The 56,817-nt window shown below is 45.6% G+C and overlaps 2 protein-coding genes across 5 annotated transcripts; one reads left to right on the forward strand and one right to left on the reverse strand.

Moving 5' to 3' along the window:
• Positions 1-13,693: 13,693 nt before the first annotated feature.
• LOC144605318 (transcription factor ETV7-like) lies at positions 13,694-49,009 on the reverse strand. Of its 4 annotated transcripts, none has more exons than XM_078420444.1 (9): positions 48,903-49,009; positions 36,531-36,654; positions 31,642-31,806; positions 30,406-30,543; positions 23,835-23,999; positions 20,510-20,737; positions 17,028-17,170; positions 15,706-15,806; positions 13,694-13,984 (listed from the first exon to the last, which is right to left on the reverse strand). In XM_078420444.1, the coding sequence occupies exons 3-9, from the start codon at positions 31,703-31,705 to the stop codon at positions 13,870-13,872; spliced, it is 954 nt and encodes a 317-aa protein (XP_078276570.1). In that variant the 5' UTR covers positions 31,706-31,806; positions 36,531-36,654; positions 48,903-49,009; the 3' UTR covers positions 13,694-13,869. The 4 variants fall into 4 exon arrangements, with proteins under 4 accessions (XP_078276570.1, XP_078276567.1, XP_078276566.1 ...); XM_078420441.1 differs by lacking the exon at positions 48,903-49,009 and adding an exon at positions 44,208-44,507; XM_078420440.1 differs by lacking the exon at positions 48,903-49,009 and adding an exon at positions 44,208-44,507 and having other exon boundaries at positions 36,531-36,657.
• Positions 49,010-50,553: 1,544 nt separating this feature from the next.
• On the forward strand, positions 50,554-54,381 carry LOC144605319 (putative methyltransferase YdaC). The gene is made up of 2 exons (XM_078420445.1): positions 50,554-51,175; positions 53,580-54,381. The coding sequence occupies exons 1-2, from the start codon at positions 50,743-50,745 to the stop codon at positions 53,777-53,779; spliced, it is 633 nt and encodes a 210-aa protein (XP_078276571.1). The 5' UTR covers positions 50,554-50,742; the 3' UTR covers positions 53,780-54,381.
• The last annotated feature ends 2,436 nt before the right edge of the window (positions 54,382-56,817 follow it).

Below are 56,817 nucleotides of genomic sequence, written 5' to 3' on the forward strand. Positions count from 1 at the left end.
CAATGTCAGTATCCTCTTGCTGGTTGACATGCCCAGTATTGAGATACTGGCTCCAATGGCCAGGGCACGTTGCTGCCATGCCTGACATCAGGCATTTGACTTCAGCCCGCTGAGTCTGCTCCGACCAGCGAACCTCGTACACCAACACTATCCTACACACTAGGGACAATTTTACAATGTTACCTAAGCTAACAAACTTATCAACCTGTGCATGTTTGGAAGAGGGGAGGAAACTGGAGCACCCGGAGAAAACTCACACGGTCATAGGGAGAATGTACAAACTCTGTGCGGACAGCACCCATAATCAGGATCAAACCCGGGGTCTCTGGCGCTGTTAGACAGTCACTCTACCTCTGCGCCACTGTGCCGACCAGCTTAAGAGGAACAACATCAAAGTCACTGGGGCCCCAGTTTCATTAACTTTACCTGGTTCACTGGAAAATGTATTTTATTGCTGCATAACATCTTTTGAAAAAACAAACTAAAAGTTTCTTCAGGACTAATTTGAGCAACATGTAAAAGTCTGAAAAATCTGCCCGTCCAGAACCACTAATGAATTTAAAACTATGCGAATCGTGGGAAAAGTAGGTCAGACTGAATCAGACTCTAGCAATGTGATGAAAGGGGTTATGAAAAATACTTTCAAGTAGACCCAGGGGATTGCAAATGCTGGCTTACAAAAAGAGACACAATGTGCTGGAGTAGCTCAATGGGTCAGGTACTATCTCTGGAGGACATGAACAGGCAACGTTTCATGACAGGAACCTTCTTCAGACTTTCAGTACTTTAAAGTTGAATTTACAGTACACTCATCTGCTTGCCGATGTCCAGTCAGAGGGTGGTGAATCTGTGGAATTCTTTGGCTTAGAAGGCTGTGGAAGCCAAGTCAGTGGATATTTTTATGGCAGATAAATGCTTGATTAGTACGGGTGTCAGAGGTTATGGGGAGAAGGCAGGAGAATGGGGTTAGGAGGAAGAGATAGATCAGCCATGATTGAAGGGCGGAATAGACGATGGGCCGAATGGCCTGATTCTACTAATATTCCTTATGACCTTATGAGTTTTGGCAGGACCCATCGCCTCAGATCACAACACAGCCTTGGTCCATCTACACCATGCTGCCTTGGCAAGGCCACCAGCATAATCACAGACCAATCTCACCCCGGACACTCCCTCTTCTCCCCTCTCCCATCAGGCAAGAGGTACAGAAGTGTGAAAACACACACCTCCAGATTCAGGGGCAGTTTCTTCCCAGCTGTTATCAGTCAACTGAACCATCCTCTCGCCAATTAGAGAATGGTAGATAGACTCAAAAAGCTGGAGTAACTCAACGGGACAGGCAGCATCTCTAAGGAATGGGTGATGTTTCGGGTCGAGACCCTTCTTCAGACCTGGAAGAATTCGTCAGAATTAGAGAATGGTCTCGTCCTATAATCTACCTCGTTGGAGACCTTTGGACTATCTTTAATCAAAGTTTACTGGACTTTATCTTGCGCGAAACATTATTCCCTTTAGCCTGTATTTGTACACAGTAGACGGCTTGATTGTAATCATGTATAGTCTTGCTGCTGGCTGGATAGCATGCAACAAAAAAGCTTTTCACTGTATCTTGGTGCATGTGACAATAAAGTAAACTAAACTAAACCAAGAGTTGAAGTCCAAATTGGACAAGAGTGTCTGGCTGAGGATAGCCGGTTATCAGTATTTTACTGTATTGTTGCAGGAATTTGCAGTGGCTTGGTTTGACCTTCTTGCATTTTGAGCAGAAGTTTTTGTCTTCAATGCCCATTCAAAGGTTTGGGACAGCAATATAGACACAGACTCTCACTACAGCACTGAGTGTCCTTCGGTCCTGTCTTCATTTCAGGTAGATATTAACCATCCCTTGGTGTAGTCAAAGGGCAGCAGATGAGTTCTGCCTGGATTCCTAGCCAATATTTATCCCTCAGCCAACTGTAATACACCACATCTGGTTATTGTGCAATTCTCTGGTTATTATGTGATTTCTGTGGGAGCTTGCTGTGCATAAATTTGCTGTTGCATTTCCTTCATTGCAGCTATGACAATCCTTAGGAGGCACAACAGTAATCTAAAACGCACGAGGGACAACATGGAGTTTGATTTAGGTTAGTTGGATTTAGACGTACAGTGTGGAAACAGGCCCTTCGGCCCACCGAGTCCATGCTGACCAGCGACCCCCACACACTAATACTGTCCTACACACAAAGGATAATTTACAATTTTTACCAAAGCCAATTAACCTACAAACTGTACATCCTTGGAGTGTGGGAGCTCCCGGAGAAAGCCCACGTGGTCACAGAGAGAATGCACAAACTCTGTTCAGACAGGATAGTCAGGATTGAACCAGTCTCTCTGGCGCTGCGAGGCAGCAACTCTACCACTGCGCCACCGTGCCGCCCTAAACAGGCCCTTTTATAAAATGGCTTGGAGATACTTCTGAAACAATGATGGAAGTGGGTTTTAGGAACTAGGGGTACTCTAAGGTTCGTGAGGCTGAGTTTGGGACGGAAGGGGGGGGGGGGGGGGTTTAATGTGCAGTCATACCCATGTAAGAGTACAAGAATGCATAACTTGTTTATTGTGTATTTATAATATAGTTTATTGTGTATTATATGTCATAGCTGCTTTCTGGCATCTCTCTCTCTCTCTGTGTTTACATTACAAAATGTTCCATAATGGTATATAATCTCCATTATTTTCTGTCACCTCCTCTTTCTTTCTGCATGCCGTTTCTTCAGCACGCCTTCTGCCACTAAGAAGCCATGTCCGCACATATTCTTCGGGGTTGAATTTTGACAGAGGAGGTCCTACCAACTTAATAAATAGAAGAGTTGAGAGACGATCAGTTTGAAGTCTTGCACGTTGTGGTGACATGTAGAAACCACTGAAGCTTCTTTCACATTCTGCTGTTGATACCAGAATTGTATTTACAGCCGTTACCAGCTGCTGAAAATCTGTTTTGCTAAATAAAACCACCCACAATAAAATATTCACCACTCACGATTTAGGCTGGAAAAAAACTATTGGTACTACTTATTTAATTTTCTCCCCAACCATTCTAATTTAACTGAAACAACTGAGGCACAGCGGCAGAGAGGCACAGCGGCAGAGTGGCAAATAAAATAACGTGGAATAATAAAATAACGTGACTTTACCTGAGCCCGTGCTCGCGGTCCGGTAGCCCTGACAGTGAGTTTAAGAAATTCTCCCTTGAATTTTATTCAAAGGAACGTGGTGTCATTAATATATGGTCAAAACACAATTACATTTACTGAGGAATGTGGATCGATGTATTGATGACACATTGTATAACTACTACCTGTTAACTACTGGCTGTTAACAAGTGCTAACAGAGGCAGTTAACAAATCGTTTTCGTCTGAGTTGAATAAAGTGATAAATGACTCGAATCTTTCTGCAGTACTCATTAAACCCGAGCTGGAAATTGAAAACTAGGGGAAGGCCGTCCCCCTCCCTCCCCCCCCCCCCCCCCCCCCCCCATTTCCATCACTGTTCTGAAAGCTTTCTTAAAGAATCGTCTGTTGAACAAGCCTTTGCTACATGATGGATGCTCAATGCAAGAGTTCTTATCCACCATCTGAACTCTGTATTTCCATTACACGAAAGGACACAAAGTGCAGGAGTAACTCAGCAAGTCAGGCAGTATCTCTGGAGAACATGGATAGGCAACGTTTCAGGTTGAGACCCTTCTTCATACTGAGTGTAGGGGGGCGGGGAGAGAAGAAATCTGGTAAAGTGTGGCAGGTACTTGGTGGGCACTGGTGAGGGGTACTTTGTTAGGCCAAACGCCGGAGATAAGAACAGAAGATGTGAGACAAAATTGAAGAGTTGTGAATTGTGAAGTGAGGGGGAGGAAAATAGCAGGAGAGGAGGGACAGGGGGGAGGGACAGGGGGGAGGGAGCGGACAAGTAGGTGGGAGTACATGTGGGACGCATGGGAAGGGATGGGGACGGGTAGGGGAGAAAAATGGGGGGTTCCCAGAGTGGGGGGGGGGGGGGGGTAGTTAGAGGTTTCCTAAACTGGAGAATTCAATGTTCAGTCTGACGACTGAAGACTGCTCACCCATTCCTTCTATTCGGAGATGCTGCCTGTCCCTCTGAGTTACTCCAGCATTTTGTGTCTACTTTTAATGTTCATACCATTGGGTTGTAAGCTACCCAAGGCGGAATATGCTTCCTTTGTAAGCGTGAGGAGCTGCACTGTTGAAATGAGCAACACTGCCCTCAACTGGCCACTCTACTCCATGGCTTTTCATGGAAACTCCGAGTAAAGGAGTTCATTCAACCAATTCTGATTTGTTGGCGAGGGGTAAGAAGGGAAAGATTTAATAGGAGTCTGAGGGGTAACATTTTCACACAAAAGGTAGTGGGTGTATGGAACAAGTTGCCGGAGGAGGTTGTGGAGAAAGGTACTATCGCAATGTTTAAGAAACATTTAGACAGGTACATGGATAGGACCGGTTTAGACGGATATGGGCGAAATGCAGGCAGGTGGGACTGCTGTAGATGGGACATGTTGGTCGGTGTGGGCAAGTTGGGCTGAAGGACTCGTTTCCACGCTGTATGACTCTTTAAAAGAAATGTCCATTTCTATTGCTTTATCTCAATAAGCCTCCAATGTTTTCATACTCTTTGGAAAATTATTCTTGAATCTGATTACATCACCTTTTCATTTAGTGCATTCCATTTTTGGGCGGCATGGTGGCGCAGTGGTAGTGTTGATGTTTTACAGCAGCAGAAACCCAGTTCGATCCTGACCACGGGCGCTGTCTGTAGAGAGTTGGCCCATTCTCTCTGTGACCCCGTGGGTTTTCTCCGGCTGCTCTGGTTTCCGCCCACATTCCAAGATGTGCAGGTTTGCAGGTTAATTCACTTCCACAAAATTGTCCCTGGAGTGTAGGAAGGAACTAGTGTACAGGGTGATTGTTGGGCAGTGTGGACTCGGTGGGCCAAAGTGTCTGCTCCCATGCTGTATCTCTAAACTAAAAAAAACGAAATTTCATAGTTCAAGACCCAACACAAATTCTCCTCCTCTTCCCATGGTACTTTTTAAAAATCTTTGCAAGTTTAGTGTTAAATGGTGTTAAATTCTGAGCACCATGTTTCTGACTCTCCAGTCTATGGGAACAGTCTCCTCCTGTTTATTCCATCAAAGGTGTTCGTAATTTAACATTTAAGGGCGGTACAGTGGCACAACTGGTAGAGTTGCTGCCTTACAGCACCAGAGATCCGGGTACGATCCTGACTCTGGGTGCTGTCTGTACGGAGTTTGCACGTTCTCCCCGTGACCGTGTGGGTTTCATCCGAGTGCTTTGGTTTCCTCCCACACTCCAAAGGCACACGGATTTATAGATTAACTGGGCTCTGTAAATTGCCCCTCGTGTGTAGGGAATGGATGAGAAAGTGGGATAACGTAGAAGTAGTGTGAATGGATGATCAATAGTCAGCATGGACTCAGTGGGCGGCAGGCGCTGCTTCCACGATGCATTTCCCAAACAAACATTTATTGTTAATTTGTATTCTGAGCAAAAAAACCTCAGCATTTCTACTCTTACAACACAACTGAAGACTTCATCTCTTGTACTAGACTAGAATATCTGTTCCCGCCCTTCTCCAATGCATCAGCAAAGCCTGAAATGAAGATATATTCAGTGGGCCCCACCACTATAAAAGTTTAGCATAATTCCTAGCTTTGCATTCTATGTTTTTGTTTAAAAAGCCAAATGTCCTTTATCTTTAAATAGGTTTCTCAACTTGTCCTCTTGCCTCCAAAGATACACGCATACACAGATTCATTGAACAGCCATTATCCAATCTAATGACAATAGGAAAAAGAAATGCAGATGCAGGAGATCTGAAATTTTTTAAAAAAAATGCTGGCAACACTTTTCAAGCCAGGCAGCATCTGTGGAAAGAAAAACAACATTAGTCAGTCTGATGAATGGTTTCGACCCAAAACATCGCCTATTCCTTTACTCCAGAGACGCTGCCTGACCCGCTGAGTTACCCCAGCATTTTGTGCCTATCTTCAACAAAATTAAAATGTCAGGTCTACTGAATTTAATTTAGTTTAGTTTAGTTTATTGTCACGTGCACCAAGATATAGTACCAATCTTTTGTTGCGTGCTATCCAGTCAGCAGAAAGACAATACATGAAAGACAATCAAGCCATTCACAGTGTACAGATACATGTTAAAGAGTATAATGTGAATAACGTTTAGTGCAAGATAAAGTCCAGTAAAGTCCAATCAAAGATACTTCGAGGGTCTCAAATGAGGTAGATAGTAGCTCAGGACTGCTCTCTAATTTGTTGGTAGGGTGGTTCAGGTGCCTGATAAGCTATGCCGAAGATTAATCTGCTCAGTTTCATTTTCCCGTTCTTACCCGCATTTCTGCATATACTTCCACCAAAGTATTTTCCAATTCCCTTTTATAGGCAATTAGTAAATGTGTACTTGCCATCAGTTTAGGAATTGCATACCAAAGACTCGATTCTCATTTTCCTTGCTTTGTCCATAATTCTTTCACCAATTCCTTTAAGTCTCTGTCCTCTGGTACACAATCCCTCAATCACTGAAAACATTTTACCTCTATTGTACATAAACCCTAAACACATCTAATAAAATCTCTGCTTAGTCATTGTTACCACAGTCCCACACCTTCAGTCTCTTATTGTAACTGTCCAAACCCAATGAATCTCTTTCCATCCCTCTACCTGATGACCTGAAATGATAGTCTCTTTTCAAAGCCAACTTCCTGAATGTTCCTAAATTTCTGTTATTATTGAATTACTCTTTTAGCTGTGCCTTTACATTCTCCAATAGTTCACCATTTTGTGGTATTTAACTAATTCCAAACTGGCAAATGCTGACTGGAATCTGCATACGAATTGCCTTTGGGGGATTCCCTTTTATATTAACCATCAGTCTATTCTTTGCCAATTTGTTTCCTTTTTCACTTCTCTTCTGTATTTTTTATTTGCTGCCTGATTCCTGATTCCCACTTGTCGTCAATCAATTCTCCTTTTTACTGTTTCTATCTGCTATCTTAACCCTTCATTATCCTGAGAACTCCAGCTATGGTTGCCATCTCTTTCCTCCACCCTACTTTACCAGAACCATCTCGTCTTTCACCACCACCCATCTTTCGGTTCCTCGTTCCATATACGCACAGTCCGCTGCATGAAGAAACTGCTCCTCTGGTCTCTTTTAAATCTTTTCCCTCTCACCTGAAACCAATGGCCTCTACCCTGGGAAAAAGGCCATGATCTTATTTATACCTCTCATGATTTTGTATACCTCTATAAAGTCACCCCTCAGTTTAGTTTAGTTTAGTTTAGTTACAGTGAAAAGCTTTTTTGTTGCGTGCTACCCAGTCAGCGGAAGACTATACATGATTACAATCAAGCTGTCGACAGTGTACAGATACAAGATAATGGGAATAATGTTCAGTACAAGATAAAATCCAGTAAAGTCCGATTAAAGTCCAAGTGTCTCCAATGAGGTAGATGGAAGGTCAGGACCGTTCTCTAGTTGGTGATAGGGTGGTTCAGTTGCTTAGAGTCATAGAGTCACAGAGATCTCTCCAAACCTGTTCTATCCATGTACCTGTCTAACAGTTTCTTAAACGATGGGATAGTCCCAGCCTCAACTACCTCCTCTGACAGCTTGTTCCATACACCCACCACTCTTTGTGTGAAAAGGTTACCCCTCGGATTCCTATTAAATCTTTTCTACTTCACCTTAAACCTATGTCCTCTGGTCCTCGATTCCCCTACTCTGGGCAAGAGACTGTGCATCTACCCGATCTATTCCTCTCATGATTTTCTACACCTCTATAAGATCACCCCTCATCCTCCTGCGCTCCCAGGAATAGAGACCCAGCCTACTCAAACTCTCCCGAAATCTCACACCCTCTAGTCCTGGCAAGATCCTCATAAATCATTTCTGGACCCTTTCAAGTTTGACAATATCTTTTCTATAACATGCCCAGATCTGAACACAATATCCTAAATGCAGTCTCACCAATGTCTTATACAACTGCAACGTGACCTCCCAACTTCTATACTCTATATTCTGACTGATGAAGGCCAATGTGCCCACCTGGCCAACCGATCAAATCCTGCTGCAATCTTTCACAACCGTCTTCATTATCTGCAAAACCACTCACTTTTGTATCATCAGCAAACTTGCTAATCTTGCTAAACTTGCTAATCTTGCTAAACTTGTTCTCATCCAAACCATTGATGTAGATTGCAAACAGTAACGGGCCAAGCACCGAACCATGAGGCACACCACTCATCACAGGCCTCCAGTCCAAGAAGCAACCTTCCACCATCACCCTCTGCTTTCTTCCATGAAGCCAATTTGCTATCCATTCTAACTGTGATAATCCTTGATAACAGCTGGGAAGAAACTGTCCCTGAATCTAGAGGTGTACGTTTTCACACTTCTGTACCTCTTGCCTGATAGGAGAGGGGAGAAGAGGGAGTGTCCGGGGTGCAACTTGTCCTCCAGCCTCCTATGCTCCAGGGAGAACTGTCCCAGTCCAGTCAAAAAGATGGACACAAAATGCTGGAGTAACTCAGTGGGGCAGGCAGCATCTCTGGAGAGAAGGAATGGGTGACGTTTCAGGTGGAGACCCCTCTTCTTCAGAAGAAGGGTTTTGCCCCAAAACATCGGCCATTCCTTCTCTCCAGTGATGCTGCCTGCCCTGCTGAGTTACTCCAGCATTTTGTGTCTATCTTCAGTGTAAACAAGCATCTGCAGTTCCTTCCTACACACCCAATCCATTCAATCTCTCCTTATACACAAGCCCTCCAGTCTCAGTTACATTTTGGTGACTCTTTTCAGCTCCTTGCCAGCTTACTGACATCCTTCCTCTAGCAGCTTGACCAGAACTGCCAGCAATGCTCCAAATGTGATCGAATTAGCAGCCCGTTCATTTCTGTGACTTTATACCTCATGCTGCAGAAAGTGTTCTGCTGAATAAATAGACTCCTCCAGTAACCCGTGCCAAGAACCATCTGTGTTTGTAATTTCATCTACCTGGGAACACAAGTTATTAGGGGAGCGTTTGCTGCCACATAAGCATAGCATTTCGAGTGGCTGAAAAAATTTAATCTGCGTGGAGGGTATTGCTGAATTTACCTGCGAACCTAACCAGTCTGTGAAATGTACCCTTTACGCTATCAGAAAGTTCAAGGCAAAGACAGTTTCCAGGGTTCATCAGCTCTTTAATTTTTTACTGTCAGTGTGAAGCCACACGCAAATTGGAGGAACAACGCGTCATATTTTGCTTGGGCAGCGTACAACCCAGCCATATGAATGTTGATTTTTCTCATTTCAAATAACTCCTGCATTCCTCGGGTCCCTTTTCAATCTGTGCCCTCTCATCTTAAACCTGTGCCCTCTTGTTTTTGACTCCCCTTTCCTGTGGTAAAGACTGACTATTCACCTGATCTCTGTCCTTCACATCCTTGTAATTTGTTTATCACTCAATTCCAGTTTAATGATATCTTTAAACAGCTGTATAATGACTTGCCAACTTTTAAACTCAATGCCCTAAGCGATGAAGGCAAGCATTGTCTTATCGTTCCTTTGCCACCCTAAACAATTTTGTTGCCATTTTCAGGGAGCTATGCACTTGCACCCCATGATTCCACTGCACGTCAATGCTTCTAGGGGTCCTGCCGTTTACTGTATACTTTCCCCATGCATTTTATCTCCCAAAATACATCATCTCAGGCTTGGTCAGTGAAACACCATCTGCCATTTTAGTTTAGTTTAGAGATATAGTGTGGAACCAGGCCCTTCAGCCCGCTCCGACCAGCGTTTATCCCTGGACTAGTTCTATCCTATACACTAGGTACTATTTACTGAGTATGTAGGAAGGAACTGCAGATGGACACAAAATGCTGGAGTTACTCAGCAGGTCAGACTGCATCTCTGGAGCAGGAAGAGATGACGTTTCGGGTTGAGACCCTTCTTCCTATTTTTGAACCCTTTTTGGAAGAAGGGTCTTGACCTGAAATGTCACCTAATCCTTTTCTCCAAAGATGCTGCCTGACCCGCTGAGTTAATCCAGCATTTTGTGTCTGTCTACAATTTACAGAGCCAATTAATCTACAAACCTGCACATCTATGGAATGTGGGAGGAAACCGGAGAATCCGGAGAAAACCCATGTGGTCACAGGGAGAACGTGCAAACTCCGTACGGACAGCAATTTTCTCCAAGTGCTCCGGCCATTTCTCAGCCCAATTTTTAATCTGATCAATATCCTGCTGTATCCTTTGCCAACTTTTCTCTGTATCGATAACTCCACCGATCTTTGAGTAGTCTGCAAATGTACTCCTGAAATACCACCTTCATTTAAAAAAAAATCTGAATCTGTTTCAACCATTCTTTCAAACAATGCATTAAAAATTCATTGTGATAGAGTCACAGGGTCACGGAGTCATTGAGTCATACAGCGTGGAAACAAGCCCTTCTTGCTCACAACTTGCCCACACCGACCATCTACACTAGACTCAGTTGCCTGCATCTCGCCCATATGCTGGCAGTTGGGCCTAGTGTTTTAAAATATATTCTCCTCCCTCTGGTTCCTGGCTCATGTGCTGCTCATTCTAAGTCTACATTCTCTAGCAGTTGACCCCACTGCCTCTGCTGGCTTTCCCTCTCACCACTCAACTGAAAGATTGGCTAAAATGCTGCTTCCCTTCCAGCTCCTCTTTACTGTCACTGCCAGTTGCAAAATTACTGTCAATTGTGGAAGTAGAATTTGTTCCCAATGACTTCTGCAAACCTATTATTGGAAGTGACCAATGGTTGATGTTCCCAGTGACATTAACATAGTGGTAAACCCACCCTCTCAAGAGCCAGCTGCAGTATGGAAGGCAGAAGCCACAATCACTTAGGTCTGTGTTTAGTTTAGTCTAGTTTAGTTTAGTTTAGAGATTCAGCATGGAAACAGGCTCGCCAGTCCGCGCCGACCAGCGATCCCCGCTCACTAACAGTATCCTACACGCACAAGGGACAATTTACAATTATACCAAGCCATTTAGCCAACAAACCTGTAGGTCTTTGGAGTGTAGGAGGAAACTGGAGCTCCCAGAGAAAATTCACGCAGGTGACGGGAGAACGTACAAACTACGTACAGACAAGCACCCGTAGTCAGGATCAAACCCGGGTCTCTGGTGCTGTAAGGGAACAACTCTACCACTGCGACACTGTGCCGTCCTGTGGATGCTCCTCAGAGTGTTAGGGGTGAATGGGTGGAACCAGGTGTTGGTGACTGGGAATGCGGTGAAGTGCGCTGCAATGGGCAGCACGTTGATGCAGCGGTAGAGTTGCTGCCTCATAGCGCCAGAGATGACCAGAGATGTTCAATCCTGACTGTGGGAGCAGTCTGTGCAGTGTTTGTACGTTCTCCCTGTGACGGTGTGGGTTTTCTCCGGGTCCTCCGGTTTATCATATCATATATATACAGCCGGAAACAGGCCTTTACGGCCCACCAAGTCCGTGCCGCCCAGCAATCCCCGCACATTAACACTATCCTACACCCACTAGGGACAATTTTTACATTTACCCAGCCAATTAACCTACATACCTGTACGTCTTTGGGGTGTGGGAGGAAACCGAAGATCTCGGAGAAAACCCACGCAGGTCACAGGGAGAACGTACAAACTCCTTACAGTGCAGCACCCGTAGTCAGGATCGAACCTGAGTCTCCGGCGCTGCATTCGCTGTAAAGCAGCAACTCTACCGCTGCGCTACCGTGCCGCCCTTTGGATTTCTTCCCAGAATCCAAAGACGTACAGGTTGCAGGCTAATTTGGCTTTGGTGAAATTGTAAAACTGTCCCCGTTATGTAGGTTAGTGAATGGGGTGATCGCCGGTCGGGCTGAAGAGCCTATTTCCGCACTGTATCTCTAAAAGTCTAGAAAAGTAAAACAGCGTGTGGCCAAAGCGAGTAATTGGGAGTACATTTCGGTCCAAGTCTGGAACCAGGCAGACATGGTTAGATGTGTGATGGAAGCAGGAATCTGGAATGGGGCCGAGTTTGAGGCAGAACCTGGGGCTGGTGACTGGAGTTTACATATAACATAAAACAGTAGAGTATAAGAACAAGGCCCTTCGGTCCACAATGTCTGTGCCAAACATGATGCCAACACCATCACTTATCTACCTGCACATAACCAATATCCCTCCTTTCCCTGCACATCCATGTGCCTATCCAAAAGTCTTTTAAATGCCACTGACGTATCTGCTTCAACCACCACCCCAGGCAGCACATTCCAGACACCCACCACCCGCTGTGCAAAAAAATGCAGATGTGCCCCGCACATCGCCTTTAAACTTTGAACCTCTTAACTTAAAGCTGTTCCCCCTAGTATTTGTTTTTTCCCATCCTGTGGAATGGATGGAAAAATCCATAATTACTCATAATTTGATATACTTCTATCATGTCTCCCCACAACCTCCGGTATTCCAGAGAAAACAATCCAAGTCTGGGAACATAGACAAGATGTGGATGAGTAGCAAGGAGAGAGGCAGTGAGCATGTGCCTCCTGTTCCTGAGCCACAGAGACATACAGCGCAAAAACAGGCACGTTGGCCCAACTAGTCCATACCGATCCTTATGTCCCATGTACACTAGCCTCATCTGCTCGCACTTGGCCCAGATCGCTCTGAACCTTCCCTGTCCAAGTACCATTGCTGCACTGTATGCAAACAAAACAATTTCACTGTACGTGATTGCAAAGAGCCATTGACCCATTGAAGCTGGCTCACTGGAGTTGAGGTAGCAGCACTAGCAGAGTGCTGGGCACAATCTGGTGCCTGTAGCTGCAACATTGATCAACCAACCTCCTGCGTGTCTTCCTTTTCGTTTCCGTATCAGGTTGCGTTTCCTATCGCACTAACTCTTCCTGTTGCCCTTCCTCCCACCAGTGGGTGGATAACCAGCGACATGCCCGATCAACGCGCAAGTCCCACCTCTGACATTCTCACTGAAAGAGGAAGCTTCGCCTTCAAGATCCCCTTTTGAGGAGGGAAGTCCACCACCAAGATCCGCTATTGAAAAGGGAAGTCTCATCTTTGAAATACCCGTTAAAGAGGGAGTCAGATAAGGACTCAGAGAGTCGCAGAGTCATACAGCATGGAAACAAGCCCTTCCACCCAACTTGCCCACACCGACCAACATGTCCCATCTGCCTGCGTTTGGCCCATATCCCTCTAAACCCAACCTACCCACCCAGTGTCAAGGGTTATGGGGAGAAGGCAGGAAAATAGGATTAGGAGGCAGAGATCAGCCATGATTGAAAGGCGGAGTGGACTCGATGGGCCGAATGGCCTAATTCTACTCCTGTAACTTGTGAACTAGTGAACTATCCATGTACCTGTCTATAGTGAACCATCCATGTACTCGGACCAGCATCGGCAGCTCCGTCCTACACATTTTCTCTTAGAGAACCCTCAGTTCCAATGATTATGGCTGTTGCTATAAGCATAAGGAACAAACACAGGGTTGTCTGCCAGAATCAAGAAAGATACAAAGTATTAAAAATTTATTCGCCATTTCCCTTCAGAAATGTTACAGCAAATTTCTCAATTTAACTTATATTATACCAGTGCGTAGACCGATGTAGTGCTCATATTAACAAACAAAAATCACAATCCCTCAATGCAGGGAAAACTTCACATTAGTACCATTGGAGCGAAAAAATAGTTTGTTTTGAGCTGGTGTAGCCATGATTAGGAGATGTCAATTAGTGGGGGCAGGAACTGGTTTTGCCCAGGGTTCTGCAAAGTGCCGCCCATGTTTCATCGTCACGGCGACAGTTCAAATGTGTCCTCTTTGAAGTCCATGCCATCCTGCTCCTGCATCTCCAGTTGCTCCAACCTGTCGGGTTTATGGATGATCTCCTCTGGAGACTTCAGGAACCTGTTTGAAGATAAAACATCCAGATCTGGTTAGGATCATCGGCGGGACATTTCAAAAAGTTGCTACAGCTACTATAAGAATAAAAAGGTGTGAGCCCTTGTAGAGTCCATGATCGCGAGAAAAGTTCTTCATTCAGCCTCAGATACTTCAAGGCCTTAGAAAGGTCAACAGTCAGAAAATCCCATTGAACTGATCAATCCTGCTCCTTCCACGGCCAATCCAACCCTGGTCCACTGTGGACACACAAGGAAACTGCAGATGCTGGAATCTTGAGCAAAACACAAAGTGCTGGTATAACCCAGTGGGTCAGGCAGCATCTGTGGAGAGCAAGAACAGGCAATGTTTCAGGTCAGGACCCCTCTTGAAGAGTCCCGACCCGAAACGTCGACGATCCATTCCGTCCGCAGATGCTGCCTGACCTGCTGAGTTACTCCAGCGCTACGTGTTCTAATCCATTGTGCATGCTTTGCAGCCTTCCTTAACCAGTGCTTTACGCTACCACTGATTCTACCCTTCCAAGTAACCTTCTAAACTGTCAATGTAGCAAGACAGGTACAATTTCTCCCTGAACAGGTGGCATTACCTTTGTTGTTTCTAGGAGAGATGTTCCGAACCCTATGTTGTCCTTTAGGCGTTAGAGATACAGCACGGAAACAGGCCCTTCGGCCCACCGAGTCTGCGACAACCACTGTACACTAGCACTATTCTACGCACTAGGGACAATTTACAATTTCTACCAAAGCCAATTCGTCTTTGGAGTGTGGGAGGAAACCGGAGCTCCCGAAGAAAACCCACGCTGTCCCAGGGAGAACTTACAAACTCTGTGCAGATCGCACCCGTAGTTAGGATCGAACCCGTGTTTCTGGCGCTGTAAGGCAGCAACTCTACCGCTGCGCCACCGTGCCGCCCTTTTCGAATGCGCATTGTAAGGTCGAACAGGATGTTCCGTACGCCAGTCCTCGTGGCATCTTTTCCAGCAGGTTCCTACTAGGAAAGTTGCCAATCAAAGCCAAGAATGTTCCACTCTTCCCTTTGTTCTGCAGAGTTTTGGGCAGCTTGTTGGTTCAAGACTAAAGTGAAGATCCAGCGATCTGCCTGCTGCCTTAGAGGGGAGAACGTTGGCCACTCCGGTGCTTCTTACCCTCTGTTACACGATTTCTGAACGGTCTTTCCCGATTCTCCAACCCAACTCATTGTGAACATTGGACTTTTTCTTTGGAACTGTTATGCTACAGTGCTGAGAATCTGTATTCTGCACTCTGTATTCTGCACACTCTCTCCCTTTGCTCTAACTTTTGCACTTACATTTGGCTTGATTGTATTTGTTGAGTTCAGAGATGCAGCATGGAAACTGGCCCTTTGGTGCACCCACGTCGACCATCAACCACCTGTTCACGTCTAGTACCGTCTGATGTGTTATTTGATTATTATTTTATGATTTTAATGGATAGCAGGTGACCTAAAGCTTTTCACTCCACCTCAGTACATGTTACAATAATAAATGTAAACCTAAACCTTCATAGATCAGGCACTTGATTCAGTGCTGGTGAGGATGAGTTGAGGGCTCTCAGCAGCAAGGCCCAAGGGTACCTTTTGTGGCATTGATAGGTGAGGTATAACAGAGCTGCCAATGCTATTGGTGATAAAGGCTTTCACACCACAGTGTTTAGTCTGTTATTGTGTCCATGCCCATGTGTTGCGAAGCACACAAGCCCACCCACCTGAACAGCAGCTTCTGGCCTGGTTCCTTCTTGATGATGTTGAGTTTGTAGTAGTGGCGCAAAGCTCTCGACATCTTTTCGTAAGTCATGTTTGCTCGATTCTGCATGGAACGGAAAATAAATTCTTTAAAAAGAGAAACCGTAACTCCCTGTCCATAATCACTGTCTCACTGTCATATTTTTCAAGGTTTTGAGTACTGTGGATGATGTCAAGAGCCATTTAGGGGTTGTGGACAAGCTGAGTATAAAGAAAAGGCAGATGAAGTATAATGTGGCACAGTGGCGCAGATGGTAGAGTTGCTGGCTCACAGCTCCGGAGACCCGGGTCCCATCCTGACCACCGGTGCTGTCTGTGCGGAGTTTGCACATTCTCCCTGAGATGCAGATCTTCAATGATAGTCATACTGCCATACAGCATGAACAGAGGCCCTTCAGCCCAACTTGCCCGTGCCTTGCCCATGATATGGAAGATCAGGTCCCAGGATATACATGAAATGGCATATTCATGTTCCCAGATCAATGCCACTGGCACAGAGGCTGACTGTGCCACAATGCCACTGGCACAGGGGCTGACTGCCACAATGCCACTGGCACAAGGGCTGACTGTGCCACAATGCCACTGGCACAGATGCTGCCTGTGCCACAATGCCACTGGCACAGGGGCTGACTGCCACAATGCCACTGGCACAGAGGCTAACTGTGCAACAATGCCACTGGCACAGAGGCTGCCTGCCACAATGCCACTGGCACAGAGGCTGCCTGTGCCACAATGCCACTGATACATTTCTATTGGACATCTTTAACTAATTAAATGACTGAAACAAATGGCTCATCGGCCTTTACACCAGGAGATGGTTGGGGAGGTATGGTTTAATATTAAAAAGTTGTCATCTATATACTAATACTCTTGTTTGTTTGCTTGTTTGTTCCTGAACCACAGCCAAAACGGTACACGATAGCGCGACAATTTTAGGCCCACCTTACTCACCGTCGTCCCTTTGGTGCTAATGGAAGAAGTTTCATTGAAATCGGTGTTATATTTTTAAAGTTATTCACATTTTAAAGTTTAAATCTATCTCCTAGGGGGGGAGGGGGAGGGAGGTTAAGGGGGGTTGAGGGGGATGGAGAGGGGGGGAAGGGGAAGGGGGGAGAAGGGGAGGGGGAAGAGGGGAGGGTGCTGCTCCAATGCAGGAGAGGTTTTGGCCCAACGGGTCCTCTTGGTCTAGTTTTAAATTAAAACCCGGTTATAAGCCCCTTTAATAAGGAAGCCACAAAATCATCTTGGAGATGGGATTGTCCACCAGAAAGTTCAATCTGCTCACCTTGTGATTTCCCCAGAGACTTGCAAGTCCATTGGGATCCACCACCCGAAAAATCCTGGATTCCTTATCTTCCCACCTGATGTACTTTTGGTATCGAGCGTCGGAGAGTAGCTGATAAACATAATCCCAGAGTAGCCTGCAGTCTGCACAAGAATCAGTATCATTAGGAACTGGCACCAGCTCCAGCCAATCTTCCCAATATTTTCCCCTCCTACCCAAAGCCCATCTGTTATTCCAGCTCATTACGATGGTGGATCCAAAAACAGGAATTTCTTACTTTCATAAGTTTCTAAAATTCGAGGGCTACTTTATCAAGTAAAAAATCAAGCCTCCTTTATTCCTACACACACACAAACACACACAGATAGGGTGAGTTAACATCAAGTCAAATCTGTCTCATTATCACTCACACATACACACACATACTTATGCACACACACGCACAGTGTGAACTCAGATGATAATGTCTACCACACTCTTCATGTAATGCCATGAGTCATTCACATCAATACAAACCCAAGCAGGATTCACATCATACACAAAACACATGCCGTGAGGCAGAGCGGAATTTCCCAGATCTGTTGAGGACTGGTTAGCCTGAGACTGTGCAGAATTTAGATAGGTGGGTGGTGAAGACCACACATATGCATCCGTGGGTTTGTCTGGCTGTTATGAGGAGTTTTACCTATTCATCAATGTTCGGAAACATAATTGTTTAAGTAGTATTTGCATTTATATAGCGCCCTGTAAGGCAGAAAAATATCCCGAGACATTCCACAGGATTGTTATGAAACAAGATTTGACACCGAGCCACAGGAGGAGCTATGAAGGCAGAAGGGCAAAGTTTGGTCAATGAGTTATGTTTGTCCAGATGTTTCTAAGATGGCGCCCAACCTAGGTGACTATTTGTGTGCTAGCCGCAGAAGCAGATCTATAATCACATATTACAATTGCTCCACACTTTCAAATCACTACACTGTAAATGGCTCAATTATAATCATGTATTGTCTTTCCGCTGACTGGTTAGCACGCAACAATAGCTCGGTGCATATGACAGTAAACTAAACTGAATGTAGTTGCACAGGTCACAGAGTCAGAAGATCAACTTGGGGTTGAAGAAAGCAGCACGAGTGAACAATTTGCTTCAGCCTCAGGCAGTTGCCAAGGAGAGGCTTACAGTTAGTGGTCGGAGCGCACAATGATGGCATTTGTCTTTACCATTTGGCTGTCATCGCTACAGAGTGCGCCAGTTCATATCAGCGTTCCCTGGGATAGAAGATGTGTGTGTCCTCATTGTGCGAGACAGAAAACATAAATTTGGATGTAAAAGACAGGGAGGGACTGAGAGAAGGAAGATGAGGAAATGAAAGTTAGTTTCAGTAACATAAAGAAAACAAGAATTTGGCCCGCTACAACTCTGGTTTTCATGCTCCTTCAACAACGATCGTGCATTACACGTTGAGTAAAGGACACAATGCTGGAGGAACTCAGCGAGTCAGGCAGTATCTCTAGAGGGAATGAACAGGCGATGTTTCGGGTCGTGACCCTTCATCAAACTCAAGTCTGGGTCTTCAGACTCAAGAAGGGTCCCGACCTGAAACATCGCCTGTCATTGCCCTCCATTGATGCTGCCTGATCCGTTGAGTTACTCTAGCACTTTGTCATTTGCTTACGGTTCTAGGATCTGAAGTTCCTTGTGTCTTGCATCCTGTTTGTGACTTTGGGACGACCCAAGGCTTGGCCCATCAATGAAAGATACCACAGTGGTTTCCGAAATGTGAGAAATTTGCCAATCAAGTTAGACCCAACACATCGTCACAGGCAGTAATGTTTGTGTCGAGCATGATGCCAGGTTCAACTGACCTTCTCTGCCTGCACATGACCCATATCCCTCTATTCATTGCACTTCCATGTGCATAATCAAAAGGCTCTTAAATGCCACGACTGCATCTGCCTCCACCACCACCCCTGGCAGTGCATTCCAGGCCCCTGCCACTCTGTAAATAAACTTTCCCCGCACATTTCCATTAAACTCTCACCTTATAGCGATGCCCTCTAGTGTTGGACATTTCCACCTTGAGAAAAAGGTTCTGACTGTCTACCCTATCTATGCTATTCATAAGTTTTGTATACTTCTATTAAGTCTCCCCACAACCTCCGAGATTCCACATAGTTCTTGGACTTCAGTCACTGCGGTGAGATGTTACCTTTAGAGAGATGGCTGACTACGAGAAGAATAATGATCCCCAGTTACTGTACTAGCAAGAGGCTGAACAAACACAACTCATCACTTGAGTAGATTTCTGCCAGGGCTGCAGTTCCTTGCAAAACCAATGATAAAACTGATCCCAATTGCCAGCTCCACACTCTCACGCTGACTAAGCAGCGGATAAATCAAACCTGGGACTTTCCTGCAATTAATGGGCTGGTATTCAGGTTATTTTCTTTAACTGGAAAGCATAACCTCACTCTTTTGTAAACAAGATAAAAAATATCAGCAGAAGCATAGACACAAAGTGCATAGTTTAAGTTTGGTTTAAAGATATAGCGTGGAAACAGGCCCATAGGCCCATCAAATCCGTGCCGACCAGCGATCCCGTACACTAGTGCTATCCTACAAACATAGAAACATAGACATAGAAAATAGGTGCAGGAGTAGAGCATTTGGCCCTTCGAGTCAATATGATCAAGGCTGATCATCAGTACCCCGTTCTGGCTTTTTCCCCATATTCCTTGATTCCCTTAGCCCTAAGAGCTAAATCTAACTCTCTCTTGAAAACATCCAGTGAATTGGCCTCCACTGCCTTCTGTGGCAGAGAATTCCACAGATTCACAACTCTCTGGGTGAAAAAGATTTTCCTCATCTCAGTCCTAAATGGCCTGCCCCTTATTATTAATCTGTGACCCCTGGTTCTGGACTCCCCCAACATTGGGAACATTTTTCCTGCATTTACCCTGTCCAATCCTCTAAGAATTTTATATGTTTCTATAAGATCCCCTCTCATTCCAAAAGATTAGTCAAGCAAACGAGGATCAATTTACAATCTTTACCAAAGCCAATTAATCTGCAAACCTGTATGTCCTTGGAGTGTAGCAGGAAACTGGAGCACCCGGGGTGAACCCAAGTAACATGGGGAGAACGTACAAAAACAGCAAACACAGCACCCGTAGTCAGGAGCGAATCCGGGTCTCCGGCGCTGTAAGGCAGCAACTCCACCACTGTGCCACCGCACTAGAGTAACTCGGCGGGTCGGGCAGCATCTCTGGAGAAAATGGATAGTTGTCGTTTCGGGTCGGGAACCTTCTTCAGACTTCATTTTCTCCAGAGATGCTGCCTGACCCGCTGAGTTACTCCAGCATTGTGTGTCTCTCTTTGGTATAAACCAGCATCTGCATTTCCTTTATTATTACATTAGCAGAAGCATGTTAGCCACAAATTTTGCCATCTCTAGGTTGCCCCTCTTTGTGGTTCAAGCCCTCACCTGCGATCCTCCCGTTGGCGGTGGCTTGCGGCGCGGGAGGTAATGAACGTGCCGCGGAGTTCCTCGTCACCTCTAACCTGCTTGAGAGGTTAAGTGGTTCTTCCCAGTGGTTGCTTCTGCCCGGGTCGGTGTTGCTCAGCTTGCTGGGGGAGACCTGCACCGGTGCGTACGCGGTCCCCAGGGGGCTGCTACTCGCCACAGCACTCACTATTCGAGGCACTCTCCAGTCTAGGAGGAGGAGGAGAATGAATGTAAGTTCCTTAAAGAGGTGGGGAACTGCACTTGCCCCACAACCCTTTTGCATCGTTCATGTCACTTCAGGTTATCTGGGTTCAATGTTGTCCCTTATGGATGGGTAGTGCACTGGCTGGATAATCCAGACACTATCACCCCATCAGGACTCAAGTACACATCTCCTGTCCACTCCCAGCAAGTGTTACCACCAGAGATAAACACAAAAAGCTGGAGTAACTCAGTGGGACAGGCGGTGTTACCACCAATTAAATCAGGGAGCAGTGGCGGTAAAGTGGCCTAAGCTTAGTTTAGATTGTTAGTTTATTTTATTTTATTAATGTAACATGTACCGAGGTACAGTAAAACGTTAATGAGTTCTAGGAGCAGAATTAGGCCTTTCAGCCCATCAAGTCTACTCCGCCATTCAATCACGGCTGATCTATCTTTCCCTCTCAACCCCATTCTCCTGCCATAAACTCTGACTCCGTTACTAATCAAAAATCTGTCAATTTCCACCTTAAAAATATCCATTAACTTAGCCAAAGCTTTTTTTGTTGCGTGCTATCCAGTCAGTAAAAAGACTATACATGATTACAATCAAGCCGTCCACAGTGTACCGAAACAGGATGATGGGAATAATTTAGTGCAAGATGAAATCCAGTAAGGTCCGAAGGCCTCCAATGAGTCAGATGGTAGGTCAGGACCACTCCCTAGTTGGCGTTAGCATGGTCTGGTTGCCTGATAACAGTTGTGAATAAATTGTCCCTGAATCTGGAGGAATGTGTCTTCACACTTCTGTGCCTCTTGCCTGATGGGAGAGGGGAATAGAGGGTGTGACCGGGGTGAGACTTGTCCTTGATTATGCTGGTGGCCTTGCTAAGGCAGCGTGAAGTGTAGATGGAGTCAATGGAAGAGAGGTTGGTTTGCGTAATGGACTCGCCTACGTCTTTATACCAACAGCCTTTTATACCAATGTATCATAGAAATATATTTAATATTTTTAATAAATATGGAATTAGATTTTGTATTTATAAATATAGACAAATATAGAAATATATGCAAATGCACAATGGAATCCCTTTCTCTACAAAATCAGATTTATTATATAAAGTCTTGTATCTGGTTCCATGATCCGAGGGATAAGACTAAATCAAAGATCCTTACATAAGAGAGGTTAAAACATCGACACGTAAATATTTGGACAATTCCTGAAGTAGCTATATATTAATTAGTAATAATGGATTTGAAATTTGGATGATATTTTGATATTTATATTTAGCTTGATTTCATTATATTTAATCCAGGGTAAAACAATACCAATTATTACAACAAAAATATAAATGAACAGCAGCCCATTAATTCCAGTATTTTGTTTTGAAGTGGCAATTTGAGGAGAGGTTTCAGCAGTTGACGTTCTGCCTTGGGACAGCCCATCTGGGGATATAGAAACGTAGAAACATAGTAAATAGGTGCAGGAGGAGGCCATTTGGCCCTTCGAGCCAGCACCGTCATTCATTGTGATCATGGCTGATCATCCACAATCACTAACCCGTGCCTGCCTTCTCCCCATATCCCTCGACTCCACTAGCCCCTGGAGCTCTATCTAACTCTCTTCTAAATTCATCCAGTGAATTGGTCTCCGCTGCCTTCTGTGGCAGAGAATTCCACAAACTCACAACCCTCTGGGTGAAAATGTTTTTTCTCATCTCAATTTTAAATGGCCTCCCCTTTATTCTTGGACTGTGGCCCCTGGTTCTGGACTCCCCCAACATTGGGACCATTTTTCCTGCATCTAGCTGGTCCAGTCCTTTTATCCAGCACATTTTACTCCAGCACATTAATGGGAGAGAGAAGGAGGCAATTTCTAGACTTGTTGCCAGAGTAAAAAGACAGTAAAAAGCCAGAGTAAAAAGACACCCTGAGAGGAACAGGATACTTAGCAACTAGAGGAGTTACTATAGGTCCAGTACTCAGAGGTTAGACCATTAGGAATGTCTTAGAGAACGAGTCTGACATCGTTTAGTCATCAGAGATGGATCCTTTCTCCAACCTTTTATTGGAGACACAGTTTTGTAACTGAAAGCAGGACTTTTAGTGTGGCTGAGTTTATTTTTAACGGTAGCGAGGGACAGCTTTTTATGGCGCGCTGACCATTCAATGGAAAGGCTGAACATAATTACAATCAAGCCGTTCACAGTGTACAGATTCATGATGTCGGGAATTGGGCCCAATTGTCCATGCTGACCAAGGTACCTACTTCAGACACTTGCCTGCATTTTCCCCATATCTCTCTAAGCCATTACCAAACATGAACCTATCCAAATGTCTTTTAAAGGTCATAATTACACCCACCTCTGACACTCCTTCTGGCAGCTTGTTCCACATTCCTACCACTCTCTGTGTGAAAAACCTGCCCCTCAGATCCCAGTGAAGTCTCCCCCCACACCCCCTCCCCCTCCCCCAGAATATCCATTTTAGACCCCTACCCTGGGAAAAAGATTGTGACCATTCACTTTATCACCTTGTGATTTTATTAACATCGCGATGATTTACCTTTTTGATAGACACAATGTGCTAGAGTAAAACTCAGGGGGTCAGGCAGCATCTCTGGAGATAAAGGATGGGTGACGTTTCGGGTCTCTGATCAGTGCCTTCTTCACCGCCCAGTCACGGCCCCTTCTCCCGTCTCCAACATTCTTGGACTTCCCCGGACAGCATCTACTCTCTCTGAACCTTTTTATCTCCAACTGCTGGCGTGACATCAAACGCCTTGACTTTTCTACTCCCTCCACCTACTCTAATCTCAACCCCTCTGAACGTCAAGCCCTGCGATCACTTCACAACAATCCTGACATTACCATCGAACCCGCTGACAAGGGAGGTGCCGTTGTAGGCTGGCGGGCTGACCTCCACCACGCTGAGGCCAGGCACCCAGCTCTCGGCCGCCTCCCCTTGACCATGACCCCAGCCTGTCCCGCTGAGTTACACCAGCATTTTTGTGTCTATGTACAGTAACTGCACATAGGTTTTTTTACAGCATGAATCACAGCGAGGCCTTCAGTTGTCTCAGTATTTAAGCTTTAAGACGTACCTGTGTGGAACTGAAACCTCTGGCTTGGCAGAGTGTTATTCTTTTCTCTTTCGGCCCAACTGATCCCGACTGGAGAATGAACGGATGAGGAGGGACAGTGGAATACAGTGGGGCTGCTGGATACATATCTGGATGGTGGGATCATTGGTGTGAGTTCTTGGATACCTAAAATAACAAGCACAGAGAATGGGAGATCTTTGCAAATCACAACAGAAAGGAAATGGTGCTTATTTACGAGATCTGACTCTGCTAACATTCGTCTCTCCGTTAAAGTGTTAAAATTAACTCCAAAAACAATCAGTCACTTCATGCTCGAACCAAAGCAACTTAAAGGATCACCGAATTAAACCGAGGAGCCAAATTAAATTAGCAAAACAAACAGAGTGGCACAGTAGTCAAGTAGAGTTGCTGCCTTCTGCCAGAGACTCTGGTTCAATCCTGACTGTACGGAGTTTGTATACTCTCCCTGTGCTCTGGTTTCCTCCCACCTTCCAAAGACGTACAAGTTTGTAGGTCAATTGACTTTGGCAAAAAATTGTAAAATAGTCCCGAGTGTGTAGGATAATGTTAGTGTATGGGGATCGCTGGTCGCCACGGATTCAGTGGGCCGAAGGTCCTATTTCTGTGCCGTATTTCTAAACGTTATAGAAAAGTCGGATCAGACATAAATAGTCCCATTCTAAATCTATCAGGTGGAGTTCTATCTGCTCAAAAAAACTTCCTGCCACCTTTACAAGACACAAAGGGACACAGGATAAATTAATCCTGCCAAAGCCATCCACATAAGAAAAAGCTATTTATAAGCACATTCTTAATAAATAAATGTAAGGTTTATTAGATATTTAGGACAGTGTGACAGTAGTGCTACCTTACTGAATCAGTCATCCTAAACTCGTAACTTTTATTTTAGTTGAGGTCATTATTGTCACGTGTACCGAGGCATTTAGTTAGAAAGCTTTAGTTTGCCTGATATCCAGACAAAAAAAGACGATGCATGAATACAATCAAACTGTCCACAGTGCACAGATAACAGATAAAGGTACACCATTTAGCTGAAGACATAACATTGAAGTCCAATAAAGTCCAACTAAACATTGTTCAAAGCTATCTAATGAGGTAGGTGGGAGGTCAGAACTGCACTCTAGAATAGAACATTGTTAGCTGGAAGAAGATAACAACAAAGCAAACAGTCTCCTTCTCCCAGCTAACAATTATCTATTCTGCATATTCCTTGATCTTTGTCCTGTTTTCACACCTTACACTTCCTTATCTATGTATCTCCCTCTCCCCTGACATCAGTCTGAAGAAAGGACTCGACCCAAAACGTCTCGAGAGAGAGAGATGCTGCTTGTCCCGCTGAGTTACTTCAGCATTTTGTGTCTATCTTCAGTTTAAACCAGGATCTGCAGTTTCTTCCTACTCATTCAATATCTGACTCTACCATATGCCCAGTACCCAATGTGTCGACTCCACAAATTTGCCCATTTGTGTCTGAGCCGTTTGGGAAATAATATTTTTATTGCCTATTACTTCCTTTAGAGATTTGCACCCCCAGTTTATGTGACCCACTCTCTGACAATTATAATGCAGGGCCATCTTCAACGCACACCCTGCGCTTGGTACAACACCCATAGCAATGGTCTTGCATTGAGCACTGGTCCAGATCCACTGGTATCAGGCCAAGCCCACATGGTATGGATGCATCCAAACCACAGACATGATCCCGTCTCTTCCCACCATTGCTATCTCCGCTTGCAGCTCAGATTCCTGACATTTTTAAGCATCGCCTTCACACTGGTGGCCTCAGAATCAGAGGACTTGCGCATTTGGAACAGAGATGGAGAGGAATTTCTTTAGCCAGTGTGCATGTCTACAGGCAAGACTCCAGAATTCTCTTCCCTCAAGAATGGTGGAGATCACATCATTAGATGTAGTTAAATGGAAATAGATAAATATTTCCACTGAAGTCTGAAGAAGGGTAATCAACCCGAAACGTTGCCTACTCATGTTCTCATGCCTGACCTGCTGGGTTACTCCAGCATTTTGTGTCATTCCTTGGTAAACTGGCATCTGCACTTCCTTATTTCTAGATAATTATTTGAAAGATTGAGGGATCGAGGATTCCACTCTGCCAGTGGAAATGGCAGAGAAGGTGAGTTGAGGCCTGCCATGAACACGTTGAATGGCGGGCAGGATCAAGGGGCCAAGTGGCCTGCTCCTGTCCCTACTTCCTTATAAATAAGGAGGTAAAACATGCACATTGGACTCAATGGACTGCCTCTGAGATCTATCAGTCAACGACCGTGCAAGCTTAGAACAGTTCTGCAAAAGGACAGGACAAAAATCTCATTCTCTTCCCGTACCTTTGTTTATTGAATGAGTCACCTTGACAACAATCTCGACTTCCTGGTACGGGTGGAACTGACAAATGTAGGGATGGGCAGAACTGGTTGGGTCAGGGGTGGGGATTTTGTACAGGGTGAGAGAGCTGGGAGAAGTTTCCAGCAGAGAAAAGCACCAGCTCTCAGAGAGAAGCAACATGAGGTTTAGTTTTTTTGTTTAATTCAGAGATACAGCGCGGAAACAGGCCCTTCGACCCACCTAGCCCGCGCCATCCAGCGATCCCCGTACACTAACACTATCCTACACACTAGGGACAATTTACAATTTTACTGAAGCCAATTAACCTACAAACCTGAATGTCTTTGGAGTGCGGGAGGAAACCGGAGCAGCCGTAGAAAACCCACACAGGTCACGGGGAGGACATACAAACTCCGCACAGACAGCACTCGCAGTCAGGATCAGACCCTGGGTCTCTGGCGATGTAAGGCAGCAACTCGACCGCTGCTCCACCGCAAGGTCTGGTGGCTCATTTACTTTCAGCAGCAACCACTGGTTAAAGGGCCTGATAACTGCACAGGAATCGTTGAGAAGCCATTGTCAAAGTACAATATTTACTTCTCAAAAGTCCCTGCAAACTTTTCTGATGCATCGTTGGGCTTGTGGATTTTTGCAAAACATGATAAGCAGGTCTATATTTCCTGCAGGCCTTGCTGTTCACATCCCAGTGTACCAGAAAGTAGATAGGCGACTTTGCCAGCCAGCATGGGGTGTGTTCCCTCAACCATTCCAGGTGTTTGCAGGGGTTAGAGTCCGTTTAGTCTAATGACACAGGAATCTTTCCAAAACTCCCTGATATCAAACAGCACCAGCCACACATCAGAGCTACATTCCAAGTGCTACGCACTGCACGTTCCCACACTTGCCCTACTGAAGGCATCAGCTCACTCCTGGAAGCCCTGGCACAATGCTTCCAGATTCACAATGCTTCCAGATTCCAGAGGCGCAGTCCTCTTTCTTACAGTTTGACTTTCTGCCCAACCAATTGTTCAAGCGCTTTTGATTGCAACATGCGCCTTAATTTAGTTCAACAAAGGAACTGACAAGTTACTAAAGAACTAAAGCACTGCAGATGCCGGATTACCCTGAAGATAGACACACAACGCTGGAGAAACTCAACGGGTCAGGCAGCATCTCTGGAGAAAAGGGTTAGGTGATGTTTCGGGTCGAAACCCTTCTTCAGCCTGAAGATGGGTAGCGACCCAAAAAATCACCTATTCCTTTTCTCCAGATATGTTGCCTGACTCACTGAGTTACTCCAGCATTTTGTGTCTAACCTCTGGATTCACGCTGTCTATTCCACATAGACAGGTAACTTACCCCAGGAACATAACTCAGCTTTATATCAAAAGCATTTTGGAATTTGAGTCATAGAGTCATACAGCACAGAAACAGGCCCTACGGCCCTGCTTGCCCATGCCGACCAAGGTGCCCCATCTACTCTCGTCCACGTTTGGCCCATATCAGTCTAACCCTTTCCTATTCATCTACCTGTCCAAATGTTGTTATAGTTTCTGCCTCATCTATCTTCTCCGGCAGCTCATTCCACATACCCTCTGGGTGAACATGTTGCCCCTCAGATTCCTATTAAATCTTTCCCCTCTATAGTAATAGAATCAAACTGTAAGGAACCAGGCTGAAGAAGAGTCCCGACCTGAAACATCTCCAGAGATACTGCCTGTGTCTATCTGTTTGTGTTTGTGTCTATCTTTGGAATTAACCAGCATTTGCAGTTCCTTCTTGTGACAAAGAACCAAGCCATTTGGCCCACCATGTCTATGCCAACCAGTTGGCATCCATCCATATTAACCCCGTCTTCCAGCACATGTCCCCTAGCCTTCCAAGCCGGACGGTTTAAGTGCAGGTCTAGATACTTCTTAAATGCTCCAGTTGGTAACACATGGTAACAGGACTTTTCTTAAATTCTTTGGACGGCAAATAAGCTTGCTTGGAATTTCCAACCAATTATGCATTTTAAAGATACAGAAAAGGTATAGAAAGGCGGCACGGTGGCGCAGCGGTAGACTTGCTGCCTTACAGCACCGGAGACCTGGGTTTGATCCTGACTACTGGCTTGTCTGTACAGAGTTTTGTATGTTCTCCCCGTGACCACGTGGGTTTTCTCCGAGATCTTCGGTTTGTAGGTTAATTGGCTTTCGTAAAAGTGTTAATTGTACCTAGTGCGTGTGGGATAGTGTTAATGTGCAGAGATCACTGGTCGGCGCGGACACGATGGGCTGAAGGGCCTGTTTCTGCTCTGTATCTCTAAACTAAACTGAACTAAAACGCAAGTGTTTTTTAATGGAGCAATCAGATGATCTTCCAGAGCAGCATCATATTTCACATATCCTTATGATATAGGAGGCCATTTGGCCCGTCAAGACTATGAATAGGATGCTTCCAGTAACGGGAGAGTCTAGAACCAGAGAGCACAGCCTCAGAATAAAAGAACGTACCTTTAGAATGGAGAAGGAATTTTGTTAGCCAGAGAGAGGCTGGTGAATCTGTGAAATTCATTGGCACAGATGGCTGTGGAGGCCAAGTCATTGGTATTTTTAAAACAGAGATTGATGGGTTCTTGATTAGTAAGGGCGTCAAAGATTACGAGCAGAAGGCTGGAGATTGGGGTTGAGAAAGAAAGATAGATCGTCTGTGATCAAATGGCAGAGTAGACTCAATGGGCCAAATGGCCTAATTCTGCCCCTGTGTTTCATGGTCAACTTGGATTATGTACTGAAGATAGACACAAAATTCTGAAGTAACAACAGGACAGGCAGCATCTCTGAAAAGAAGGAATGGGTGATGTTTTGGGTCGAGATCCTTCTTCAGTATTACTCTTGGGAGTGGAGCCTTAATGAGTTTCTGATTCAGAAGTGAGAGGCTCAAGACTGATAAGAATTAGGAAGGAACTTCAGATGCTAGTTTACACTGAAAAGATAGACAAAATGCTAGAGTAACTCAGTGGGTCAGGCAGCATCTCTGGAGAAAAGGAATAGGTGACGTTTCAGGTCAAGAAGAAGGGTCTTGATAAGAATAATACATATAGGGTCAATGGCTCATTTTCCTGTGAGCAGCATCAAAACATCCTTTCAAAGTGAAAGCCCCACTCCTTCAGTTCCCTGTGTTGGTGTGGACATAATGTTATCCACATGAGATTATCTGGGTTGGACTTTGACATCAAAAGTGAAAGTCTCATCTTTGCTGATGTTTTCAAAAGCCCCCAATTAAGTAATTTAATTAACATCAACGGTGTTGAATGGCGATGGCGAAATGGTGTTATTCTGCTCCTATGATTTATGAATTTATGAACTTCCTTACTCCTGTTGAGCAGAAGATACAAAAGCTTGAAATCACGTACCATCAGATTCAAGAGCAGGGTTCTCACTGTTATCAAATGCTTGAACCGATCTCCCATACATTGTGATGAATCCCAATTTCCCAACTTACTTCGTCGGGACGTCACACTTTTTCTATCTGCACTTTATCTGCACGTAAACATTTTTTTCACTGTATCTTGGTCCACATGACAATGGGGCAGCACAGTGCATAGTGGTAGAGTTGCTGCCTCACAACGCCAGAGACCCGGGTTCGATTCTGGCCACGGGTGCTATCTGTGTGGTTTGTACATTTTCCCTATGACCACATGGGTTTTCTTACAGGTGTTCTGGTTTCCTCCTACACTCCAAAGACCTGCAGGTTTGTAGATTAATTGGCTTCTGTAAATTGCCCCTGGTGTGTAGGACAGAACGAGTACAAGGGTGATCGATGGATAGCATGGACTCAGTGAGCCGAAGGGCCCTTTTCAACTCTGTACCTCTAAACACAAAACTAACGTAATAAACTATGCCATAAGCAATAGATGCCTATTTTCCCAGCTGCAACAGGATAGGTGAACCATGGCTAATACAGATATAAAAGATAGACACAAAATGCTGGAGTAAAGGGTAATGTTTTGGGTCGAGACCCGTCTGAAGAAGGGCCTCGACCCGAAACATCACCATTCCTAATCTCCAGAGATGCTGCCTGTCCTGCTGAGTTACTCCAGCATTTTGTGTCTATCTTCGGTGTAAACCAGCATCTGCTGTTCCTTCCTACACAGATGTAAAGGATGCTGTGCATCGACGTTTTTTTCACATTGCGGTGATATTTGCTGCACTGGCAGTGGTATTACCTTCGAAGATGCTGTGTAGAGACGCAGATGCATGAGGGATACGCATTGCCTGTCCTGCAGGTAGGTTCATGAAGGGATTCCTCTGTGCAAAGCTCCTGCTGCGATTAAACCGCTGTAGTATTTCATATAGCACATCTCCTGAAAGAGGAAGGAAGCTAAACCATTTGAAACAGCAATTTCTGGATTATTCTAATTTTATAATCGTAAATTACATTTGTTTTTTGCAGATTTTTGGAGAAAATAATTTTAGAAAACTATTTAACTATTTAACCTGTCCATTCGTGTAAACCTACAAATTAAACGTTGAGCCAGACATAGAGGGTGCTCATTGGCGGGGTATCACAGTGGCGCAGCAGTAGAGTTGCTGTTCACAGTGCCAGAGACCCGGGTTCAGTCCTGACTCCAAAGACGTAGGTTAATTGGCTTGGTAAATGTAAAAATTGGCCCTCGTGTGTGTAGGATAGTGTTAATATGCGGGGATCGCTGGTCGACACGGACCCGGTGGGCCAAAGGGCCTGTTTCCGCACTGTATCTCTAAACTAAACTAAACATCCTTGTCAATCGTCTCTGGACTCTTTCCAGCTTGACAACATCCCAGGGATTCCACACAGGCAGCACCCAAAGTAAGGATTGGTTTTATTTCAGCTGTTCGTGTCCACAAAGATTGCTTGCTCCCACATTCCCGAAAAATCAAAGACTAGCAATACAAAGCTGCTTACACACTTCTAGGTTTTATCCAAGGTTTATTTTGAGTTTAGTTTAAAGATACAGCGTGGAAACAAGCCCTTCAGCACATCACGTCCGCGCCGACCAGCGATCACCCCATACAAGTTCTATCATATACACTGGGGACAATTTACAGAAGCCATTTAACATACAAACCTGCACATGGGGAGGAAACCAGACCAACTGGAGAAAGCCCACGTGGTCATAGGGAGAATGTACTAACTCTGTACAGACAGCACCTGTAGTCAGGATCGAACCAGGTCCACTGGCACTGTGAGGCAGCAGTTCTACTGCTGCGCCACTGTGCTGCACCTTTGTTAGCCCCTTTGTTAAGATCCTTTAAAATCAGGGGAGGCTGATGTAAAATCAGCCTACAGTTCGTTGAACAAGAAAAGACAGAAGAGTGCTGGAGTAACTCAGCGGGTCAGGCAGCATCTCTACCTTTGTCCTCTAGCTGCCATCCATTTGTGTTGTAGCTACTGTTCCAGTGAAATGCTGTGTTATTCATACCTGCACCGGGAGAACGGTGTCGGAAGTCATCCTTGGTGAGTAGACAAAGTGCCTTTCCGTTCATTTCGAACTTGTTTTCTTCAATGGAATGCAGTGAATACTCTCTCTCTGCCCACTTCAGCCAATGTGCCACATCGGTCCTGCTCCAGAGTGAAGGCTGGGACTCTGTCACAGACCAACAGCACAATCAACGTTAAACAATCCAGTGACCAGCTCAAATCCATATGCAAACACCCTTGTAAATGTAGGACCCAGGTCAGAAAAGGAATCATGGAGTCATGCAGCATGGAAACAGGTCCTTTAGCCCAAGTCGTCCATGCCAACCAAGATCCTCCGCCTCAGCCAGTCCCATTTGCCTGCATTTGGCCCATATTCCTCTAAACCACCCTCTACCTAGGTACCTTCCCCTGTAACCGCAGGAGATGCAACACCTGTCCCTATACCTCCTCCCTTGACTCTGTCCAGGAACCCTGACAGTCCTTTCAGGTTAGGCAGAGGTTCACTTGCGCCTCCTCCAACCTCATCTACTGTATCCTTTGTTCAAGGGTGTGGACTTTTATACATCAGCGAGACCAAACGTAGACTGGGCAAGCATTTCGCTGAACACCTTCGCTCAGTCCGCCTGGACCTACCTGATCTCCCGATTGCCAAACACTTTAATTCCCCTTCCCATTCACACACTGACCATTCTGTTCTTGGCCTCCTCCATTGTCAGAGGGAGGCCAAATGCAAATTGGAGGAACAGCACATAATATTTCACTTGGGCCACTTACAACCTAGTGGTATGAATATTGATTTCTCTAGCTTCAAGTAACTCTTGCATCCCCCCCTCTCTCCATCCCTCCCCCACCCAAGTTGCACCAGCTTCAAAGTCGTCTTGTTAAGTCTCATTGTCCATACTCATTTTCACCTAGGCCACAGCTAACAATGGCCTGTTTCCTTTATCATAGTTACTTTTTTGCATATCTCATTGATTTCCTCTATATCTCTCTACTTCACCGTCTATAGTTCTTGTTTCCCTTTTCCCTGACTCTCAGTCTGAAGAAGGGTCTCGACCGAAATGTCACCTATTCCTTTTCTCCAGAGATGCTGTCTGACCCGCTGAGTTATTCCAGCCTTTTGTGTCTATCTTCGGTTTAAAACAACATCTGCAGTTCCTTCCTACACATGGATAACAGATGGTCTTGGCATCATGTTTGGCACAGACAGTGTGGGCTGAATGGCCTGTACTTGTGCTGTATTGTTCTATTTTCTATGTAAACTATACTAAACTGCTGAATCCCTTTCACTTGCTCTTCCTCCTGCTAGCATTCCACATTTAAGCCAGACATGGTGTCCTGGTCTTGGCTCTGACTGCACTCCCTCCAAGGAACCACCCCTTATCCCACGTGAAGTTTGATACCGAGCCCAGATGTGGCGGCCCACTGAGATCTAATCCTACAGATTAGAGACAAGGTACAGAAGCCAATTTACCACAAACCTGCATGTCTTTCAAGAGTGGGGGGAAACCGGAGCACCTGGAGAAAACCCAGGTGGTCACAGGGAGAATGTACAAACTTCATACAGACAGCACCCGTAGTCAGGATCGAACCCGGGTCTCTGGTGCTGTAAGGCAGCAACTCTACCGCTGTACCACTGTGCCGTTCTGCTGCGCCACTCCTCTCGTAATGGGTCCCCAACCTCATGCAGTTGCTACCCAAGCTCCAAAACCTGAAGCCCTCCAGCTGATGATATCTCCCTCATGATTGCCCGGCACAGGGAGCTGAGATCCCCCCCGATGCAGGAGCTTGATCGCCCCGATGCCGAGGGCCCGACCGCCGGCTACGGCAGCCAAGATCGTCCCGTCAACGGAAGGCTCGAGGCCCCCGACCGCAGGAGAACAAAGAAGGGAAGAGATTGAGCTTTTTTTCGCCTTCCATCCATCACAGTGAGGAATGTGGAGGAGTCACTGTGGTAGATGTTTATGTTAAAATGTATTTTGTGTGTTTTGTTGCTTTTTATTGGTATGACTGTATGGCAAATCAAATTCCTCGTATGTTGCAAAACATACTTGGCTAATAAAGTATGATTATGATTATTATTATTATGATGATGATTATGTTCATTGTGCAGCACATGAGGCAAATTCCAGAGTAACCACATTCGGTTAATCAAACAAACATGCCCTATGCCAAAACATTTGCATACAATACCATGGACACAATGTACACGTTTCACTCTGCAGTGGGAAGTACACTCTAGTTTACACAGCATGACACACAGCAACAATAACCTGCTTCCCGACTACCTTCAACATAGTAGAGAGTCCTAAAGCACTTCCAAAGAGCTTTCTCAAATAAAATTTCACAGAGCCACAAAAGGAAATAGGGGACTGGTGACCAAAACATTAAGATGCTTTCTAAAAGGAAACAGAGGTAGGTAGTGAGAGAGGCACAGACGTTGAGGTAGGAACTTGTTTAAGTGGTTTATCTCTCTCTCTCTCTCTCTCTGTCCTATCTGCTTCTTTTGCCTCGTCCACCCAGAGTAGTTTCTCGTTCCTCCCTCAAATGGAGGAATTTAACTTAACACTAACTTATCTTCTCTCTTAAGACAGACACAAAAAGCTGGAGTAACTCAGCAGAGCAAACAGCATCTCTGGAGAAAAGGAATGGGTGACATTTCAGGTTGAGACCCTTCTTCAGACCCAAAAGTCACCCATTCCGTCTCTCCAGAGAAGCTGCCCGTCACACTGAGTTACTTCAGCTTTTTGTGTCTATCTTTGGTTTAAACCAGCAACTGCAGTTCCTTCCTACACTTATCTTCTCTCCTCCCCAGTTGTGAGGTAGGGTCTTCAACCTAGAATGTTAACTCTAGATGCTGATTCCCACAGATGCTGCCTGCCCTGCTGACAATTTTCAGCATTTTTAATCTTTTTTTTCAGATTTCCAGCATCTGAAGATTTTTTTATTTTCACTTCCAGAGACCAAAGTTTTTGTCAGCTGCCAGTGGTGGAGGAGTTAAATGTGGGGCTGATCAACAGGCCAGAGCTGTGGAGCTGCACACTCATCATGAGAACACAGCAGCCACGAGGAACTGCAGATGCTGGTTTACAAAAAAAGAAACAACACAAAGTGCTGGAGTAACTCAGCGGGTCGAGCAGGGTGTGAGGAAGGCTTTGTCTCACCCCCACCTTCACTCCCAGCTTTCCTGCGACCTGCACCTCAAGGAAAGGCAGCAAGTGCATTGCAAATGCAAGTCAGCAACAGCAGGCTCCACTCTGGGGTATACATCGCACCGACCTCCTTCGTCCTCGCTGAGTCTAAAGGGCCTGTCCCAGTTACGCGATTTTTAAGGCGACTGCCGGCGACTGTCAAAGTCGTAGCAGATCGCCAAAATGTTCTTTTACCCCACGACAATGACCACGACAATGCCGAGTCAGGTCGATACAAGTGACTTTTTTTGTGAAACTAGCACCTGGCTAAGAGATTACACCGTCTTCGGAAACATCACGAAATTCCCACGCTTACCTGACCGTCAAACTGTCGCCTCCAATCTACCTCTCAAATGTCCTGACGGTAAATAAATTGGTTCAACAAAACTATCTTCTGGTATCTTCAAATGCCTTTTCTTATTTTAATATTACGTGCTTCTAAATGCATCTGCGACAACCTAGCAAACCTGGGGACAGCATGCGGCAGCGCCCGCAATAAGCTACGATACCTGGCGACAAGCCAGCTGTCGCCGAGAAATTTCTATCTGGAAAATTTTTCCGCGGCGCGACGAGATTCATTGAAGACTCCTCACGATCACGCCCGCGACACCCCGGCCAACGTTCGGCGACAGCCTAGTCGCCGGCAGTCATCTTAAAATCGCCTAAGTGGGACAGGCCCTTAAATCTCAGAACTCTCCAACCAAAAGTACCATGCAAATATCTCCACACGTGGACTGCAGCAGGTCAAGAAGGCAGCTCACCTCTACCTACTTCAGGTCAATTAGCCATGGGCAATAAACGTTGGTGTGGTGAGTGGCACTCACATCCTATATGTGAATATAAAATGTGCAGTTCACAAGGGACAGAGAATACTGGATCTTTATTTCTCAATTTGCCATAATGTTTTCGGCATTTTCTAGACTGGAGCAATTGTTACAAGTTTTAGAAAAGGAACTGAAAGAGATATATGGTTTCATCAGTCTGAAAAAGGGTCCCAACCTGAAACGTCACCTATCCATGTTCTCCAGAGATGCTGCCTGACCTGCTGTGTTACACCGGCACTTTGCATTCTATATGGTTTCACTAATGGTTGCACGAAGGACTTTGAGATTTTTGCACTAGTATTGGGGTTTTTAAATTTGTTGAATTTGTTGAGTTTGTTTTTGTTTATTACGTTATTTATAAGCATTATGTTGAAAGGCCCATTAAGGCCAGTAAGGTCCTTACTTACTGCTGCAAGTAAGAATTTCATTGTTGTCTTGTCGGTAGATACTTAATTTGTAGGAGCAGAATCAGACTATTTGGCCTATCAAGTCTACTCCGCCATTCAATGATGGCTGATCTATCATTCCCTCTCAACCCCATTCTCCCCATAACCTCTGACACCCAGACTAATCAAGAATCTGTCAATCTGCGCCTTAAAATTTTCCATCGACTTGGCCTCCACAAGCTTCCGTGGCAATGAATTCCACAGATTCTCTACCCTCTGACTCAAGAAATTGCTCCTCATCTGCTTTCTAAAGGTACGTCCTTTTATTCTGAGGCTGTGGTCTCTGGTCCTAGCCTCTCCCTCTAGTGGAAACATCCTCTCTACATCCACTCTATCCAGGCCTTTCACCATTTGGTAATAGATATGACATTTAAACACTCTTGACTCTTGGCAAGGATTCTACCGCGAACCCTACACAATGGTACTCACTCAGTTTCCGGGGCACATGGCTGAGGTAGTCCCGAGGACTGCTGTACACAGCAGTGGCGGGTCTGGTCTGAAATGGAGGCGATAGTTTGGTTGAGCTGTGGGGAGACACGGTACATTCTGGCTCCTGCTGGCGAAACAAAAATCCAAATCTGATGAAAACATCTACAGCTCAATAAAAACAAACCAAATGCAACTTTAAGGAACCCGTCATTACAGCACTAGCATCACACAACGGAACAGCTAGTAGTGCAGCTGCCTCTCAACACCCTGGGATCAATCCTGACCTCAGTGTGGACTGTGTGGAGTTTGCATGCTTTCTCTGTAACCTTTTTTGTTTCCTCCGGGTGTAACATTTTCCACCCACATCCCAAAGACGTGCTGGTGGGTAAGTTCGTTCGCCATGCATATTGCCCCAGTGTGTAGATGAGTGGTAGATTCTGGGGCGAGTTTATGAGAAAGTGGGAGACTGAAGAAAATGGGATTAATGTAAATTGCTGATTAGTAGTTGGCACAGACTCAATGGACTGAAGGGCCTGTGCACCACAATGACTGAATCTATATCCTGAGTGTGTCCGTATGGATGTTGCAGATTCATTTCCAGAAAAGGCAAGCAAACAGCCACGGATAATGAATCACAGCTTATGACCATTGTTCTGCAGTTAGAAGGTATCACAAAATGCTGGAGTAACTCACCGGGTCAGGCAGCATCTCAGGAGAGAAGGAATGGGTGACGTTTCAGGTTGAGACCCTTCTTCAGACTGATGTCAGGGGAGGGGGCGGGACAAAGAAAGGATGTAGTTCGAGATAGGAAGACAGTGGGAGAACTGGGAAGGGAGAGGGGCAACAGAGGAGCTATCTGAAGTTAGAGAAATCAATGTTCATACCGCTGGGGTGTAAGCTGCCCATGTGAAATATGAAATGCTGTTCCTCCAATTTGCGGTGGGCCTCACTATGACAATGGAGGAGGCCCATGACAGAAAGGTCAGACAGGGAGTGGGAGTTGAAGTGCTGATTTAGTTGATCTTGGCATCATTCGGCACAGACACTGTGAGTCAAAGGTCCTGGTACTGTGCTGCACTGTTCTATATGTGTAGGAAGAAGAGTCTCGACCCGAAACGTCACCCATTCCTTCTCTCTAGAGATGCTGCCTGTCACGCTGAGTTACTTCAGCATTTTGTGTCTACCTGCACCGTTCTCTGTTCTGCTTGATTCCTGTAAATCAAACTGCCAGGGTTTCCTCAAGTCAAGCCATTTAATAATAGTTTTCATATTTCTCACACAGTTATTTGCCATGTAGTATTGTGGGGTAATAATCTACAGAAAATATCGACTTCTCTAACTTAAATTAACCATTGCTTTCCCTCTCTCTCTCTATCCCTCCCCATCCTAATTCTGTGACCAGTCTGTCTTTCGAATTACATTTTATCTTTGTATGCTTCGTTGTTACCTTCCCCTAGCTAACAATGATTTATTCTACATTTCCCTTGAGGTGCTTCCCCTTTGATGTCTCGTTTTCACAAATTACCCTTCCAGTTCTCTGTGTCTCCCTCTCCCCTGCCTCTCAGTCTGAAGAAGGGTCTCAACCTGAAACATCACCCATTCCTTCTATCCAGAGATGCTGCCTGTCCCACTGAGTAACTCCAGCATTTTGTGTCTATCTCTAATTCCATACAAAAACGTTGACTCCTAACTGCCCCTGAAGGAATGAAACATAACTCCAAGTAGCCCCAAGATAACCTGGGATAAGCAATGATGCTTGGCTTGTCAATAATGGTCATGCCCCAGAAATGGTGCCACAAACATTAATGGACTGCTGGTAATGTTTAGTAAATTAAATCCTCTAGATCCACCCTCTCTTGGTCTTTAGACTTAGATATACAGCACGGAAACTATCGTACACACTATGGACAATTTGCAATTTTTACTGACGCCAATTAATCTACAAACCTTTGTATCTTTGGAGTGTGGGAGGAAACTGGAGCATCTGGAGAAACCCCATGCAGTCACAGGGAGAATGTACAAACTACGAACAGACAACACCCGTAGTCGGGATCGAACCTGGATCGCTGGCACTGTTTGGCAGCAACTTTACCGCTGCGCCACAGTGCTGCCCCTTTGTTTAGATCCATTTGAAATCAGAGAAGCTCAATCAATTCCAGCCAATAGTTCATTGATCAAGAAAAGACTGCAAAAGTGCTGGAGTACCTCAGCAGGTCAGGCAACATCCCTGGAGAACATGGAAGGTGACGTTTCGGGTTGGGACCCTTCTTTTGAGTCAAAATGTCACCTATTGTTCTCCAGTGATGCCTAATCCGCTGAGTTACTCCAGCACTTTGAGGTTTTTTTTATAAACCCCAGACTCTGCAGTTCCTCGTTTCGAGTCCATTTGCCAAATCTGGTCAAGATGTCAGGTGGTGAGTGACTTACTTTAGCAATCAACAAATTATTAGATAGGGTGTCTCAACTGAAGGATAATCATGGTGACGTCAGGATACTTGAAAACTCTGAATTCCTGCTAGACAAACTTCAATGTGGTAACATTCTACAAATATATTTCATAATACGTGTACGGTACAAACAGAGCACTGTAAATGTGGCTTTGCACAGGTCCTATCACATTCCTTACATTGCCCTAACCCGTATAATGCCAACAAACCTGTTTCAAAGTGTTACCCCTGAATTAACATGAATACAGAGAAAGATTGCCTTTTGTGGGAATTTGTTGTATGTAAATTGTTCGTTATGCTCTCCACATGGAATGGAGGGCTGAGTTGAAGAGCTTTATCCTGTGAGGTAATTAAACACCGAAGATAGACACAAAATGCTGGAGTAATTCAGCGGGTCAGGCAGCATCTCTGGAGAAAAGTGGTATGTGACGTTTCGGGTTGAAACCCTTCCTCAGACTCCAAGAGTATTCTGAAGAAAGGTCTCAATATTAAACATCACCTATTCCTTTGCTCCAGAAATGCTGCCTGTTCCGCTGAGTTACTCCAGCATTTTGTATCTATCTTCGGTGTAAACCAGCATCTGCATTTCCTTCCTACACAGTTAAACAGGTTGGTCTCGTACTTGCTGAGTTTAGAAAGATGAGGTGAGATCTTGCTTAGATAGAAAATCTCCTTATGGGACTTGAACTGCAGATGCTGGTTTACAAAAAAAGGCACAAAGTGCTGGAGTAACTCAGTCGGTCAGGCAGCATCTCTGGAGAACATGGATAGGTGACATTTCAGGTCGGCACCCTTTTTCAGTCTAAAGAAGGCTCCTGACCCAAAGCATCACCTATCCATGTTCTCCAGAGATGCTGCCTGACCCGCTGAGTTAATCCAACTTTTTAGGTCTGTTTTTATACTGTTTCTCTTAGTTGGAATGTTCTGAATTGGGAAACACAGTCTTAAAATAAGTCGCTCATTACTCTGGATGGAAATCACAAAATATTTCTTCACTTGGAGTGTAGTTAATCTTCAGCACTCTCAACACAAGAGCTGTGAAGGCTTAGTCACTGAGTATATTTCATTTTATGGCATATTTTATTTTACGCTCTTGACATTAGGAGGCCACTCAGCCCATCGAATTTAAGGCAGCTCTTAGAGCACTCCCAACCACTTCCACATTTCCCTCTAGCCAATTTTCTCTCACTTGCCCATTTAACTCAATGTCACAGCTGATAGAGCTGCTGCCTCACAGTGCTAGAGAACCGGGTTCAACACTAACCTTGGATACTGTCTGTATGGAGATTGCACATTCCCCTCTGACTGGATGAGAAAATAAGATAACATAGAGCTAGTCCGAATGGGTGATCGATGGTTAGCATGAACCCAGGTGGGCAAAGAGCCTGTTTGCATGCTGTATCTCCAAACTAAACTCCCACGTAGTTCTTTTACCATCTACTCAGAGCCAATAAACAAGGAACCAGCACATCTATGGGATGCAGGAGGAATCCAGAGCACCTGGAGAAAGCCCACACAGGTCACGAGGAGAATATTCAAACTCCATAGAGATAGCACCCGTAATCAGGATCGAACCCAGGTAACACTTGAGACAGCAACTCTACCGCTGTGGCACCCTAGATGTTCTAGATTGGCCTCACGATGGCAGTGTAGAAGATGGAAGACAGACAAGATGATGAGGGAATGGGAAGTGGAGTTGAAATGACTTGCATCTGGGAGCTCAAGATATCAATTGCAGACTTTGCACAGGTGCTCTGAAACATCAGTCGTCTCACGGTCGTCATCAGGCGGCAAGGTGGCACAGCGGAAGAGTTGCTGCCTTACAACGCTTGCAGCACCGGAGACCCAGGTTCGAACCCGGATCTAATGGTGCTGTCGGTATGGAGTTTGTACATTTGTACATGCTCCCCGTGACCGCGGGGCTTTCTCCAAGATCTTCAGTTTCCTCCAACATTCCAAAGGCGTACAGGTTTGTACGTTAATTGGCTTGGTATAAGTGTAAATTGTCCCTAGTGTGTGTAGGATAGTGTTAATGTGCAGGAGTCGCTGGTCGGCGTGGACTCGGTGGCCTGAAGGGCCTGTTTCCACACTCTACCTCTAAACTAAACAAAACTAAACTAGTCCAGGAAATGGAGGAAATGAGGGCTCCATCAACCAAGGAGGGGAAATCACTTTCCCAGAAAAAGAACATTTCAGATATCCCGCAACAGAAGGGATCCATCGGAGTCGATGAGTTTCTGGTAGATATCAGGAGATAGTTTGTCTGCGGAGATGGAGACAGATATCCAGAAAAGCAACTGAAATGTTAAAGAGGCTCCAAGCAATTTTGAGGTCTGCGTGGAAGTTAGTAGCAAAGGTGATAAAATTGATGGGTTTAGTTTAATTTACAGATACAGCATGGGAGCAGGCCCTTTGGCCCACTGCATCCACGCTGATCATCAATCACCCATTCACACTAGTTGTATGTTATTCCATCTTCTGGTAGGGGCACCCATGGCGGTAAGGTCAAGGATGAGGCTCCAGACTAAGAACGATCCAACGTACAAGACCTCAACGGCGGACCAGGCGGACAAAGTTATCTTGAACTCAACGGCTGTGAAGGCGGATGAAGGCTGCAACAGATCTATCAGCTCCAATCGTCTTGGTTCCCTTGCCAGTGGAATTAGTTGATTGATTTGTGAAGGACCGTGTCCTTCTTGGAGTGCAACATCAAGTACTCGGTAAACAAACACACGCACATGCGTCATCGTTCTGACATCGGAACGTAGACCATCATCCTTGACCTCGAGGTATAGCCACAATATTCCACTTTCTCATCAAGTCCCTACATATTGAGGGCAATTGTAAACCCGCATGTCTTTGGGATGTGTGAGGAAACCCACAGGGAGAAAGTGCAAACTCCAAGCAGACAACACCCGAGGTCAGGAACAAATTTGGGCGTCTGGTGCTGTGAAGCTGCAGTAATACTAGCTGTGCCATTGTGCCGCCCCTGTGCATTCCCATTGTGCAGGAGGCAGCACCAATACAGTTATCAATGCAGCAAACAAAGAGGAGGTAAGGGTGCCAGAGAAAATTTGGAACAAGGACTGTTCCAAACAGCCAAAGTCAAGTACTGTACAGTTAAGGCCCATACAGGTGTCCATAGCTCCACTGTTAATATGTACAAAGTGGGAGGAATAGAAAGAGAAATTGTTGAGGGGAGAGTTTACCGGGTGGGTCCACTGATGGATCTCGTCCAGGTTTGCTCTCACCTCCTGCGAAATTGGAGAACCTCCAAAATGACTCCAATGCACAGAATGGCTGTAATATCACTTGTCACCCGAGCCCCAGCACCATGTTAATTCCAGTTATATTATGTTATAGAACATAGGACAGCACAGGAACAGGCCCTTCGACCCAAAATGTTTGGACCGAATATGATGCCCGGTTAAACTAATTTCATCTGCCTGTACATGATCCATATCCCTCTATCTCCAGCACTCCCTTGTGCCCATCTGAAATACTCAAACCTCACTTTCATATCTGCCTCCACCAGGCTGTGCCTCCATCTGCCTCCACCACCATCCCTAGCAATGCGTTTCACGCCCCAACGCTGTGTAAAAAAACGTACCTAGCATATCTCGATTAAACCTGCCACCTCTCACCTTGTACCTACGCCCTCTAGTGTTGGACATTTCCACCCTGGGGAAAAGGTTCTGACTGTCTACCCTATCCATGCCTTTCACAATTTTATATGCCTCCATCAAGTCTCACCTCAACCTCTGACATTCCAGAAAAAACAAAACCAAGTCTATCCCTGTCCAACATTTCCATGGAGCCGAAACCCTCTAGTCAAAGAAGTATGCTGATAATTCCCCCCCCCCCCCCCCCCCCCCCCCCTCACACTCCAAATTCAGGGATAGTTTCGTCCCAGCTGTTATTATTTGAGAGCGGTCCTGAAGCATTATCTATTTAATTGGAGATCAAGTGGACTTTACTGGACTTTACCTTAGACTAAGTACATGGATGGGACAGGTTTGGAGGGATATGGACCAAGCGCAGGCAGGTGGGACCAGCTGGGACATTGTTGGCCGGTGTGGGAAGTTGGGCCGATGGGCCTGTTTCCACACTGTGTCACTCTGACTCCACGGGAGCATTGAGGAGGAGGAGCAGCGGGCGGGGCGGGGCGTGGAGAGGGGAAGCCCGCTCCGCTCGGAAGTGGCGAGTTGCTCGGGGCAGGAACTTTGCGCCAGCCGCTCCCCTTTTCCCGTCTGCGCCGTCTCCCTCGGCTAACACTCAAGGGGGAGGGGGATGACGGGACATCCATGGGGGTCCAGGGGAAGAGGGTCCCACGACAAGGGCCAGGGATCATCAGCCCCAGGAGTCCTGGAAGGCTGGAGTGGGATCAGCGGGGGGAACCGGACAGGGGAGTTCAAACAGGGAAGTCGAAGAGGAGGGGGGTTGAAATCAGACGGGGTGGGTGCTGGGGGATCAGACAGGGGGGGAATGAAATCAAGTCGAGGGTGTCCCCAATGGGAAGGGGGATCAAATGATGGGGGTGGGGGGGTGGAGCTGACGAGGGCATCCCCCAAGCGGTGGGGTGATAATATGGGGGCATCTGACAAGGGGGTCCGAGGGAAGGGGGTGGGGGTGATATCAGACGAGGGTGACTCCAGGGAGGGCAATCAGATGGGGGCGGGGGGGTAGGGCAAATGTTCCATGGAGGGGGGTATAATCAGGCAAGGGAGGGTAAGAGGGCAATCAAGGCCGTACAGATGTGGGGGAGGGCGCGTTCAGATGGGGGGTGGGGGCAGCAAAGAGACTTTAAGGAAGGGGTGGAATTCGACAATGTTGTCGGGTGGGGATCAGACTGGGGGGTGGGGATCAGACTGGGGGGGGGGTCAGATTGGGGGGGGGTCAGACTGGGGAAGGGGGGTCAGATTGGGGGGTGGGGGGATCAGACTGGGGGGGTGGGGGGATCAGACTGGGGGGGGTGGGGGGATCAGTCTGGGGGGTGGGGGTTCAGACTGGGGGACGGGATGGGTTGGGGGTTAGACTGTTGGGGGGGGGGTTAGACTGTGGGGGGGGGGGGAGCGGGCTGTCTGGGGACCAGGAGCCAGGGGGAGGGGGTAGAATCCCGGGAGAAGGGGTTAGGGGCCCTTGGGCGCGGGGTCAGTGGAGGCTCCGGGTCCCGGGTCCCGACCTCCGGCGGATCGAGGCAGGGTTGGTGCTGCGGGAGTTTACCGCTTACCTTGAGCCGGGGAACTGACTCACAGTCTGTCATGGTCCTTCCACAGCTTCTAGCAGCGAGCCCAAATAAACAAAGTTATCGGGGGTTTCCCCGCTCGGCTCCGCAGTCTGATCCCCTCTGGAATAACCCGGGGGTAGCGACCAGGGCAGGTGCAGCAGTTGGGAGGGAGAAGGTGCGAAGCCCCGGCTCTAGATAGTCACATCGCCCGCAGCCCAATTCTTCCGGGAAACAAAATCGAAAGCACCGGATCTGGAGAAGAGGCGTGTGAGAGAGCGACACTTCCTTGGGGAACGACACCGAACCATTCAACAGGTAGAGTAGGTCACCCAGAGCTGAACAAGGCGAGCGCCAATCCCCAGCCTCGGCGAGCTCAGTTTGCAAATTGTTACCTAATCCAGCCCAGGCTTAGATAACACGTTGCAAATTTAGCTGCCTCTTCGAACAGGTAACGTGCTGGCCGCGTAAGTAGTGTATTTTATAGATACACACACATATTGATGGACACGCACAAAAATAAATAGATACACATATTATAGGCACACACGCACATATATATATGTACACATTGATTTATTCACAAAATGCTGGAGTAACTCAGCAGGTCAGGCAGCATCTCGGGAGAGAAGGAATGGGTGACGAAGAAGGGTCTCGACCCGAAACGTCACCCATTCCTTCTCTCCCGAGATGCTGCCTGACCTGCTGAGTTACTCCAGCATTTTGTGAATAAATCAATTTGTACCAGCATCTGCAGTTATTTTCTTATATATATATATGCACACATACATATAGACACATACATATAGACACACACACATATATATAGACACATACATATAGACACACACACACACACACACACACACACACACATATATATATATATATATATATATATAACACACACACATACGTATAAATATAAAATGTGTGTGTGTAAAATATATAGGTGTTTATACATTTATATTTGTGTGTGTATACATATGTGTGTGTCTATAAAATGAATTATTAGTTCAAGCGGCCAGCTCCTTACCTGTTCTCTCTATCTATAAATCACACACACACACACACACGCGTAATTGACACACGCCTATATATGATGTATATATAATATATACTAGATAGATAGATAGAAAGAATGATCTTAATGTTTAAATAACACTAAGTGATTATTTTCACCATGTGTGGTGTTTTCAGAAATAGAAGGTTTACTGACAGAACAATACTGGTGGGGAACTGGGAAGGGATATGGAAGTAACAAAGCTCCACTCATTTTTGAAGTGAAACCAGAAGTTGCTGACAAAGGAGAGTTGAGGGTGAGGATGTTTTCACAGATGCGAGAGTCCCGCAGCCTCTCAATTCCAGTGGCCCTGGATCGATTCCGACCCCGGACACTTCCTCCCTGCCTCCATTTCTCTCTTCTCCGGCTTCCCTTCATCCCCCTGAATACATCGCCAGGCAGGTTATCGGAACACTTCAAATTACCCCTTGTGTGATTGATAAAATCTGGGAAGGATATGTATGAATGTGGGAAGAATTTTGTATAAAAAATCGATTAATGAAGGATTAGTGTAAACGGGCGGCGTTGAATTTCACTGTACCTGAATTGGTACACGTGACAATAAACTGACCTTGAAGGCACGTGTTTCTGCGCTGTATGAATACGAACTGGAGAATGTTAGTGATGAAAAGACACAAAGTGTTGGAGTAACTCAGCGGGTCAGACGGCGTCAATGGAGAAAATGAATAGGTGACGTTTCGGGTCGAGACCCTCCTTCACACTCGAAACTTCGCCTATTCCTTTTCTCCACAGATGCTGCCTGACCCGCTGAGTTACTCCAGCGTTTGTATTTGTCTTCGGTTTAAACCAGCATCTGCAGTTCTACCCGACACAAAAAGGAAGTGAAGATGGCTACTGCTAGTAAATAATACAAGGCATGTCCAGGAGATGTGCAAATAAAGGAAGGGAATTAAATGCATTCCTTTGATTGTTACCAACAGCAAGAAAAAGGGCCCCAATGTGGATTACAGGAGACATTATTATATATCAAGAGATCTATGGACAGGTACATGGAAAGGAAAGGTTGAGATGGATATGGGCCAAATGCAGACAAATGTGGCTAGCTCAGTAGGCAGCTAGGTTGGCCTGGACCAGGTGAACTGGAGAGCCTTTCTGTGCTGTATGACTAAGAAAAAGGATTTTAATATAGCCAGTAAAAAAACTTCCTGATAGAGTCATACAGTGTAGAAACAGGCTCTTTGGCCCAACTTGCCCACACTGACCAACATGTTCCATTAAGCTAGTCCCACCTGCTTGCGTTTAGCCCATATTCCTCTAAACCTGTCCTATCCATGTACCTATCTAATTGCTTCTTAAATGTTGTGACAGTACCTGCCTCATCTCATCCTTTGGCCACACGTTCCATGCACCCACCACCCTTTGTGTGAAGAAGTTACCCCTTAGATTCCTATTAAATCTTTCCCCTTTCACCTTAAACCTATGTCCTCTGGTTCTCGATTCCCCTGCTCTGGGCAAGAGACTCTGTGCGTATATCCGACCTATTCCTCTCATGATTTTATACACCTGTATAAGATCACCTCTCATTCTCCTGAGTTCTAGCCTGCTCAACCTCTCCTTGTAGCTCAGACCTTTGAGTCCCGGCAACATCCTCGTAAACCTTTCCAATTTGACAAAATCGTTCCTGTAACATGGTGCCCCAGAACTGAACACAATACTCTAAATGCGGCCTCACCAACGTCTTCCAACATGACCTTCCCAACCTCTTTATGATGATGAGGTGTGTTTCAGAATACTTTGAAGGACAGCCAAAAAATTGATGAATAAAGGCAAATAGGAATATGGGAGAGCCCACCACAAAGTGCTGAGAATCCGGCACTGTCTGGACTTTGGTAGTGCCGGACTGATAGATTTTCTGAACGACTGGATGCTGCTCCTATTTTACTTTTTTATATGTTACACAATGGTTGAATGAATGTTCTCATATGTCTGCTGAGTTTAAAGGGAGCAGCAAGCTCTCTGGATCCTGACTCTGACCATTAACCTACATGTGTTCCTGCAGACACTAGAAACTATGTATAGATCACGTATAGCCTTTCCGCTACTGGTTAGCAAGCAACAAAAGCTTTTCACTGTACCTCGGTACACGTGACAATAAACTAAACTAAATCTGTGGACTGGGGTGAGCTGTGCAGACGAAGAGAGTGGATGCCAGCAACTTTCAGACACAGCTGTATGTGGTGGTGTGGAAACCCATAATTTGCACCAAGATTGCGATTCAGCGGCGGTGTGAACCAAGGCTCCAGGGGGTGGCACGGTGATGTAGAGGTAGATTTGCTGCCTCACAGGCTTCAGTAACGATAGTGCTAGTGTATGTAGATCGCTGGTTGGCACAGACTCAGTAGACCAAAGGGTCTGTTTCCATGCTGTATCTCTAAACTAAACTAAACGAGGAACCTTTGCAAAGATAAAGCAGTGCCATGTTTTTGTTTTGACATACTAAGGTGGAGCTGGGGTGGGGTGGGTGGGGGTGTTGGCTGAACACAACCTTGTCCTCATCACCAGGGATGTTGCAGCGATGATCAGTTGCTTCAGATGTCTTGGCATCCATATCACCAGCAACCTAACCTGGCCCCTTCATACTGATGCAGTGATCCCTATTGCCGGAATGAGGCCTCACGCTAACTGGAGGAACAGCACCTCACATTTCATTTGGATAGCTTACAACCCAACAGTGTGATATTGAATTTACAATTTTTGTTAACTACATAAACCTCCCCCTCTCCCTTCTTCCCCCATATAACCCCGCCATCCTTTATCCTCCTGTTCTTCTTTTGTCTGTCCCCCCCCTTCTCTGTGCTCCAACTGAACTAGCACCTATTTCTCCCCTCCTCCTCCCCTTCCACCTACAATCCTTCCTCTAGCTTCACAATTTGCAACTCTTCAATCTTTTTGTCTCACACCTTCTGTCTTTCCATCTCTAGCCTTTGTCCAATCACCTGCCTTTCAAATAACCCACCTCACCTGTGTTAGCCTAGTTTGGGTTTCATTCAGGCCATTCAACTCTGTCGAAACATAGACATAAACATTTATTCTCTAGCTCCCCACAATGTTCTCAGATATATCTAATCAGACCTGGAGGATTTATCTTTCTTCACACGCCTTAGGACACCCAATGCCTCCTCAACTGTCCTCAAGGCATCTCCATGAATTGTCCCACAGTTCCCAGTCTTTATACCTTTGCCAACGGTAAATACAGAGGAGTAATACTCATTGAGGACCTTGCCTATTTCTTGTGGCTCCACACATTGGTGACCACTTTGGTTTCCGAGTGGCCCTATTCTCTCTCTAGTTACCCTCTTAATATACTTATAAAATCTCTGAATTTTTCTTAATATTAATTGCCAGAGCTGTCTCCAGGTCACTTTTTGCCCGCCTCATGGTTTTAAATGTCTGGTTATATTCAATTTGAGTAGGAAGGAACTGCAGATGCTGGTTTAAACCGAAGATAGACACAAAAAGTGGACTAACTCAACGGGACAGGCAGCATCTCTGGAGAGAAGGAATGGGTGCCATTTCAGGCCAAGACCCTTCTTCAGACTGCTGAACTCTGTCCCGCTGAGTTACTCCAGCTTTTGGTGTCTATATTCAATTTGTGACTGCCAAAAGCCTAGTTATACCTTCAAAGCCAGATGACCAAATTTACTTTCATCTTTTAGCTGCAATAGTTTTCTTTGTTCAATTTCTACCCACGACCATAGGAGAACGGTTCCTTGATGTGATTGTTTCTAGATGACAGCAATCTGTAAACAACAGCAGCACCCAGAGGATTATCAGGGAAATGGGAGTAAACACAACCAGAAAATCACAGCACAGAGGTGAACAAGTCATATCATATCATCATATCATATATATACAGCCGGAAACAGGCCTTTTCGGCCCTCCAAGTCCGTGCCGCCCAGTGATCCCCGCACATTAACATTATCCTACACCCACTAGGGACAATTTTTTTTTTTTTTTTTTTTTAATTTTATTTTTTACATTTACCCAGCCAATTAACCTACATACCTGTACGTCTTTGGAGTGTGGGAGGAAACCGAAGATCTCGGAGAAAACCCACGCAGGTCACGGGGAGAACGTACAAACTCCTTACAGTGCAGCACCCGTAGTCAGGATCGAACCTGAGTCTCCGGCGCTGCATTCGCTGTAAAGCAGCAACTCTACCGCTGCGCTACCGTGCCGCTCTCAGCATCTTCAGAATACAGCAAAGTGCAGCATTTTCATGCTAAGTTTTGCCCATTTAATATTTGATGAGCTTGTTTTGTTAACTAACCCTTTAGTCTATCTTTAACTTTAGTTAGAACTTTTCAGGCTTGTTCAGCAACATTTTGAGCTTAGATTTTCCTTTGCTCTGCACAAGAAAAGCAACAAGGTGGGCTGCTGTTCAGGACCTAAGCCACCGTAGACCATGTTAATGGACTAGGGAGGTTTGCGGCTAGGACTTTACAAGCTCAGTACAAGCCAGGGAGCCTGTAGTCAGGAGTATAATATAGCAACAGAGTGGAACCAGTGTAAGTGGCTGCCTGATCGTGTCAGAGAGACATAGAACGCATAGAACGCTTTAGCCCATTGAGTCCATGCAAACCATCATCCACCCATTGACATTGATTAGTCATTGAGTCAGAGTCAGAAAGCCATGCAGCATGGAAACAGGCCCTTTGGCCCAATTTGCCTATGCTGATCAAGATGCCCCATCTATGCTAGTCCCACCTTCCCGCGTTTGGCCCATATCCCTCTAAACCTTTTCTATCCAAGTACCTATCCAAATGTCTAGTTGAGACTGGGACTATCCCATCATTTAAGAAACAGTTAGACAGGTACATGGATAGGACAGGTTTGGAGGGATATGGACCAAGTGCAGGCAAGTGGGACTAGTGTAGCAGGGACATTGTGGCCGGTGTGGGCGAATTGGGCCGAAGGGCTTGTTTCCTCATTGTATCACTCTATGACTCTGTGTTATTCCAGTACTTGCATAAACGACCTCCCCCAGCAGCTCAATCCCTATCTGTTCTCTCATCTCTCACCCTCTCTCATCTCTCACCTCTCACTTTCTCTCTCATCTTTCACCTCTCGCTCCCTCCTCCCTCTCTCTCACTTCCACGTTTCTTTCTCCCACTCTCCCACCTCATCTCGCTCACTCCCACCTCTCTTCTCTTTCTATCTCTCTCCCATATCTCTCTCTCCCCCTCACTCTCTCTCTCTCTCGCTCTCTCTCACACACTCTCTCTCTCTCTCTCGCTCTCTCTCTCTTTCGTCTCCCATGTGAGTTATTGTTCTCAGCTGCGACTCTCTTCACTTCCAGAGCACTCTCACTTTCACCTCAGTGACAAGTGCCTCGACCAGTCGATTGGCACGTCCCCACGTCCACATTGTGCTGCGACGTTGTCTCGCTTTGGTGTTGGTCGACGAGGCTGCCACTCATCAGCAACAGGAACAGTGTGGTGTAGCTCTGAGGTGTAAATGTTGGTCGAACAGCTCACACGGCAGCTGGGGAAACCCACTCGCAACCTGTGGGGGTGGTTTGTCAAAAGATTTCTGGAGAGAAACAGATTCCTGGAGGCGGGTGCCGTGAATCTGTGCGACATACAGCCCGAGAATGTGGTTCTGGAGCTGGGCTTTGGTCCGGGTCTGGGGTTGCAGGAAGCTGCCCGGCGTCTGACACAGCCCGGGGGGAAAGTGTACGGGCTGGATATCTCGGAGTACATGTTTAACACCGCCAGCGAGCGGCTGCGGGCGGACATCCAGTCGGGAAAGGTGACTCTGTTTCTGGGCAGCGTGGAGCAGATCCCTTTGGAGGACAGTGTGGTGGACAAGGTTTATCACTGCAACTGTTACTACTTCTGGCCTGACCTGCGAGCTGGGAGCAGAGAGATCCACAGAGTGATGAAACCAGGTACAATGTTTACCGAGGCAGCCGAAAACCGAGAGATTCCCAGAGGGGTGGTAGGAAAGCTGGACAGAGACAGCGACAGCGAGATATTGTGCACAAACTGTGTTCCAGAACACGGATGCGTCAATTAAACATTCATTTCCAACCACAGTGGCGCAAATGGTGGAGCTACTGCCTGGTAACACCGAGATTGACCTTGAGTGCTGTCTGTGTGGAGTTTGCATGTGCTCCCCGTCACAGCGCGGGACACAATGGGTCAGAAGAAGGGTCTCGACCCGAAACATCACCTCCCCATGTTCTCCGGAGATGCTGCCTGACCCGCTGAGTTACTCCAGCACTTTGTGTCCCTTTGTGTATTATCCAGCATCTGCAGTTCCTGGTTTCTGCTCCATGGGTTTCCTCCGGGTACTACTGTTTCCTTCCACATCCCAAAGACGTGCTGGTTTGTAGGCTGTAAAAAAAAAGGCAAATTTTAAAAAAAAGAAAAAAATGCTTCTAATGTGTAGAGAGTAGATGAGAAAATGGGACAGCATAGATCGGGGCGGAGCCGGTGGGCCGAATGGCCTGTTTCCATGCTCTATCTCGAAACAAAAAAATGTTGCTGCCTGACCCGTTGAGTTACCCCAGCACTTTGTGTCTTTGTTTATATTCCAAGGGTCACTGCAGAGAAATCGAAACAAATATTTATTATACGCAATTCCATTGAATCCTTTACGCACGCACACTGAACTTTTTGTTGTTGTTTATTATGGTGTTTACAGAGTACTATGTTTACATATCTGTTGTCCTGTTGCAAGTAAAAATTTCATTGTTCCCTTTTGGGACATATGACAATCATACACTCCTGACCCTTTGTCTCCTTTTCAACCAATGGCCTCTGTCACTTATTCCTCCACCAATGTCCCCTCACCTATGTCCACCTTTCACCCAGCAGGCTTTACCCTGTCCCCACCTCGCTTTCTCCCCTCTATTCCATCGGTCTGACCCCAAAACATCGTCTATACATTTCCCTCCAAGATGCCACCTGGCCTGCTAGGTATTTGTTTTGATTTTGCTCGTTTTCTCCTGACGTTTCCCCCCCATGCCTTACTGAATAATTTAGACCCGCTCCATGTCCAGCTTGTGGCAGGCAGGTTTAAGTTCTGCTGCATTTCATCCAGGGCTTTTTTTTTTTTTTAATTGATAAAAACTGCCTCAACTGGGGAATAAAGCAGGAAAAACTAGCTTTGCGTGCAAGCTAGTGTTTTTGTTTTCTGACTTTCTAACGCTATGGTAGTTGGAAGGCCTCAGGGGGATACACACAGAAATGTGATCATAGAGCTAAATGACTGGTGTCAAATGTGTGGTAATTGAGTCATTGCTTAGCAAAAAAAACTGATCTTTGTTTGAAAAATAGTTTAATTCTGCAAATATCTTCATTTTACATAGGACACCCTCCTAGATTAGATTATTGTGTGGTTTGGTGATGTACTATTTTCATAGTTAGTATGGTTCTCGCTTTTAAGGAGTTTGTTTTGTCAAAGTGGCCTGTTCATGAAAAACAGTGAAGGTTACTGTTTGCAGGTGGAAGTGCTCTTGGTCTGAGATACATGTTGGAAGAGGCTTTGAGTGAATGCAGTTTATTTTGAAGATGGCAGCCGTGGTGCATCTATGTTGGAAGTTGTGAATGTTGCATTTGGTGGATGGGGTGCCATTTGTATGGTCTCCTTCGTACTGGATAGTGTTGAGCTTTTAAATCACTGATGAAACTATGTACTCATCCAGGCACTCCTGGCATGCCCTGATTGAAGGAGTATCTGGTGGTGAATCATTTACTTCTTTTGAGTGCTTTCCAGGCAAATCAAACCATACATAAGTACGATCAAACCCATGCATGAATACAACAGGCAGTGCAAAAAGGCAAACTGTTCAGCTCCCACATTTCCCCCAATATGCACAATGATTTAAGTTTTACCAGAGAAGCTCCATGCCATATTTGGTCAATCTCTCCTGAATGTCAAAGACAATGCACCTCGTCTTTTGAAATTTAGCTTTTGTCTCTCTTTAGCTTTTGTACCCATTTGGCTTTTAGACCAAGGCTCTGATAGGCTCTGCAACCAAGTGTTCCTGGCAAAATCCAATCTGACTACCAGTGAGTAGGTGGAGCAAAAAACCCTTGCAGAATGCAGAAATGTGAGAGAAAAAAACGAAAATGGTGGAAATGCTGAGATGATAAACACTGTTGGAGTGCCTTAAGCCACTACAAATGGGACTAGCTTAGTTGGGGTATCCTTGGCGGGTCCATCGTTTTTCAGATTCTGCAATATATTTGTCCCTCTGGTGTCACTTCCGTATTAATAGCTCGTAACATTGAAATCTCTTTAACACTTCCAATAAAACCGAGTATTTATTTCTTTACATTGGCCAGGAGCTCTGATGGTGACTGCCTTGCATCTGGAGTACCTGCAGAAGTTGATTGCTACCGGACTGTTGAAGGGGACAAAATGGCAGCCTGAGCCATACATGGAGGCTCTCCGTGAGGTGGGATTTGTCGACGTACGAATGGAGGAGCAGAAAGTCAGAGGAGGATCGTTTCAGGCCATCTTCGCTGCAACAAAGAAGACCTGAGTGTGCTGTTCCCCGAACCATTATATCCCAGCAACCTGATGCTGTCAACTGATCCACTAGTAATGTGAATGCATTGTGGAACACAATCACTTCCACCAATAATATTTACATCACCATTGACTTAAATTTAATATGCGCAGAGGAATTTTGCAATACGCCTTAGTGCCTCTTTTGTGAAGCTATTCAGTAATTGACTGTACAATTCTCTACTGCAAACAAATAGCAGCAAATGGGTGTGTGTCCTAACACAGTTAATCCCCTTTGGCTGAACCTCCTGATGCAATGTGTAGGGATGGCTGCAATAAATCTGTCTGTCAGATGTTGAGGATGACTAGCGGAGTAGGCCCGATGGGCCGAATGATCTACTTATGTTCCGATAAATTATGAACTAACTCTGACAATCTTTTCACCACTATCTTGGTGAACCCCCTCAATAATATAGAACATTCAATAGGATAAGAGGAGTTTAGCCAGGCAACTCATGGGCAGGGCTGTCTTAACGCATGGGCCTGATGGGCACTTGCCCGGGGGCCCACGAGCATAGGGGCCCCATGCTGATCTGTGTATGTTAAGTGATTTGCAATAAATAAATACTGCTTTAAAAATGTAGGTTCAATAAGTGTTTTTTCGCAACATTTTCGGTCACTAAGTGCTTCTCACAGCGATCTGTAAGTGCTTTTCGCAACAATGTAGGGGGGGGGGGGGGGGGGGGCTGGTAGGGAAAGGGGGGTGGGGGAGAGTAACGGTAGGGGCCCCAGTACACTGCTTTGCCCGGGGGCCCATAATGCTGTAAAAACGGCCCTGCTCATGGGCAGTGTATAAGAAGGAACAGCAGATGCTGGTTCACACCGAAGAGAGACACAAAATGCTAGAGTGACTGAGTGGGTCAGGCAGCATCTCTGGAGAAAAGGAATAGGTGATGTTTTGGGTCAAGACCTCTTGCTCTTTGGACTGTTCAATCAGTATGTAAAACTTAGAGCTGCATTCTAAATCTTGATTCACTGTTTTTAATAATAAACCAAATAGTAACAGATTCAGCCTGAGTTTATCTCAGGCTGGTTGTTAATTACCAATTTGCTGTAATTCATTTACATCATCTAGAGTTTGGACCATTCCAATGTTCTTAATATTGGGTAATCTTTTTCCGTATTTAACCCAAGACGAGAATATCCTTGTTAAAGCATCAGGGTCTATTTTGTGAACCTCACTCAATGTCAGGCCATTTGGGCCGGAGGCAGCGTTATTTTTAAAACCATCTTTTGTTGCGTGCTAACCAGTCAGAGGAAAGACAATACATGATTACATTTTAGCCGTTGACAGTGTACAGATACATGATAAAGGGTATAATGATTAATGCAAGAAAAAGTTCAGTAAAAATTGGTGGAGCTGTGGGTGGTGGAGAAGATAGTCAAGCATAAAGCAGGATGCAGAGCAGTTGAAAATGCAGTACTGGCAGAAAAATGGCAGATGGAGTTTCACCTGTGAAGTGTTGCATTTTGGGAGTTCAAATGTAATGAGAAAGTTTACAGTAAGTGGTAGGACACTTAGGAGCATTGAAGTACAGAGGGATCTTTGGATGCAAGTCCATAGCTCCCTGAAAATGGCAACACAAATAGATAGATGGCAAATAAAGGCATATTGGGCTTCATCAGTCAGGGCACTGAGTATAACATTTTGGAAATATTCAAAATTTTAAATATTGATTAGGCCACATTTGGAATATTCTGTTCAGTTCTGGTTGCTGCTTACAGAAAGATGTGGGGGACTGCAGAAAGGCTTTACCGGGTTGTTGCCTGGATTAAAGGGTGTTAGCTGTAAGGAGAGGTTGAACAAACGTGGATTATTTTCTCAAGTATATAACAATTATGAGATACCTGGAGAGGGGACAAAGTCTGTCTTTGTCCCGGAGTGGAAATATGAAATACTAGAGGCACAGATTTTTCAGAGGGGGTAAGTTTGAAAGGAGGTTTACCAGATAACTTCTTCACACAGAGAGTGGCAGGTCCCTGGAACACGCTGCCAGGGTGGTAGTGGAATTAGATAAAACATTGACGTTCAAGAGACATTTAGACAGGCTGGCTGTGAAGTGATATAAACCGTGGCAGGCTGATAAGATCGTGGTCGATACAGACATGGTTCATGCGCGAAGAGCGTTTTTTTCAAGAACTTCTTCAAAGTGGTATAAACCAGCACCTACTGCTCTTTGTTTCTATATTTTTGGCTTACTCCATTGCGAAATCTCCTCAAGGTGCACCTACTTTGAAGAAGATAGACACAAAATGCTGGTGTCACACCGAGTGAGACAGCATCTCTGGAGAGAAGGAATAGGTGATGTTTGGGGTCGTGAACCTTCTTCAACCTGGAGAAAGGTCTCAACCCGACATCACATATTCTTTCCAGAGATGCTGCCTGACCCGCCGAGTTACTCCAGCAATTTGTGCCTATCCGGTATAAACCAGCATCTGCAGTTCCTTCCTACAGCTACTTTGGATAAGTTCTCTTCACCTCAGTGTGAAGAAGGGTTCGGAGCACAAATGTCACCTGCTGAGTTACTCCACCATTTTGTGAATAAATACCTTTTGATTTGTACCAGCATCTGCAGTTATTTTCTTACACAAATGTCACCTATCCATTTCGTCCAGAGATGCTGCCTGATCCGCTGAGTTACTCCAGCACTTTGTGTCTGCCTTTGGTATAAACCAGCATCTGCAGTTTTTGTGTCTCTACGTTTTCCTGTGCTGTACAGTTCCACAGTTATCTTCTGTCCCCACCTACTCCCCAGATCCAGTACAGATGGGTATTATTGCCCATTGATATCCTGGTACCTTTTTTTCTCAGGACAATTCCTTGATTTCTATTTCCAGATACAAAAACGTGATATACTTTGATTGGTTTGAGGAAACTGATATTACAACAAAACAACACAGCAAAGTTATGCAGGGAAGGCTGAACACCATTTAGTCTCTTCCCACACTCTGTGATGTTCCCAGATAGAATAGATCGGTAATGGGAATTCAGTTTGTTTTAAAGATGAACTT

The sequence above is a fragment of the Rhinoraja longicauda genome, chromosome 24 (genome assembly GCF_053455715.1).
Source record: "Rhinoraja longicauda isolate Sanriku21f chromosome 24, sRhiLon1.1, whole genome shotgun sequence".
Lineage (NCBI taxonomy): Eukaryota > Metazoa > Chordata > Chondrichthyes > Rajiformes > Arhynchobatidae > Rhinoraja > Rhinoraja longicauda.

Excerpts from the sequence above, each read along its gene's own strand:
- LOC144605319 (XM_078420445.1), top strand. The coding sequence starts at position 50,743 with ATGTTGGTCGAACAGCTCACACGGCAGCTGGGGAAACCCACTCGCAAC. Across the intron at positions 51,176-53,579 it reads CCACAGAGTGATGAAACCAG|GAGCTCTGATGGTGACTGCC; the intron begins GTACAATGTTTA and ends TACATTGGCCAG.
- LOC144605318 (XM_078420440.1), bottom strand. The coding sequence starts at position 44,240 with ATGACAGACTGTGAGTCAGTTCCCCGGCTCAAG. Across the intron at positions 30,544-31,641 it reads ACACCGTTCTCCCGGTGCAG|GAGATGTGCTATATGAAATA; the intron begins GTATGAATAACA and ends TTCCTCTTTCAG. Across the intron at positions 15,807-17,027 it reads GTCTCTGGGGAAATCACAAG|AATCGAGCAAACATGACTTA; the intron begins GTGAGCAGATTG and ends CGTTCCATGCAG.